Below are 72089 nucleotides of genomic sequence, written 5' to 3'. Positions count from 1 at the left end.
TTCACAACATTGACATCAGAGAACCGCTCACCCACACAACGCCACACACGCTGTCTGCCATCTGCCCTGAACAGTGAAAACCGGGATTCATCCGTGAAGACAACACCTCTCCAACGTGCCAGACGCCATCGAATGTGAGCATTTGCCCACTCACGTCGGTTACGACGACGAACCGGAGTCAGGTCGAGACCCCGATGAGGACGACGAGCATGCAGATGAGCTTCCCTGAGACGGTTTCTGACAGTTTGTGCAGAAATGCTTTGGTTATGCAAACCGATTGTTGGAGCAGCTGTCCGAGTGGCTGGTCTCAGACGATCTTCGAGGTGAACATGCTGGATGTGGAGGTCCTGGGCTGGTGTGGTTACACGTGGTCTGCGGTTGTGAGGCCGGTTGGATGTACTGCCAAATTCTCTGAAACGCCTTTGGAGACGGCTTATGGTAGAGAAATGAACATTCAATTCACGGGCTCTGGTGGACATTCCTGCTGTCAGCATGCCAATTTCACGCTCTCTCTTGCGACATCTGTGGCATTGTGCTGTGTGATAAAACTGAACATTTCAGAGTGGCCTTTTATTATGGCCAGCCTAAGGCACACCTGTGCAATAATCATGCTGTCTAATCAGCATCTTGATATGCCACACCTGTGAGGTGGGATGGATTATCTCAGCAAAGGAGAAGTGCTCACTATCACAGATTTTTTCAGATTTGTGAACAATATTTGAGAGAAATGGTTATTTTGTGTATATAGAATTTTTTTTAGATCTTTGAGTTCATCTCATGAAAAATGGGAGCAAAAACAAAAGTGTTGCATTTATATTTTTGCTCAGTGTATCAAAGTATTGAGATGAACTTGTTATTGACAAATACTTATTTTCCACCATAATTTGCAAATACATTCTTAAAAAAAAATCCTACAATGTGATTTCCTGGATTCTTTCCCCCCATTCTGTCTCTCATAGTTGAAGTGTACCTAGGATGAAAATTACAGGCCTCTCATATTTTTAAGTGGGAGAACTTGCACAATTGGTGGCTGACTAGATACTTTTTTGCCCCACTGTATGTACAGCACTTTGGCTCGACCAAAGATCGTTTATAAATGTGCTATATAAATAAAACTTGATTTGATTAAATCGACACTAAAGACTAACTTCTTCTCCCTGGCCTTCTAGTCAGAGTGGAGCACGACTCCTGACATTTCCCTGTGTTTGATTTTTATATTTGCTGTTGTAATTTATTATCTTGTGTTTGCTATCGCAGTAAAGTGTTTTTTATTATATGTACAGCACTTTGACTCGACCAAAAATCGTTTTTAAAATGTGCTATATAAATAAAACTTGATTTAATTTAAATCGGATATTCCTTATTTATTTTATACATTTGGCTGCACTGCTGGCCGTCTATACCTTCTGGATCACTACACCGTGGGTGTGATCCTACACGACACACGAGAGCAGATGGCCAGGCAAGAGCTACAAAAAGTGAGTGAAACTGATTATTCATCCCTTTAGGCTTGTAGGCTTGAGAAAGGAGACTGAACTGTGTCTACAGGCGCCTTCCAGCGTTACGATAATCATGTATGTCGTTTTTGGAGCCTTTTGTGTTGTTTTTATCCAATACATTTAGAATATAAGTTTCCCTTTTTTTCTTGTTCCTGTTGAGAAAAATAAAGAATGAATACAGTGTGAATGAAATGATTGTTTAGCACATGTATATTATAGAAAATAACACTTGTGTTTACACATGTTTTCAGGTCACATGTGATCTATATGATGGAGCCATTGGATTTGTCAATATAAGAAATGTGCACTGGAAGTTTGTGGTGAGTATACAGCTACTCGTGTAGTCATACTGTAGCTGCTTTTACAGCATGTATGTTTTGCTCAGGGTTTGTACATTTCTAGTTCATCAACTATTACTTTGAAGATGTATGATTACATTTATTCAAATGCATACAACTAAATATACATTGCTATTAAAAAGTATTGTAATACATTACTCATATACTGTGACAGAGTTAAGACTAAAATGTGTATCTCATGCAGCCCCATTTTGTAAATGCATCTTTGCCTCAGGATTGCTTTAAAAATGCTTCTTTTAGTTTTAATGTCTTCATGTTCTTCATCTATATCATAGGGAAACAATATAACATGTAGTCCATAATAAGTACTCATTCAACCATTTCTCATTGGTGGTCGCTACTGCTCCACTAAAGATTTGAGTCTTCTGACCCCAAATTGTGCAACTTTCTTTCATCTGATCTGACCTCTTTCAATTATTTCAATACTCTTAAAAGGTGGGGTAGGTAATTTTGGAGAAACCAGCTCGAGTGCGCTAGAATTTGAAAATACACAGCCGGAAGAAATCTGCCACTTCCTCACAGAGCCCCTTTTCCAACACACACGAACGCGCACATGACCAATGAGGGCACGAGATAAGTTTGTGCCCAGGTGGAAGGCTGACAGGCAGGTAGGCCATCCAGTTACTTTAGCCGGCTCAGATGATTGGTCGTGCTTTTTACAGCGCCACGGCTTCCACAGATGACATGTTTTTATGGATTTATTGTCAAAGCACTTCAGATATTCATTGCTATCGGGATGTTAAGAGCATTCCATGGGATATAACAAAAAGTGTATCTCGAGCCGGTTTCTCAAACTTACCTACCCCACCTTTAAGTCTTTAAATATACCCATTTAAAATTGGTATTTATTATTTTTACTATTACTTTTAATTGCTTGTTTAACAGTTGAAGTGATTTTAATAATGTGAATCTATAAGTTAACTGTGGTTTTCTGAAGAAAAGCTGATACATTAGTGTTGCTGCTAACGTTTTGAAAAAGGTTTGGTTTAAGTTTGAGGAATCCACTCTCATCCCTGTTCCCAATTCTAATCAAATATCCTGCCTCAATGACTACAGACCCATAGCCCTCACATCTGTGGCAATTAAATCATTTGAGCGCATCATTCTCAGGCACCTAAAAACCAGCACCTCCCCCCTCATGGATCCATATCAATTTGCTTACAGAACCAACAGATCCGTGGATGACGCTGTCAACCTGGCAATCCATCACACTCTACAACACCTGGAATCCCCCAACACCTACGCCCCCATCTTGTTCCTGGACTTCAGCTCCGCTTTCAACACCATCAACCCGGAAAAACTCTTCAATAAACTAATGGACATGAACACTGACCCCTGCATCTGTCACTGGATCCACAGCTTCCTCTGGAACAGACAACAACGGGTCAAAATAAACAACTCCACATCTCAGTACAGGAGCTCCACAAGGCTGTGTCCTATCCCCCTGGTTATTCTCACTCTACACAAACCAACTCACATCTCAGCACCCCACAGTCAACATATATAAATACGCAGATGACACAACAATAACAGGACTCATCTCAAATAATAATGAAACACAATACCTCACTCAGATCCATCAAGCAGTCACCTGGTGCTCAGAAAACAACCTCCTACTTAACACAGCAAAAACCCAAGAAATAATCATCGACTTCAGGCGAAAGCCACAGCCCAAATCACCTCTATCTCTCTCCGGCAAACTCATTTCCACCACAGAATCACTCACATGTCTTGGCACTCACATAAGCAATAACCTCAAATGGAAGACCAACACAGACCACATCTACAAAAAAGCCAACCAAAGGCTATTCTTTCTGCGGCAGCTCAAGAAATACAGAGTGAGGAAACATCTCCTAATCCAGTTCTACACAGCCATCATCCAAAGCATCCTCACATCATCCATCACAGTCTGGTACAGCAGTTCAGACAACCTCTCCTGGAATAAACTTCAACGTATCATCAATAAAGCATCAAATCACCTGCAGTCCCCTTCCATCACTCGAATCACTTCACCACCAACGAACTGTCACAAGGGCAAAGCAAATCATTTCTGACCCCTCCCACCCAGCTCACCATGTCTTCCAACTTCTGCCCTCAGGGAGGCGCTACAGGTCACTGTCCACCAAAACCGCCCACTTCAAAAACAGCTTCTTCCCCTTTGCAATACGGACACTAAATGGACTCTAAATAACCCCAATGAACAATCCACCACACATTGAACTTATGTATATATGCCATGATGTATGTATTTGCCCTGTGCTGTGTGTTGTACTTTTTATTGTCTGTTGAATTGTATGGAACAAGCTGTAATACTCTGCACTGAACACAAATAATTGCACCAGCCTGGCTGTGTGGTCATTAAAGATTCTAATCTAAATGTAAAAATAGTTTTCCTATTGTTCTATAGAGAGTATTTCAAGATGCGCCGGAACAGACTGGGAAAAGAGGACTGGGTAAACATCAAATGGCAGCCTGGAAAGATAACCCACGCCTTCCAGAAAGATGCCACCAGTTGTGGAGCCTTTGTCATGCAGGTGATTCAATGCAACATGTTGTGTTCATTAATAAAAGCTTTTTATTTGAATGGGAAATTCAAAACACACGTCATAACGTCATGTTATTTTACCATCTGTCCAGATGGCCAAGATGACAGTGACGGAATTTCAGAAAATACCACGGACGTTTCACATCAACTCATCAAAACAATGTCTTCAACATCTACGAAGAGACGTGGCAGAAGAAACTCTCAGCGGATCAGGTATTAGCCAAAAATATGAAATGAATATATGGACGGCTTCCTGTAAATTGAACCTGTTATTTGTTCAGTTTCAAAGGATGACTTCTGTTCCTTCTGTGGAACTGAGGACCTGCCCACAACTGCTGTTGATGCTGTTTGGGTGAGACGACATGATGAATTGTTTTGAAACTCCAGAAGATAATCTGAATAATAGATCATATATAGATCATCTGGAGTTAGATTTCAGGAATAACATAAAAGTAAAGAAATACTGTATACTTTTATGCATTACAGGTTTCCTTTTCTTATAATTTGTGAACGTTTTCAGTGTGCGAAAAAGTACACGTCCCACCGTCCGGGACGTGTTATTTACAATATCGGACAAGTAGATCTGTCAATTGACTTGTCCGGCGGACAAGTGACGTTTATTGACAAATGATTGATACATTCAGTTTACAAAAGGCAGAACTCATTGGCAAATTGAACGTGTCCGCCATTGTTCGTTTAGAAATGTTAGTTTCGGTTCTGCTTGTCGATTCCTAAGGAAATGCATCTCGCCACTTTCTGTACAGTTAGACGAGGGCGGGACGGGAAGTGTAGCACAGTGGCAGGGTTGGGAAGCAAAACTCGGTTCCGAGTAGGAACAAATAACAATTGTCCGGTACCGCTATTAATAAGAGTTGTGAGGACAGGAGGCCGAGCCCCGCGGACTGCAGCTCTCTCATATGCTCCGTATCAGCTGATCGCTGCAGCTCAGCGTCTCTCTCTCTTTCTACACACAGCTATGTGTGATGCAGTAAAATCTTACCGCTCACTTACGTTAACGGTGTCGTAAAAAACGTGGGAAAATACGATGGCGAAGAAGAAGATTCCAGTGGCCCCAATTTTTGTCCATTCTGGACAAGTGAAAAATGTATTCGGACAAGTAAATTGCCAAACTCACTTGTCCATGGACAAGTACTCCCTAAAAACTTTTTCTCACACTGGTTTTAGCAAAGTACAGATAAACCTGAATAACAGCAAGTCTTTATACAACAAAATATGTATCATTCTTACAAGTGTCATACACTTGACATGTTCTTCATATCTTTGTTGTATTTGTCCCCATGTAGATTCAGAGTGAAACTTGTGGAAGACGGTTTCACACGCAGTGCCTCGGAGTGACTGCTGCACCAATACCAAAGAAAGATACCCCGTGGTATTGTGTGTTGTGTATCCTCCCTAACTAAAGAGGCTAGAGGTGAGTTTGTGTAACTTTTACCAGAGGTACCAGGATGTGGGGAGGTAAGGCTTGTAGTTTTAACTCCTACCCAGGGCTCGAGCTTAAGGACGTCCCGTCGTTGAAAAAAATAGTGTCGGGGAGGATAACAAATAATTTTGGGACGAGAGTTAAAATAAAAATACCCTGCTAACTCTACTACAAACGCCGATGAAAATGAAACCGACTGCACGTTTAGTCGAGAGCTCCTACCACAATAGAAGTAGTGCTCTTATCAGGGTTCTTACACCTTTTCCAAAGTCAAATTCGAGCACTTTTCAAGCATTTTCAAGGTGCATTTTCCAGCTTTTCAAGCAGCTTACAGCTGTTGTAAATTACATATTTATATATACATACTCAAATGATTATTTCCCTACCTCACATTAAATCAGATGTTCTTTATGCTATAAACAACCAAATGTGTGTTTCGTGATAGCATTCTACACGAGGATGATAAATTAAAGAAAAGAAAACTAAGTTTAATATTTCAAAATGAGTGATCTGTACGTAGACTAGGCCTCCCAAATAACCTGTCTGAGCTGATATACAACAATCAGCCAAATAACTTTTCAATACATTATTGATTACTATTGTTGAGGTACTTTTAGGTTGGCAGTGAACATAAGTCAGAGGTACATGGTGTACTTCTACTCCACTGCATGTATTTAATACCTTTAGTTACTTCACAGATGTGGATGAATGATGTGAAATCTAATCAAGTGTTGAATCAGACTTTAGTTCCACCTGGAGTAAATCCACCAGCTACCCTGCAGTATACAAAGTACTTCAGACTAGCTGCACCTTCACCAGCTTTGAGAACACTTTCATGATCAATCATTATAAAACATATCAGATATATTATTCTGAAATGGACCAATCTGCACAACGACTACTTTTACTGTCGCTACTTTCACTATATTTAGATGATAATACTCTTCTACTTTCACTTGAGGAACATTTTGAATGCAGGACTTTTACTGTAACAGAGTATTCCTACACTCTGGTACTTCTACTTTTACTCAAGTACAAGATCTGAGTACTTCTACTTTCACTCAAGTACAAGATCTGGTACTTCTACTTTTACTCAAGAACAAGATCTTAGTACTTCTACTTTTACTAAGTACAAGATCTGAGTACTTATAATTTCACGACAAGATCTGAGTACTTGTACTTTTACTCAAGTACAATATCTGAGTACTTATTCCACCTCTGGTAGCGTATTAGTCTGAATTGTAGCTACAAAATCACGCAGAGCTGCATAAAAATAGACTCACAATGGTAACAAGTGGAAAATAATATTTACAAATGTGTCCAATGATTTGTAGGCAATTTTGACTACTGAAAACACCTGACATAATTACAAGCAGAGAACGGACTAATGTAACGTCACAGCAAGCATAACAACAGCCGGTGTTTCCTGTGAGTGTTTCCCCGGTACACAAACGCAAAAATACACAAACACACTCGCGAGCTTCCCCCAGACCAGTAATACAAACGAAAATGTGTCTTCGGGTCAATGTGACTGATTTCGATAGAGCAAGTCACATTTGGTTTAGGCACGAAACATACTACCAGTAGAAATACATTGCTTTCAAAATCGCTCGGTGTCGAATCAATAGATTATATTTCGTGACTATAACACGAAATGCCGTGAGTGCTTCATCCTCTGAACACCACAGGATGGCGACTGTAACGCACATAACATAGGTACGCTCCTCTGAAAGGATTGTCCCCTGCAATTATTATTATCCCTCAATCAAGTTCGCTATTCAGCTCGCTAACGTTAGCTTAAACAAACGTAACATGCAACGTTAGCCTAATCTAAAATGCTCTACTCCGGCGTACCTTTCATGTGGCTCGTCAGCGCAGACTCTCGCATCGTTATTTTTGCAAACTTTGCAGGAGGCTACTCGTGGGCTTGACCCTCGTCTTAGCCATGGCTTGTATTTGTCTTCTGCTAGCCTACGCTCGTTGAAACGGCAACCTCCTGGCACACAGTCATCTATCTCTCATCAGAATGCCCAGGTCACACAAACACTTGCAGGTCGCGCGCACAGCGGGAAGGTGCAGCAGAGCTGTTTTATGTAGAAGCAATTCTTTTCTTTTAATCTAAAAAGCGAACTATTCAGTCAGACAGCAATTTATTGTAAAAGTAAAGTATTTACATTTGCAAGCACTTCATCTCAATTTCAAGCACCCTTCCCAAAATTCAAGCACTTTCCCAACCTTGAAAACACCACGTCAAATTGCAAGCATTTTCAAGGATTTCAAGCACCCGTACAAACCCTGGCTTATAAACGCATGCCCGGCGCCGTGGGAGGGCCAGGCCCTCCCATTTGACATTACTGCCCTCCCCCAATATACACGTTTTTTATTATTTATAACATTTATTATAACATTTTTTTTTTTTTTAAATTATAAATAAACTGTGAACTTTTATGCTACGATGTATCTGATGTTAGATAGTAACTAAAACAAAAAATTGCAGGCTATGTCAAATAAATTCATGTGTCTGTTGTGATTTGTGATTCGTCCACATTTAGACCAATCACAGCGTCACACTCTGCCGCCTTCTGGATTTGTTTGTTTATTGTGCATTCTGTGGACTCTCATTTCTGTTTGAATTACAAAATGGACATCAGAAATTGGCTGAAAAGCAACCGCTCAAAGACCAACAGCCCCAGATGATCTTGGGGTTAATAAACCAGGTGAAACTGGATCTTTATCCAGGGAGATTGTTTTCAGGAAAGAAGCGCACTTTTGCCGCTGCATGGTACACAACAGACCGGCTTGAAGATTCGTTAAAAGCAGACGCAGCCTTTTGTTTCCCCTGTAGACACTTTAAAGTCAATACGTCTTCATCTGATGCGGCTTTTACTGTCAAAGGTTTTTGTGCGACTGGAAACACGCATTAGACTGATAAAGGACTGCTAAGGCATGCCGCATCAAAAGAACACATTTCATGTGAGAGTGTGTGGAAAGAGAGACAGATACGCGAGGAAACAAATAAGGAAATTAGAACTTTGGTGTGCACAGATCAGCTGGCACGGAACCGTTATTACGTGTCAGCTGTCGTTGATATTATAGCTTTTTTAGCCGTCAAACAACTCCCTCTTAGAGGTGACCACGATTCACTCCACAGCATGTCCGAGTCAGGCAGTGGGCTCTTCCTATCGCTGTTTGAGTATACGCTGCAGTACAAAGATGCAGAGTTGGCCAAAATAATGTTCTAAGTTAGCTCGGCTGAGCGAAAGGATGCACCTGCAGTGCATAGAAAAATAAACCATGCCCAAGGCGGGCTAAACAGTTCATCGTCTACGTCTCTATTTCTCTCCGAGTGCAACGATGAGGAAGCTGCCATCCTTAACCAGTGTGCCTTGCTCGTGATTTACCAGTGTTTGTGCTGCCACGCACACAATGTTTCAAAAGTGGTTTCTATGTTGCCCTTTATTTGTGTATGTATTTGCGATAAGTGTGCGTCTTTACGCGATGCCGTTGGCCTTGCTGTTTGATGTATATTGTGCTGCAGGCCCGCAGCAGGTGACGGTTTTGTGTGCCCTCCCATGAAAATCATATGCCCTCCCTTCAGATTTGTTCTGGCGCCGGGTCTGTATAAACGGCATGTGGGGGGAAATCCAGCCCAGCCAGTGATTTCAAATCGAGAAAATTAAAAGCTGAATTTTGTACAAAACAAACAAAATCCAGAAAAAAAGCTTTGCTAAACATTTGGGGAAAAAAGTAATGATTAATAATCACCCGTCCATAGTTTTAAATTCCTTTGAGTGCCTTCTCATTTTGTGGTAGAAAGGAATGAGGAAGTAGACAAATTAGCTATCGTTAAAAAGACAGTCAACAGACATACAAACACCATTAGGTAATACAGAGGTTAAAACCATTATTAATGTTCATTTACGGAAAACTTGGCAAGAATACTGTGATGTCAGCGATACAGGAAGGCATCTCTTCAGCATCCAGAAACATGTAGGGGTAGAAGACGAAGCAGGAGCCCACGGGAAGAAAAGGTCATTACGCGGTTAAGGACACACAGGACTAAACCAGAAACTCACATAATTGGCATGCACCCCACTGGACTCTGTGCAGATTGCAATAAACCGGAAACCGTCAAACAGACAGACTGCCACAAATTCAAAAATGAGAGGAGAGTGCTAGCTACTAAGTTAGCTCACGGAAAACTCAGCCTTACTGTGGGGAATCTGCTGGGGACATCAGAGGAAGTCTTTAAACTGCTGAAAACATTCTTAAAAACGACTGGAATTAGAGAAAGAATGTAGGATTCTTTTAATTTTCCTGCCAATCTACTGCTCCACACTCCTGTCCAGCAGGTGGCGGTAACGCACCCATCTGTTGGTTGCCAACCGAAGAAGAATAAAGAGAGTGTTAATAAAAAGTCTAAAGTTATATCTAAACTAACTTCACCGCGGTGTCTAAAGTGATAATAGAGAGAATAAAGAGGGAACAGACCTGCTCTGTGGATCTGAAGCTGAGGCTGTAAAACAGCGTCCAGTAGTTTCCGGTGTCTCTCGTTCTCCTGTTTTGAACGAGACAGTTCCTCCTCGTACTCTGATATCGTTCTTTCAAACAGAACAAAGATGTCTTCAGCAGCCGCAGTGAGTCGCTGCTTCACCAACGAGAGCAGCACAACACTCATGTTTACTAAATCACCACTTCCTGTTTCTTTCACTCTGTGTTGCTAGCGTGTTACCAGCTAGCATGCTAAGCTAGCTTCTAGAGTCCGAGCTAAAGGCTTCAGAAGAAAGAGCACAAAGTCAGAGGTTCATCCAGACACACAGACGATGGATGGATCAGCTGCTCACATACACTTCCTCAGGAACACCGAGAGAGAACCATGGATGTAGAGAGAGAACCGACCATGGAACCGACGAGACGCGATCTGGTTCCCAGTTAGAAAGAGCGGGACCATCACTTCCGGTGCAAAGGACTTCAAAATAAAAGCGGCTATTATTTCCCCTTAGACAATACCTAAACCTTTAAGATACACAGACGTGGAGCTGCGGAGAGAAACCGGTTTATTTCATATTATATGTATTCCCCCTCTTCCTGTAATATAATATTTGTAAGAAGAGAAAGGTGAAGACAGAAAACTGTGGGTTTTATTGTGAAGACCAGCACCGGAAGTTGTGTTTCAGGGTCACCATTAGCATATTAGCATGTTAGCTGGGGGTAAACAAGAAACCCTGGTTTCCGGTCGAATTGTCCAAAAATCAGCTCCTCTCGTCTTTTCGCCTTGGTTAGGAAAAGACTGATTTTTGGACAGTTTGTCTCTGCATGAGTTTTAAAAGTGTCTCTGACTCTTTACAGTCTCAACAAGTGTATCTCTGTTATCAGGGATAACAGCTAATGCATCATGGGGGTTGTAGTTTTAATAAACTCTATAGAGATCCAGGGCAAGAAACAAACAGTGCCATCAAGGGGTGGAGCTACAGCAACACATGGAGGCAATACAACCTGGAACTTCAATAAAAGAGAACGACTAATATAATAGAGAGAATAAATACATAAATAATTAAATACTTATCCTGAGGGAAGAATTGGTTTTGTGACATATAATACATTTATAATTTTTTAATTAAATAAGATTGTGACGGAGCGGGTCAGAGAGTGACTTAATATTTAAAAGCAAAGGTTTAAAAAAAGGTATAAACAACATGTATAGCCTCATTGTCCTGAAATAGCTGAATAAGTTAATAGTTGAATAGTTTGTGCAGCTGAAAGTTGCCTGAAAGAGTTACATATCAGATGTACATAGTAGTATGAGTTCAAGTAGCATTACATCTATAGAGCTTTTCTTTTGAAGGGGTGTGTGGCTTTGGAGAGTGTGAGGTGTAGAAAAGCGAAATGAGATGTCTGACATCAATCAATGGTTCACCCATAAAAACAATGGTTAGGTGGACAAAGGCCTTTGGCCTGTTTGTGTGTGTGTGTGTGTGTGTGTGTGTGTGTGTGTGTGTGTGTGTGTGTGTGTGTGTGTGTGTGTGTGTGTGTGTGTGTGAGAGAGATTGGAATCAAAATGTAATAGCTGAAGGTCTTGTGATCATTTTAAAGTTGGAATGAAGTGTCTAGCTGAAAGTATGTTGAAGGAGAAGCATTTGGCGTAAGGTGTAGTTAAAGAGGATTTGAAGAGTCGTCCCATTGACTTCCATGTTAAAAAAGAGTTTAAAAAGCTGAATATTTCAAAACATATAACATATTTTTTTTAAGTTGAAGGTTTCCCATGTATTCCTGAAAAGGCTGAATAGTTTAATATTTGAATGGTTTCTGTAGCTTAAAGTAGGCTGAAGTTATGGAGAGCCAAAATATGGTTGAAATAATAATAATAAGGGAGGCATAAAGATTCGAAGAACTAAATCTGATTGGGGATTATAAACGATATAAGGAACTCAAAACTAAAATGGGTCCAATAACAGTGCACACATTGGATCTATGGTTTAAAGTATTGAACATATATAAGATTCATATATAAGATTCAAAATGATGCAAATATAATACAATGGGTTTTCAAACCTGTGTATCTGTGTGACTATTGTTATTTGGTTGTTTTGTTTCCCATTGTAAAGCGTCCTTGGGTCTCTTGAAAGGCGCTATAAAAACTATGATTATTATTATTAATAAAAGAATCACGGAGCAATATAGTTTTTTGACCTTTGACAATATGTGTTTGTATTGATATCTTTTATTAACCCTTGTATGGCGTTCATATTTGTGTTACTCAGCCAGTGTTCGTGGGTCTGGTGGACCCGCTGCCTTTTTGGGTTTCAATTCAACACAATCAAACTATTTGATGTTAAAATACTCAACAGATGTTTACTTACAATATAAGCAGCATGGTTCATGTTTGCCCTTTTACAGTTGTTAGATCACATTAATGAATTAAAGTGCTGCTTGTTTCTTTGCCCGCTGACGGGCTGCTCCTGTGGCTCGTCTTTTTATTTGTAACTAGCTGATGCTCAATCTCATCTTCTTCTTCAAAGTCACTGTCAGACTCACATTCTGAAACCTCTTCCTCTTCCTTGATGGAGTCTGGACTCAGAGAGAGACGAGGAGAGCTGGAGCTTTGATGGAGTCTGGACTCAGAGAGAGACGAGGAGAGCTGGAGCTTTGATGGAGTCAGGACTCAGAGACACGAGGAGAGCTGGAGCTCTGATGGAGTCAGGACTCAGAGAGACACGAGGAGAGCTGGAGCTTTGATGGAGTCAGGACTCAGAGAGACACGAGGAGAGCTGGAGCTTTGATGGAGTCAGGACTCAAAGAGACACGAGGAGAGCTGGAGCTTTGATGGAGTCAGGACTCAGAGAGACACGAGGAGAGCTGGAGCTCTGATGGAGTCAGGACTCAGAGAGACACAAGGAGAGCTGGAGCTTTGATGGAGTCAGGACTCAGAGAGACACGAGGAAAGCTGGAGCTCTGATGGAGTCAGGACTCAGAGAGACACGAGGAGAGCTGGAGCTTTGATGGAGTCAGGACTCAAAGAGACACGAGGAGAGCTGGAGCTCTGATGGAGTCAGGACTCAGAGAGACACGAGGAGAGCTGGAGCTCTGATGGAGTCAGGACTCAGAGAGACACAAGGAGAGCTGGAGCTCTGATGGAGTCAGGACTCAGAGAGACACGAGGAGAGCTTGGATGAATATGTCAGGGCTCTGAGTAATATTATCCAAGTCTTGTCTACACAGGTTCAGAGAACTGCAGAGATACCAGACGAGACACCAGAAGAGACTCCTGTACGGCCAGGTGATTGGGTGAGGTTGAAAGTTCACAAAAGAAAGTGGGCTGAACCCAGGTGGACGGGACCGTGGGAAGTTGTTGAAAGAACTTCACACGCTCTCCGGGTAAAAGGTAAAAAAGGAGCAAATTGGCACGACCTGACACATTGTCACCCTGCACCGGCACCTTCCAGAATGCTCTCGGAAGTTAGGACTGATTTGGCAGAGCCGGAACAAAACGATAAATAAAAATCAGATCAAGAAACAGTGAGATAGAAACAGCTCAAAAGACGAATTGTCTTTAGGTTTTATAGATTGATCACTAAAAACTGAATATCTATTCTTGTTTTTCATCTGAAACCTATTTTTGTTGTGCATCTAAAAAGAGTCCAAGATTTTGTTTTTTTCTGTATATGTTATTTTTGAACTCATCATTTTAGAACTCTGTAACTGATAAATGGATAAAATTGATGAAATGCCATTGAAAAAGTCAAAGCAATTATGGGGCCCCCTAGGGAGAAGAGTCGTAATATCATTGTTAGTTGTATTCATTACCATTTGCATCTTTCTGACTGGGTGGGGAGTACAGCATCGTGAAAAACCCGAATCCATTACTGCACTCGTAGAAAGTGCCAATATCACTAACAAAACTCCAGCTGTGTTCCAGACACTTCCATTTATCCCCAGAGCCAAAAGATCAGCGGAGAGACAGAAGGAGGGCTTAGAAATACTCATCCCCAGAGGTGAAGCGCTTACGGTCAGTCTTGATGTGTGTAGGGTTGCCAACTTCCAGAAATGGAGAAACGGGACACATGCATGCGTCGCGCTCGTGCGTGCGAAGATTTTCGGGTTTCTGGCGGATTTAGTTACTTTGTTTTGTTACTTTATTTCGGTTTTAGGGTTAGGTTAGGGTTATGTTATTTAATTATTTTGGGGGAGCCAGCCCCTAGGGTTCGAACATGGTTTTGGGGGTCAAACCCCCCAAAACCCTCAAAATGCATAGAAAACTATGCATACCTATAACACAATACAAACACAATGGTCTTACACCTGCATTACGCTACTACATCACATTGTACATCAGCATGTTCAAATCGGATAGGTGGGCACTATAGGGACATCTGGGCACCTCGATGTACAATTGGCTATTTTGTCCAAAATGTTAAAAAATAAAATATTTGAAAAATGGTATTAAGTAATGCAAAGTATACATAATGTGAATATGCACGGTACATCATTATTAGACTTAATGTTATCCTTCAACCAACCTTTTTCCCAGCATTTCCCATCAATCAGCTGACTGACTCTCTCTCTCACACACACACACACACACACACACACACACACACACACACACACAGACACACACACACACACACACACACACACACACACACACACACACACACACACACACACACACACACACACACACACACACACACACACACACACACACACACACACACACGTGCGATCATTGTGCCTGCCCTGTCAACTGAGCGGTCCTAGTGCCCTTCGAATACATCACACAAACACACAGGCATGCAGCCAGACACACTGCATTGCGCGCAAACAGAAACACATTTTTTATTTTTCTCTTTACACGGGAGTCCGGGACAAACAAAGTCCCGTACGGCAGGGTTTCCGCTAGGATTTTTTTCTCGCCGGTCAAATGTCCGAACAGAATTTATTTTACCGGACAAATGTGAAACTTACCGGTCATGTTTCAATAATAATAATAAGAGTTGTGTAGCAGAGTTTCCGTTAGCAGGTAATTACTGGACTATGACCGGATATGCTGAGGTTTAAAACTCAGTTAATGGGAGTCATTTTTATATTGCTTCAGTTTATAATCGTAACAGATCGAAAAATTCAGATTCATTTTTCAATAAATGATTCCACAAACAACAAACAACATCATTATTACATTCGAATAAACTGCTTGTAGTAGCCTAGATGAAGTACATTATTCAAAAGTTTACATTAACTTAAGAAGAATAACACGGGAGAAACGGATCCTCTCTTTTCCCTTCTCTCCTGACAGCCCGTCAGTTTCTCATGCAGCGCACTAAACAGTGGGCGGGGCTTCAGGTAATTATGGAGCAGCTGATCTGATCTCTCTCTCACGTCCGGTTATACTTCACTCGCGTTTATGTCCATATCGATCAGATCCAGCTCTCCTGATCGGCCTTTATAGAGAGCACCGATCAAACTATTAAGAGTGAATATTGGCTGATAATGACCGGCGGGCAATCGATAGGAGCATCGGACATTTTGACCGGCAAGTTTTGAATTTACCGGTTTTTATTACATTTTACCAGCTAAAAACCGGTAATTACCGGCTAACGGAAACCCTGCCGTACGGGACACGCCCCTTTTGGCTCAAATACGGGGCGTCCCGGCTAATACGGGACGGTTGGCAACCCTATTAATAACAGAGAGGTTATCACATCAACTGCTCTGCTTGACGAGCTAGCAGGACTGGAAGCTAACGCTACAGGTGTTCCCACTAAAGGGTCCGTGTGGCAACACAATATGAGAGGTGAATTATGTCCAATAACGTGTCACCACAATACATAATTAAAATACTTAACCTGAGGGAAGATTTTTTTTTTTGTGACATATAGTCAATTGATAACAAATTAAATATAATAAGATACAAAATAAAAATATGATACAGATCCTCACAAGAGATGATGCGAAAAGCCTCCACAACATCAGCCAAAGCACTGGAGGCCTCGCGGTGTCACATGCACATCGCAAGAGCCAAAAAGCCGTACACGATTGCTGAGGACCTAAAACTCCTAAATAGTATCATTGCAGTGTTATTTACATAGTTTGCTTAGAATAACAATTTTTTTTCGGTTACAACATTGTTTTTTTTTTAACCCTTTCATGCATTGTGGTCACTACATTAGAGACTGCTAATTAAATGCTGCTTTTCTTGTATATGCCAGTAGCGTGGCGTGGGAAAAAGATTAGGGGAAGCCAATAATACGTCCTTTCTTTTGGGTCGGGGGTGTGGTGGTCAATGTAATAACGTACCCAGATGAGTGATTACAGTACCCGGTATCATTTTACACACAGTTGTATCAGATGCAGGACTTACACACCCCTGTTATCTAACCGACAGGTCCGCACGCACTCTCCAGCCGAAACTCTAATAAGCATTCATTCACAAACTAAATCAGGAGACCTTTAACGTTTTACGTCAGACTTGCTCCTTTTCCCCTCGCTGTACACAGCTCCAGTTTGGGCATCGGCCTGTCATCAGATTGTATTTGTTGTTGCTGCTGTAGCGGAAGTTTAGTACAATTATTTTTAATTAAATACTCCAAATCTCCACCCTCCATAATTGCACTTGCTTCAGTTGCTTGCTACTTTCTAACGGCGGTGAGAGTGGTGCAGTGACGCTATCTATCTTCTATCGATTAGATTTAAGATTCGAAAATTATAAAAGTAGGGTAGACATGTGGATATTATCCGACTGAACAAAACTTGCATTTATCTAACAGGTTCGTTTTCCACTGACCTTATTTCCAGCTATTTTTCAAAATCCTATCGAGAAATCCCATTGCTTTTTTGTCGAGGGAAACCGAGCGCAGCTTACTTCCGGGTTTTAGGATGCGTCACTGCAACACTAAATTGATGCGATTTGATTGGATTGAGAGGCAAGGGAAGCCAGCCGCCTCTGGCTTCCCTCGGCATGGCCCTGACCAATCACAGGTTGGCAGGGGTATGACGTGAGCCTCATCTGATTGGTCAATCTCTCAATTTTTTTTCACCAAGGGAAGCCAATTTGGGCTGGCCTCCTCTCGCAACAGAGAGTGCCATCTACTGTTTCACCATAACATCTAGAGGGGCGCTGTTTCACTCTTTGTGAAATACTCAATGAGAATGGGGGAGAGACGGGCCGGCAGCAACACACAACAAAGAATTTCCTAAACTAAACGAAGTGTTTTTATTTATTTATTAAAATTATAACTACAATCCGAAAAACAGGGGAAGCCTGGCTTCCCTTGGCCTCCAGGAGAAAACGCCACTGCAACCTGGGGAGCATTTATGCATCGTCATTTACATCACAAGCAAGGGGAGTCATGACCAGGGGCGGACTGGGGGTAAAAAGTGGTTTGCTTAAAAATACAATTTTGTTTCTGTTACAAACTTCTTCTTTTTTTAACCCTTTCATGCATTGTGGTCACCACATTAGAGACTGCTAATTAAATGCTGCTTTTCTTGTATATGCATGGGCTTTCGTATTTTATAGTTTTTGCATGATATATCATTTTGTTCATTGGTTTGTTAAACATTTATTACTTAAAAATCTGTTTTAAAAAAAATGCATAAAGATGAAAATATCCTTAGTTTGTTGTAATTCATGTATGAAGGAGTTAATAAATCACACACTGAGGGAACATCACTATATTGTAATTACTTATATAGGCTTTTTCTATCAAACCTTTTCGGGGTCGGTCAGGGGGTACTTGGCTGAGAAAATGTTTAAAAGGGGGTACATTACTGAAAAAAGTTTGAGAAGCACTGCTCTAGAATGATAGGAAAGGAGCCTCAATACTTCCTTTATAACCTCCTTTAGGAAACACTGGACCTAGTGATGGTGAGATGAAGCTTCATGAAGCTTTGAAGCCAATTGGTTCTCAAAAGGGTTCATCTCATGAGGCTTCATTTGAACACAAAGAGTGTAAAACAGGCAGATATGAAATCTCAACAGTGTGATCTTTCTCATACCGAGTTCCCAATGACTAAAGCCTTAGAATAACTCTAAACAATGAACATGAAATCATATTTTCATGTAATCAATATCGTATATATTCCAGTTTAATGATCGTGATTGAGAAGCCTAAGGAGGCTGGCTGGTACACAAACAAAGAGGGATTTTTATTTCTCGTATAAATTGATTAACTTAATAAATGTATAGGGACCTACTCCATAGAAATCAGTCTCATTGACCCAAAGACACATTTTGAGTTGTATACACTGTTGGAAAGAGGACATTTCTAGTTTTCTAATGATATCCGGATTGTTGTTGTACTCCAAATATTAAGCAAAATATGTCACATTATATAATGACTGTCACCGAGTCATCATTTTGAGAAAAAGGCCTTTAAAGTTTCCTCTTAGTACAGTATTCGTTGTATTTGTCCCCGAGGGGAAAATGGGTGGCAGCACATCACAAAGGCATTTAAAAAGATAAGACAATACATCACTGACAACAACATAGACACAGATTCAAACAAACAGACGTAAGAAAACCAGATATCGGCAGACATGACAAGGGGCCTATAGGCCAGACCAGCTGGGTAAACAGTGCGTCCTAGCCATCATTGATTCAGGAGTTTGATGGCTTGTGGGACGAAAGACAGCCGAGATCTGTTCTCATGAATCTTCTTTGAAATCCATCGATCTGATTGATTAGCGGAACACATGATCAAAATACTACGGAGGGAAGATATTTTCGTTTGGATTACTGGTCTGTAGGGATGGGTATCGTTTGAAATTTATCGATTCCGATTTCGATTCCGGTTCTGCTTATCGATTCCGGTTCTTATCGATTCCCCGTTTCGATTCCAAAATTGTAAAATAAAGAGGTCAAACGTTTAGATAACAAAAATATATTTATTCTTAAAAGCTTTAACTGAAATTGTTACTAAAAAATATACATGCAATACAAATGTATTGCACAATAGCTGTGCTTTATTTTAACTGAGCTATGCCTGTGGCAAGCTATTAACAGGCATTACACTGTGCCTTTTATTTTTATTTTTTAGTGTAGTGGAGCCTCACTTCAGAGTGTTTACCGCGACCTATCTTTGGTGTTATGAAGTGACTGAGCTCGTGAAATGTCTACGGGAGGGCGGGGGAGCATCGCTGCGGGGCAACTGTGGACCTCTGTCGCCTGTCAGCGCAATTTATATGATGCCGTTTAAAAAATGAAGGGCGGTGCCGGCCGTCAGCGTACCGAGCCGGCCGTCAACGGCACGCTGACGACCGGCCGTTCTGTGATTCTCCAGGTCCGCCCTGTATTCCACCGGGTCACCGCAGCACCGCGGTGCAGACGGACCCGCTGGAATACAGGGTCTACCGCGTTTAGGAACCGTTAAGCAGAACCGAAATTGTGTATTTTGTATGGGTACCCGGTACCCGGCATTTTCTTATCGGTTCTCATCTGGAACCGAGTTTCGGTTCCCAACCCTACTGGTCTGGGGGAAGCTCGCGAGTGTGTGTGCGGGTGTGTTTGTGTAATTTTGCATTTGTGCGTATTGTGTTTGTTTCCCGGGGAAAACACTCATGAGAAACACCGGCTGTTGTTATGCCTGCAGTGACCTTAAGTTACTCTGTTCTCCGCTTGTAATTATGCCGTTACAAGCTTCAAAGTTGTATTTATCATCTGAATTTGCCGAAACAAGTTTAATGTAACGGACCCTGCCGTGTTATCTATGATTACTATACGCCTTACATTCATAATGTGAGCCGGAGGGAAGGGACGGCGTGTGGAACAGCAGGGTGGCGAGTGAGAGCTGCCATCTTCCCTTTACAAGCATCAAAAATGTATTTATTTTGTGATTTTGGAAATAAAAGTTTCATATTCTGAAAGCCAAGACTTTGTTTATTTAAAATCAAACAAAACACCCGAACCCCGAAAAACTATTTTTCTTACGCAAATCCACGTTTATTTAGAAACGAGCCGTTGCGACTTCCGACTGATTTCGATAGAGCGGGTCAAATATTTCCAGCAGTACATTTCACAAATAGCTCCAAATGTCATTTGTTTCTCTCCCACTCTATTCCTGGAGGGTCATACATTGTTTCTAAACAACAGAGCACCTGTTATCTCAAAGATTTACAATACTTATTCTACGTTACATTGGAAAAAGGTTACTTTTCATAAAATGTACACCTTGTTCAAGCTTTAAAAGCAGAATGTCCTTCACATGTCAAACTAGCCCAGTGGTTCCCAAACTTTTTCTGTCAGGCCCCCCCTTTGGAGAAAAAAAAGAAGTCGGGCCCCCCCAACACAAATAGTCAGGCTCAGTGGCGGCGCCAGATATTTCTTTTGGGGGTGCTGTGGGGTAGCTTGACGTTTCATAGAGGGTGCTCAAACATTTAGGGTTTCCCATTAATGTACCGGTCGCTACAGAGGAATTTTCTACTGCAACAATCCCCACGCACACACAGTGTACCCGCGACTGTTACAATGAAGGCTCGATATCAGCTCACGGCATAAGCAGGGGTAAACGTTTGAGACCCACTGAGATAACTTAGACTAAAGTGAACTATCTAAACACTGAGACAGTCCTTTAGTTCACTGAGTCTCTCAGTCTGACAGGAGAGGACTCTCCTCCACCTTGTTGTTGAAAAAACACCTTATATCCGTTAGCGTAGCTCGCTAGCACCAGAAGCTAACAACAACGATCTCCGGTACCGGTGCGCTCTTTCTCGCGTACACACAAAATGGCTCGTTCCACACACACACACAGCCGAGCTTTAATGAAACACAGAGACCCAGACGTAATAGTACTGCATCATATTATTTTCGAATCAATAATTTTTTGAAATACAATTTTTGTTTTTTAAATAACCATTTTTCCTCCTGGTCCCCCCCTGTCATGCCCCTGTCACGCCCCCCACTTTGAGAACCACTGAACTAGCCAAAGATTACATACAGTTACATTGGAAAAAGGTTACTTTTCATAAAGTTTACACCTTGTTCAAGCTTTAAAAGCAGAATGTCCTTCACACGTCAAACTAGCCAAAGATTGAAGTGCTATTTACATGCAGGAATAAGACGGTTTTAATGTCTTAGTGTTACAAAAACATGGCCGACAGATGCTTCTTGACTGTGGGTGGTGTTTCTCAATTTTCAGGACGCTTGCTTGGCAGCACATGTCGTCCGAGTCACTTGCTTCAGAAGCGAGGCAAGAATCCTTCCTAGCCTCGGAAAACGAAGAATGGTGGAACAGGCTAACAGGTGTGCGTCATATGCGAGGCCCCGCCTTAAATGGAGCGTGATTTCCGCCAAAGATTTGGAAATTAGTCCGTGCGCAAAGCATTGTGGGGATTTTAAGACTGCGGAGTCTACACAGGTGCAGCCTTGAAATGTATCGCTACGAAGTACGCCGGCCACGGTAGAATTCCAAGTATGCTGGAAATTGGAACAGACCTTCGGCGGCACTCGATGAAGCAGTATGCTTGAAATAGTGGCTCTGGAGCAGCCTTCCTCGACATTGAGAAACACCCTTGGTGTGTCAGGCATTAGAGTCTCTTCTTACCCATACTCCTCTCTGTTTTTCTCTTTCAATAATTCTGAACAATTTGTATTGATGATCAGCAGGAATAATCCTAACATTCCTTAGGGATATATGCGTACACCGTAGGGACATTAACTACCGGTCGCGGTACGCCAAATGTACAGACATGCAGTTCGTCCCTGGAGCAAAATAAAAATAATCTGGGGTGCTACATGGATAGCCAGTGCAGGGACCTTCCACGTGGAAAAAGAACCGGAGACGAACGAGCTTTCCCCGCACCAGAGGGCGTAATGTCCACTGAGCTGACATCATTGGCCGTGGCGTATACAGAATAATATGTCCATATCACGGACATTAATACATAGAGTGGTGTCCATGAAATAGACATTGCAAATAAGTGTTTAAGGGTGATTTAAACTAGTTTCTGCGGGGAAAAGAGTGATAAAAATCGGTTTTTCAGCACCCAAACTCGGCCCTGAGGCCTCTCCAGGACCCCGGGTCGACATGGAGGTTTGGCAGTCCGCCTTTCAGCACCCAAACTCGGCCAAACTCGGACCTCCAGCCCTGGAGAGCTCGCAGGTGCTGGAGAGGGGGAGACAGCCTCACAGGGACCCCTGCAGAACCCACAGCTGCTGGGGGTCGACATGGAGGTTTGGCAGTCCGCCTTTCAGCACCCAAACTCGGCCATGAGGACAGGCTGCTTCACAGCACTATGTAACCCAGGAAAGAAGCTTGAAACCTGTCCATTTCATCCACATTTGACTACTCATGAAATGTACAGCAGAGTCACTGCTGTAAGCACGGTCCCACAGGCACACAGGCAGAGATCCAGGGTTATGCACATGGATTTCTTACCCAGGAATGTGTGTGTGAATGCTGGGTAAAAGTGATGTGAATACAGGGAGGGAGAGCAGCAGCGGGCTGTGACACAGAGGTACACAACGATGTGTACACTGGGTCATTCAGAATGTGCTATTTATGAATAAATAGCACATTCTGAACATATGTCAAACAGAGATATTAAAAGTTATCAATTAATAGCTAGATTTGACATGGGCAAACAGGCTATTTCACAGGACACAGGATATGTCAGACTTCCATGAAATACACCGGGAAAAGCACCTCTCTGTGGCCGCTCACAGAGCCCCAAATGACGGACTACAGACCTCCAGCATTGCTCCCTGACATGAGAAAATAGTCTATGTCAGACTTCCATGAAATACACCGGGAAAAGCACCTCTCTGTGGCCGCTCCAAGAGCCCCAAATGACGGACTACAGACCTCCAGCATTGCTCCCTGACATGCGTACTTCCATAACCTTGCGCACCTTGGGTCCCCGGGCCCCCGAACTTAAGCACTCCCCCACAGACTAAACCCAGATGATCACACCCTCAAGAACCTCGTGCCCCTGGGAATCTTAAAGGGGGGTTGGAGTTTGCGGTGCTTTATCGTCCGCCCATCGGCATCCATAGTCGGCCTTATTCACAGCAGCACCACCTGCCCTGCTGGAGGTTCACACTTTAACTTTTTTTTACCCTCCTCTGCCTTACACATCCTCCAACACTTGAGCACTCCTCACTCGGACTAAACCCCTTCATGCACACCACCAGAACCAGAACCTCGTGCCCCTGGGGATCTTAAAGGGGAAACACCCATAGTGGGTTTTAAAAAAGAGGACAAAGTAAGTAATTTTAACAAACTTTATTTACAGAAATATATACATTGACACTTTATAACATTATAACATTATAACATTATTCACTCATCCAGCACAAGGGGACTGAGTACAACAAAACATTGCATATTTACAAGTTGGTCACTGGCAACATTGTCCGTATCGGGTGAAGTTGGTGCAGAGTCTGGCACCCTCTCTTCACCCGTGTCTGAGGGACTGTGTTCGGCCATTGACTGTTCCCTCTTCGCCGCTCTCCAAGCGTTGAAGTGTTTGTAGAATTCTTCATCTGACGTCTCGGTATCGGGGGAGTCTTGGTAGGGAGTGGGGCTATGCTCCTCTCCAGAGCTGTCACTGTCACTGTGGATGTCAATGTCCCCCAAATTGTCTTCACTCCCCCCTGATGCTGCTGCTGCTGCTGCCGCCGCTGCTTGCAGTGACTCTGTGAAGAGCAGCCGTATGTCCGCAGCCTCCTTCAAAGAAGGATTCTTGGCATAAAATGTGTCTGCAGTTGCAGTGTTGTGACACATGAAATCACTCACTCTTTGGCGGTTGCCTATGTCCTGAAACCTCTTCGCATTATCGGCGTGGACTGTGCGGAGGTCGGTGAAGTTAATGGGACCTTTTAGTCCCACATCAGCCCATGCCAACCTCAGGAAGGAGGCAAGGTTCCTTGATGGGTTCTTCCCCGCTATGGAGAGGAAATAGCGGTTGTTGGTGCCGGTCAGCGTCCCCTTGATTTCCAGCCACCTCTTCATCCATCCAAATTCTTCTATGGTGAGGTACAGCTGCGCTTCCCTGAACGCGTTGGCCGTCTTGTGGTTGCTTACCTGTTATGACAGAGTTAGAGAGCGTCAATACAAGTATCAATCATGCACAACATGTTTATCACTGCCAGAATAAACACATTTTTTAATAGCTCACTCACGTGGATGAGGTAGCCAAAGGCAGTGGCAGTTGTCTCCGCCTTTCGGACCTCGGCGTTGGTCATGTTGGAGTAGACCCCCGGACGGTGCTATGTACCCATAGAGCAATATCCGGGTTGCGGTAGTCGGATTGCTGGCCATCACGTCCAGGAGCTGAGGGATGCGAGTTTTGGCCGCAGTCAAACATGTCTTTATGGCTCGGCAGACCTTCCATCTTGTCCCGCTTCACCTGCATCTGGTGGATAACCACCTTCTTTCTCAGGGACTTCAGGATGGCAGCAACTTCCCGTTTGATTAAAATCATGTCGTTGTGGTTGAGCCTATTCCCCTTGCATGGTGTTTCCTCCATGTACTTGAGAAAGTGTAATATATTTTTGATATAGAAGTCAGAGGTCGTGACCTGTAGGCTTGACTTTATCAGGCTCTGGGACCACCCACGTATCCTCTTCAGATCCCTCAAAAAGAGCCAGTCAGACAGGCGATTGAAACCGTGTGCCATGAAGCTTAGGAATGATTTCACTCTGCTTATTTTGGAGACTGCGTTTTCTTGGAGCCTCACTGTTGGGTCGATGCCCTCATAATGGTCCCGGTAGCCTTGCAGATACTTCTCCATGATGCGTGGGAATGTTATGTCCCGCATTCGATTCCCCCGGCCCCTGCCGCTGAACCAGGGGGAATGTATGGGAGGGGAGGATGACGAGGCCTCGGTATCTATGGATGCAGGTTCTGAGGAGCTGGATACAGGTGTGTGAGAGGCAATGGGGGACTTCCTGCAGGAGGGACCTTTGGACTTTGGACAGCCTCTTTGGTGTTGACTCTGTTCGGGGTCGTTTCCTTAGAAACACCCGCTCTTGTTCCTCCCCATCCTCTTCATCGAACCCAAGCATGTCCTCGGCCCTCTGGTTCCTCCTCTGTCGCTTACGTTTTATCCTCTGCTGCAGCATGCAGCGCAGGGATTTCACCTCAGCAGCATATCTGTCCCTCTGAGCCCTCATTGTGTTTGCCTCCATCCTCCATTCCTTACAGTCCGGGTTGTCACATTCAATCACTGGGGACAAGGGTGGAGGTTGTGACAGGACCTCATCACCCACAGTGTCCACATCCCAAGAGGTAATCATTGCTACTGTGGGGATTGTCAATCTGAGTTCATGAAGCTCCTTCGTTGCCACTGTCATTTTTAGTTTAGTTACAACCACATATATTTCCTCCCGGGACAGCTCAACATGGTCTCTGTCCAAGTGGCGGCCCAGCCTTGTCCCGATGTACTCGCATCCTGCAAGGGTGCAGGGATGGAGCCTAATGTTTGTCCGTCCTTTCGCTAACAACAGCAGCATTTTTCTTTCAACTAAATTACGCACACTATGGTTCCTCTGCAGGTGCTTGCTCAGGGCGCGGTAGGAACTCTGACAGATAGGACAACCGATCGCCATCCTATTTGTATGCATGAGCATTTCGGTACCGGGAAGTGTCACCAGTAGAATGTATAGAACCGGGGGCGACAAAGAAGGATAGGTGAAAAGAAGAAAGTTGCACTCAGCGAACTAGAAAGACCCCATGTCAAATCTCTCCAGTTTATTTTCAAAACATTGTGTTTTCCATTTGCATCATCGTGCGAAAGGTGTCCCATTTAGGCACTCGTTAGGCGGGCAGAGATCCCTGTCATCTCTCGGTCCTATCCTCCAGGCAAGGCGGGAGCCAAAACTGGGTGAAATTGACCAAAAAGTTAAAATAAATACAATAAGTCATCCATGGAAAGATGCATGAAAGTGAAAAAAAAATCCAAAAATAGTGCATCATAATGCGGGTAGAGTCCCTTGACAACTCCCCTTACTTTCCTCCAGAGTCTGGAAATACTATGTTATCTTTTTTGGAGAACCACGAAAACCGGCCAAATGTATGCCAAAATAATGCATCATAATGCGGGTAGAGTCCCCTGACAACTCCCCTTACTTTCCTCCAGAGTCTGGAAATACTCTTGTTATATTTTGGGAGAACCAGAGGAAAGGGGTGAAAATGGATAAAATGTATCCGAAAATAGTGTCTCATTATTCCGTGACAACTCCCCTTGAATTCCTCCAGAGACCAGTTCAAAAACTTAAAGTTTTGTAAGAACCATGATTGGGGGTCCTCCAGGCAACAATTGTATCCGATCCAAAGTGCTCATGGAGCGGATGCATTCCTCCATGATCCAGAGACCAGTTCAAAAACTTAAAGCTTTGTAAGAACCATGATTGGGGGTCCTCCAGGCAACAATTGTATCCGATCCAAAGTGCTCATGCAGCGGATGCATTCCTCCATGATCCAGAGACTAGTTCAAAAACTTAAAGTTTTGTAAGAACCATGATTGGGGGTCCTCCAGGCAACAATTGTATCCGATCCAAAGTGCTCATGCAGCGGATGCATTCCTCCATGATTTCCCCATCATGTGAAATAGGCCGTTTTTTTCTAAGTGCTCTCAAAAACCGGGTTTCCGATTTCGTGCAGATGGTAGCTTGGAAAAGATGAATTAATTTTTTGGACGGAGGAAGGGAGGTCTCGATTCCCCTCTCCGTTGTAAAATGCAACGGGGTAGTGCAAATGTCTCCGGGGCTTCCGCCGGAAGCGCCGAAGCCTTGAGCTTTTTGCAGCCCCTCCTCCGTTGGCACTTAGCCGTTTTTTCGAGAATTTCGAATAACCTCCATAACCTTGCACCGTGAGACCCTGGGCCCCCGGACTTAAGCACTCCCCCACGGACTAAACCCAGATGATCACACCCTCAAGAAACTCGTGCCCCTGGGAACCTTAAAGGTGGTGTATTTTGCGGTGCTTTATAGTCCGCCCATCGGCATCCATAGTCGGCCTTATTCACAGCAGCACCACCCACCCTCCTGTGGAGGATGTTCTCATGGCCCAGGTAATACTTAAAGGTGTATTTTGCGGTGCTTTATAGTCCGCCCATCGGCATCCATAGTCGGCCTTATTCACAGCAGCACCACCCACCCTCCTGTGGAGGATGTTCTCATGGCCCTGGTAATACTTAAAGGTGTATTTTGCGGTGCTTTATAGTCCGCCCATCGGCATCCATAGTCGGCCTTATTCACAGCAGCACCACCCACCCTCCTGTGGAGGATGTTCTCATGGCCCTGGTAATACTTAAAGGTGTATTTTGCGGTGCTTTATAGTCCGCCCATCGGCATCCATAGTCGGCCTTCTTCAAGGCACCACCCCCCCCCCCCTTTAACTATTTTGTCATATGTCGTCTATCCACAGGTGGGTGCGTATGGCAAAGATGTGTACCCAAACTCAAGCACTCTCACTCTAACTAAACACATAAGGACATCCAAGTAAGACCTTACTTAGTGCCCCGGCAGAGGTGGGGAGGTTCCAGTCCAGTGCCCCTGGTACTCCATGTGGTTAAACAAAGCTCTGTAATGTTCTGCACAACATCACATGGGTATAATGAGCTTTGTGTTGCCCTGCAAAATCACATTTGGTGTATTTCCAGAAAGCTGTGAAAATACATCTATATCAATCATGTCCTGTAAAATAGCTGTTTGTGTTTATTTCCATCATTCAGGCAAATACACATATATTTGTCCGCTCCAGGAGCTTCAAAGTGCAGACCCCTGAGCCCTGTAAAATATTATTATTCCGACCGCCAAGCACCGGCATGTGGACCCGGGCAGGAGGCCCTCCGATGGCGGGTCAAATTTGCTGATAGCACAGCTGACGGCTGGACACTAGCCGTAGAGGAACACCAGGGCAGGACCCGGCAGTTCACTCTTTGCAGACAAGCATATGTGACAAGCATCCCGCCACGGGACCCGTGGTGGGACCCCTGAGTCAGACGGTTCGTCTCGGTCACGCTTCATATCGGGCGGCCCGGGAAGAAAGAGACACGCAGGGTTACCCCCACGCAGCACACCCTCCCTGCCATCAGAGTCGAACCCGCAGTTCGGAGAAACCGACCGCCAGAGCACCGGCACGAGGCCGGGCCGGCGGAGGCCCTCCGATGGCGGGTCAGACAAGCATATATGGTTGTTACGCAGGATCATACAGGTAGCCTGTGATGAAGTAGGGTCGACCCTATATCATGTGAAGCCACCGAACGTTAGTCCCCGGAGGAACCGGTGCCCGGAGCAAGGCTGATTGCTGAATGCCGCAGCCGACAAAGGCCGCTAAGCAACAGTGGAGGGTTCGAGAAACGACAGTGTTTGCCGGGCGCACCGCGGCGTAGGTGGGGAGGTTCCAGCCCGGAACCTCCATCCCGCCGCGGGACCCGTGGTGGGACCCCTGAGTCAGACGGTTCGTCTCGGTCACGCTTCATATCGGGCGGCCTGGGAGGGAAGAGACACGCAGGGTTACCCCCACGCAGCACACCCTCCCAGCCATCAGAGTCGAACCCGCAGTTCGGAGGAACCGACTGCCAGAGCACCGGCGCTGGGGCCGGCGGAGGCCCTCCGATGGCGGGTCACGTTTGCCATTCGATCAGTGAGAAATCAGGAAAAAGTCTGACTTAACTTTTGGAAGAACCAGAGAAAATGGTGAAAATGGATCAATTGTATCCGAAAATAGTGTTCCATAAGGCGGGTAGAGTCCCCTGACAACTCCCCCTACATTCCTCCAGAGTCAGAAAAAGTTAAAGTTAACTTTTGGAAGAACCATGGAAAAGGGTGAAAATGGATAAAATGTATCCGAAAATAGTGTCTCATTATTCCGTGACAACTCCCGTTGAATTCCTCCAGAGGCCAGTTCAAAAACTTAAAGTTTGGTAAGAACCATGATTGGGGGTCCTCCAGGCAACAATTGTATCCGATCCAAAGCACTCATGCAGCGGATTTCCTCCATGATTTCCCCATCATGTGAAATAGGCCGTTTTTTTCTAAGTGCTCTCAAAAACCGGGTTTCCGATTTCGTGCAGATGGTAGCTTGGAAAAGATGAATGCATTTTTTGGACGGAGGCAGGGAGGTCTCGATTCCCCTCTCCGTTGTAAAATGCAACGGGGCAGTGCAAATGTCTCAGGGGCTTCCGCCGGAAGCGCCGAAGACTTGAGCTTTTTGCAGCCCCTCCTCCGTTGGCACTTAGCCGTTTTTTCGAGAATTTTTTTAAACTTATTTTTTGATTATTTTAAGATATAATTGACCGTTTTATTTACTTTTGTTTGCTTTTCACGGGTGGGGGCGCATGGCAGGCTGCCTATGAGCTCCCAAATTCGGCCTGGAACCTCCGGGAATTGTGTCCATTTCATCCACATTTGACTACCCATTAAATGTACATGAAATGGACACGACCAAATGTACATGAAATGGACAGGAACTTCATTTTTGATTATTTTACGATATAATTGACCGTTTTCTTTACTTTTTTTTGCTTTCCACGGGTGGGGGCGCATGGCAGGCCGCCGATGAGCTCCCAAATTTGGCCTGGAACCTCCGGGAATTGTGGGCTAAGCTCCATAAACTGACAAAGTCACCCAGAAATGTCACTTTAATAGCCAAAAAATATATAATACAAATACATTTAAATAGTAAAAGGTACAATTGTGCTCCTAATTACCCGCAATTTGATTTATATAGCCCCATGATAGTGAATAGTGTTAAAATGCCTGATTAATATGTTTGTAATGCTGGCAGCAGGTTCACTGCTGTAAGCAGGGTCCCACACTCACAGGCAGAGATCCAGGGTGATGCACATGGCTTTCTTACCCAGGAATTAGTGTGTGAAAGCTGGGTAAAAGTGATATGAATACAGGGACGAGGAGGACCAGCAGGCTGTGACCCAGACAGTGAGCTCTCTCCAGCACCTCACCAGAGGACAGGCTGCTGTGAAGCAGCACTAGCCAGGAGAGAAGCTTTATCCAGGGTGATGCACATGGATTTCTTACCCAGGAATGAGTGTGTGAAAGCTGGGTAAAAGTGATGTGAATACAGGGACGAGGAGGACCTGCAGGCTGTGACACAGACAGAGAGCTCTCTCCAGCACCTCACCAGAGGACAGGCTGCTGTGAAGCAGCACTAGCCAGGAGAGAAGCTTTATCCAGGGTGATGCACATGGATTTCTTACCCAGGAATGAGTGTGTGAAAGCTGGGTAAAAGTTATGTGAATACAGGGACGAGGAGGAGCAGCAGCAGCAGCAGCAGCATCAACCTTGTGTCCTGTCCGTGGCAGGGACTTTGCATTGGAAGTTGACATCACATTCCATTCATCCAGAGTCAGAAAAAGGCTAAGTTAACTGTAGGAAGAACCAGGTGAAGGGGTGAAAATGGATAAATTGTATCCCAAAATAGTGTCTCTTAAGGCGGGTAAAAGTTATGTGAATATGGGGTGATGTATATGGGCACTTGAGCACCAGCAAGACCCCCACCTCCATAACCTTGTGCACCAGGCGAACCTGTGTACCCACACTTAAGCACTCCCCCACGGACTAAACCAAGAGGGAACACCGGTCAGAAGTTCGTGCCCCTGGTAACACGGAATAACAACAAAATATGGGGGCATGCCATTAAAACTGCTATGCATTGAGGATTTTAGTCCGAGATGAGTGCTTATCTGCGGGTATCTTGTGTCAGCTTCGTGGACCTCAATTTAGCAGGAGATGTCCATGATATTGACAAAAATATTTATATACAGAATGATGATTATTTTACCCTCAGACACATGCATAGAGAACCCCCAAATGTTGCATGTGTGTCGGCATAGTTGGTCAAATTTGTCTAGCCGGTGGCAGGGAATTTGCATTGGTAGTTGACATCACATTTCCATTGTGCGGACCTCAGTACATTTGAAGGACAAGTCCCATGTTAACTCTGTCCATAAGACAGACATTTTCCTTACATACCATCTTAACTCTGAATGACCTGATTTTAATCTGCTGCTAAACACAAACAATATGCAGGAATGTGAGTCTGTTTCAAACACATTTTTTTTTTAGTTCGGTTTGATGATATAAACAGAATCAAACTGAAAACATCGTACACATTCTCTATATCAATAAGTCATTGGTTCTTCTTTTAGACCAGAACAGACTAGGCTTGTTTGAGACGCGTTGCGGCTCGCCTCGAAAGTAGACGAGAATAGCCGATCGTAGCCGGGGGAGGTCTCAAAAAGCTTGCCTGAAGTCGGATAGCTCGGAGTCGGCTTCGTCTTCTTCTTCTCTCGGTTTTTTGGCGGATTGCAAACAGCTTGAAGGTGCATACCGCTGCCTCCGGAGTCGGCTTGACTCGGTTTGCATTTATAAAGAATGCACACATGTGTTTAATCGTTAATGTCAGATATGTACTAAGTAAATACATTTGTTCCTGCTCAAGATTAGATTCAACTTTATTGTTATTGCACATATTACAGGTACTGAGACAACGAAATGCAGTTTAGCTTCTAACCAGGTGCAACAAGCAGTAAAGTGAAAAGTAATGTACACAATCTACAGAATAAAATATAGAATGAATTGAATGATGAATAAACAGTGAGGGGTATGAATACACTAGATATCAGCCTGTGAGCAGTATGAACAGTGTGTATTAATACACTAGATATACACAGCAGCCTGTGAGCAGTATGAACAGTGTGTATGAATATGCTAAGATATATAAAGTATGAAACGGTAAGCAGTGCAAGTATAGTATAAAATATATGGATATTCATTTAATGATGATAAATATTGTGGAACAATGATGAGAAATGTGAATGGAAGTGGCGATGTAAAACTGACACAAAACAACAACAAACTTTTGCCCAGCCAATTGGAGAGTTTCATCACCAGCACGAGCTCAGCTCAGCTCGAGATACCAGCGAGTCGTTTCCCATCAAGCATTTCGTTTCCGCAGCCCGTGGAGAGGAACTGCGCCGCCTCGCCGCGCCTCGCTCTCAAGGCTGCGGGCGTCTTTGTCCCGCGAGATTTCAACGTCTCATGTAGGCGAGCCTCCAGAGCAAGTCGGACAAAATGACTAACCATCATGCAACGCACTAGCAAGACGTTGATCGAAATTGCGCAGGTCTTGCTTGTCTCAAAACAAGCCTACTGATAACTCAACAGGAACTATCAACAACATCCCAATGGAAGTTTAAAGTCACAACATTTCATTAACCAAACAGATTATTAGAGAAACTACTGCAGATTAATCAGTCAGTGGTTATAGTATACATCAGAAAAGTAGTATGACAAAAACATTAAACATATTCAAAACTTCTGTTGATAAAGATGGAGTTTAGATGAAGTCATGTTTGAACATTGTCAAACAGAGTTTATACAGCCAGACAGATTTTTCTCATGTGAATTGTCGTAGGACTAATTAATTGTCCCCTTTTTTTGTTGCAGATTTGACTTGGAAAATGTCAGGTTCAGAAGAGCCTCCAGGGTTGTTCTCAGTCTATGGTTGTAAATGTCTCTCTGGATCTGAGTTCCTGGCTGGTTCTGGTCCTCCACAGTCCTCTCCATCAGCTTCTGTTTCCATGTGTTCAGCTGAGCTGCTGGCTGGAGGCTCTGCCTCTCTGTCCTCCTCAGTTTGAGTTTGATGAAGCTGTGAGGACTGACGACCAACACACTTATGGCTTTTGACATAATGTCTCCTGGTAAATCTTTTGTCACAAACACTGCAGCTGAATGGTTTCTCTCCTGTGTGGATTCTCATGTGTTCCTCTAAATGTCCTCTCTGTGCAAAATATTTCTTACAGACTGAGCAGCTGAATGTTTTCTCTCCTGTGTGGATTCTCATGTGTCGATGGAAATGTGCTCTCGTTGGGAAATATTTTTCACAGACTGAGCAGCTGAACGGTTTCTCTTCAGTGTGGATTATCATGTGTTTCTTTAAACTTCCTCTCTGTGTAAAATATTTCTCGCAGACTGAGCAGCCAAATGGTTTCTCTCCTGTGTGGATTCTCATGTGCTCTTTTAAATGTCCACTCTGTGTAAAATATTTATTACAGACTGAGCAGCCAAATGTTTTCTCTCCTGCACTACGTCTTGAATAACTGACAGGGTCTTGTTTATTTCTCTGAGACTTTGAACCTGGTTCTCTGGTCTTCTTCCAATCAGCACTGTCTTCAGTCCCAGGTTCAGAAGAGTCTCCAGGGTTGTCCTCAGTCTCTGGTTGTAAATGTCTCTCTGGATCTGAGTTCCTGGCTGGTTCTGGTCCTCCACAGTCATCTCCATCAGCTTCTGTTTCCAGGTGTTCAGTTTGTCTTTGATGAAGCTGAGAGGACTGAGGTTTCTCTTCATCATCTTCACTCTTCACAGGGACAGGAGTGAATGTGGACTTGATGATATCAGCCTCCTCCAGCCCTTGAAGCTGCTCTCCCCTCCTGACTGCTCCACAGTTCCTCCTGTTCCTCTTTAATGTGTGGGGGGGGCTCTGGGTCCTCCTGGTCCAGACTGGAGCTCCACTCCTGCTGCTCAGGGGGAACCTCTTCTTCAACCACCAGCTGCTGCTGGACGTCTGCAGGAAACAGGAAACACATATTCAGAGAAACTGTAGAGTATTAGAATGTAAAATCTAACCACAACGTTCCACCCACTGTGTATTTCTGTTGGCTCAATAGTCTGTCAATTACATATTTTTTCCAGATGCCCCGAGAGTTTCAGGAAAACAGGTGAGTTAGTACGGTAGCTGGTCTAACGTAGTTTTCACAGTAAATCACAATTAGCTGGACAGCAGACACTTTTCTTAAAGCCGACATCCACTGCAAAGGCGGCCACTGAAGCGAGTGAGTCACACTATAATCAAAAACACAAAAAATCCTTTCAAGATGGAGAGATGGTGAAAGAAGCCTTCGTAGAAGCAGCAGACGCCTTGTTTCGGGATTACACAAACAAAACAGAAATAGTAAACGCTATCAAGGCCGTCCAATTATCACGGAGCACAGTCACACGTCGCTGTGAAGTCATGGCTGAGGATTTGACCCAGCAACTCAGGAAGGACATAGAAGACTGAGTGTTTCTCACTCCAACTAGACGAGTCCACTGACATGAGCAATACAGCGCAATTGTGCGTTTTTATCTTGATGGTGTTCACAGACATGACGGCGAAAGAGGAACTGCTGCCAATTCTGCCAATGAAGGAACACACTCGGGGCGAGGACATTTTTCGGACGTTTAAAAACTTTGTTGACAAAACTAAACTCCCCATGTCTAAGTTGAGTTCCATCACAATGGATGGTGCGCCTGCGATGGTGGGCCGGTGTAATGGCTTCATTGCAAAATGCAGAGAGGACGACACATTCCCTGACTTTCTGAATTATCACTGCATCATACACCAGCACGCACTTTGTGCTAAAATGCTGAACATGAAAGAGGTCATGGATGTGTCACTTTAAGTGGCCTGTTCTATTCGGGCAAGACCTCTTCAAAGACGGCTGTTTCGTGCATATCTGGAGGATGCCGACTGTGTTCACACTGACCTCTTACTACACACCGACGTAAGATGGCTGAATAGGGGCAATTTTCTCCAGAGATTTCGAGTGCTTCTACCGGAGATAGAATCTATATAGCTATATCAGCCGGTGTCATCAGAGGATCTGTTCCTTTCATCTTCTCGCTGCGCGAGAGTACCGTGGCTACATTTTTGTAGCCTACAGCGTTCGTTCGGTTGGAACATTTGTCAAGGATTCTCTGCAAACAGCTGGCTGCGTGCAGCTTCGCGACTCATCCAGTCGGGGCCGCGGGCTTACCCGTCCTCCAGGAGCAGTGGCTGGCTGCGCAGAGACTTCGTTCGGACAGGTTGGTGTCGGCTTGGTTGGTGATGGCAGTGTTTCCGCTCCCTCTCCCAGCCTAGTTGTCCTGATTACTGTCAGTTTGCTTTTTGGGCTTGAACTTTTTTGGTGACGGAGGTGTTTCCGCTCCCTCTCCCAGGAGTTGACCTTGCTGTGCTTTTGTACTTGTTCTGACCGCGGCGTTGTGCCAAACTTCATTAGCATTGAGCTGTGTTTCTTGTTTGGCTAGTTAGCAGTAGCGGCTGCAGCCACTCGGCTGACGCCGGGTTAAGCACCAGAGTTTCCCGTGCTGTTTTTTCTTTAGAAGCCAGTTTCTGGTCTTAGCTTTGTGTTAAAGCTTCTTGATTTTACCCAGCTAGGTGAAGGCAGTGCTCTCGCTCTCAGTCCCTCTGCCAGTAACGTGGGTGTAGCTACATCCCTTTTTCTGTTCGGCAAGTAGCAGCACCGCTCTACTCTTCCTGTTCAGCAGGTAGCTGGTGAAGGCTGTGTTCCCGCACCCGCTACCGGTTACGCTGCATCTGGCATTCGTCTTTAATTTAACCAGTGAAGGCAGTGTTCTCGCCCCCGCTCCTGGTAGACGCTAAACTGCCTTGTTTATTCCGTTAAGCAGGTAGCTGGTGAAGGCTGTGTTCCCGCACCCGCTCCCGGTTACGCTGCATCTGGCACTCGTCTCTAGCTCAACCAGTGAAGGCAGTGTTCTCGCCCCCGCTCCTGGTTAACGCTAAACTGCCTTATTTAATAATCCAGCTAGGTGAAGGCAGTGCTCTCGCTCCCGCTCACTCTGCCGGTAACGTGGGTGTAATTAAATCCCTCTTTCTGTTTGGCGAGTAGCGGCGCGGCTCTACTCTTACCGTTAAGCAGGTAGCTGGTAAAGGCTGGGTTCCCGCACCCGCTCCCGGCTACGCTGCATCTGGCTACCTACAGAATGGCTCATTCATGTAGCGCCTGTATGGCTTCTCTTGAGCCCGAGGACAGCCATGACCGCTGCCCCTCTTGCCTCGGCCTCGAGCATCTAAGGGAGGCTCTCACAGTAGGTGCCTGCATGAACTGTAGCTGCATGCCCCGGGCACTCGGAGTGGTTAGAATCACTGAGGTGGAAAGTCTGGCGGCAGCCAACGGACACCTCTCTTTGTCACATCCTCCTCCAGATCAGTTCGGCCGTCCCCGGCGACTTGAGGGAGCGATGGCCATGGGTGCACCCCCCAATAGGAGGACTAGAAACAGGCTGTCCTCTAAAGTGGATCAGCTAGCTACCGACATGGACACGATGAAGTCGCTCCTCTTGGCCCTTCAGCCAGGGCCCGGTATAGGGGCTGCTAGTGTGCCGCTTGCCCCTCCTTCGGTTGCCGCCCCTCCTTCGGTTGCCGCACCTCTGTATGAGGATGCATTGTCGCTAGCGGTTTCGGCGAACCTCTTCAATTAAGAGACAGAGGACGAGGTCCCGCTCGAGGAGGCTTCCCTCTCCTCTGCTCAGGGGTCTCTGCAGGGCGTGGAGGACGACTCCATGGCGGCCATTATTCGTACGGCCCTGGCGCACCTGCAGATTCCGGTTCCGCAGGCCGACTTGGTTCAGGCTAGTGCCTTCTTCAGGCGTAGCCCAGCCCCTGTCCCCCTCACCGTTCCTCCTTCAGAGGAGTACCTGAGGGAGCTCCAGGCATGCTGGAGGGACACCAGGGCCCTCTGCCACGCTGGCTCTGATGCCCGGACCTTGGCTGCCATGCAGGACCCGGCGAGGGTGGGGCTGGGTGGCATGCCACCCATTGAGCCTGCCTGATTCTGGCTCCTGATGAGGCTCTAAGGCCTGAGGTCAGGTGCCCTCGGCCTCAGTGCAGGGTCACAGATGGGCTGCTCGGCTACGACGCAGCGGCACGCATGGGTCGTATCGGGAACTCCCTCTCCCATCTAATGCTGGCCGTCTCCGCCTCACTGCAGCAGGCCCCGGCCGAGCCTTCTTTGCTGGGCCTCAGTGATGCATCACTGCAGGCCTTTGCCCTAATGACTAGGGAATTGGGACGAGTTATGTCCTTTCTGGTACAGACTCGTCGCCAGGTTTGGCTGGCCCAGTCACCACTAACGGAGACATGTAGGAGAGTCCTCCGTAGCGTGCCAGTCGTGCCAGGGGAGCTGTTTGGGTCAGCTGCCCAGGAGGCGCTGGAGCATGCTGCCCAAGCTAGGCAGACCAGGCAGCAGCTCTCGGGTCTTTTCAGACCCGTGCCCACTCCCAGCAGGCCCAGGGGCCGCTCTAGCAGCCGCACTCAGCCACCGGCTTACAGGGGTGGTCTGCAGAGGTCCCAGCGGCCCACTCAACCGGCCAATGACTTTCGTGCCCCAGGTCGCCTGGCTTCCAGGCGGCCTCGGGCTTCAGAGCCTTACCGGCACCCCCCAGGGGGCTTCAGGGGCCGGGGGGCTAGGCCCTGAAGTCCCGGGGCCGGTCGTCGGCTGTTTTTCCCAGCAGCAGCTCAGCTACTGGGCTGCCTGTACTTCCGACCCTTGGGTGGTTTGCACCCTAATCAAGGGCTACGAATTGCAGTTCCGACGCCGGCCCCTAGCCTTCAGCCGGGTCAGAATGACAGTTGTCAATGACCCGGCGAAGGCCTTAGCTCTGGCCCAAGAGTTGTCCGTCCTCTTGGCCATGGGCGCAATCGAGCCAGTGGACCCTCTGCTTCAGGGCGGGGGGTTCTACTCTGCGTACTTTCTTGTGAGCGTGAAGGTCCTGCCATATCAGGAGGACTAGCTGGCTTGCACGCCGTCCCGGGCCCAAGTGGCCCAGGATACGGCGTGCCTCTCATCCCACGTAGCCCGGTTGGGCCTAACAGTGAACACCGGGAAGAGTTGCCTGGACCCTTCCCAACAGGCCATTTACCTGGGGATGTTCCTAGATTCGGTCGCCATGAGGGCCTACCTGACACCTCGTAGTGTGGACGACATTTCCCACCATCTTCGCATCTTCAGACTGGGCAAGAGGGAGCCTTACATCCAGTTCCTCCGGCTCTTAGGCAGACTGACAGCTGCCTCAGCCGTTGTGACCTTGGGCCTGCTGTCACTGCGTCCCATGCAGATGTGGCTGAACAACTTTCACTTGGACGCCAAGCGGCACAGGCACAAGAGAGTCAGGGTGTCTCAGCGGTGCCTCCACTCTCTATCCCGCTGGAGGGACAGGGCCTATCTTCTGATGGGTGTGCCCATGGGCACCATCCCATCCCACCGGGAGACTGTCACTGTGGATGCGTGTCTCTCGGGGTGGGGTGCGGTGTGGCAGGGCAGGACTGTTCAGGGTCAGTGGTCTGCCCAGGAAGGTGCACGCCATATCAATGTGCTGGAGCTTCGGGCGGTGTTGCTCGCACTCATGCACTTTTTACCCCAACTGGCGCGGAGGCATGTGCTCGTTTGTTCGGACAACATGTCCGCCGTTGCCTAAATCAACCACCAGGGGGGCACCAGGTCCGCACAGCTGCTCCGCGTTTCACAGAACCTCTTGCCTTGGGCGCTCCCCCGCCTCGCCAGTCTGCGGGCAGTCTTTCTGCCAGGAGACCTGAATCAGGTCGCAGATTTCCTCTCACGGCGCAAGCCTCCACCGGGGGAGTGGAGTCTTCACCCAGAGGTGGTGGAGACAATTTGGAGCCTTTTCGGCAGGGCCAAGGTGGACCTCTTTGCCTCGGAAGAGTCGGGGCACTGCCCCCTCCGGTTCTCCTGGATGGAGGTGACCAGCCCGATGGGTCAGGATGCCCTGGCGCACGACTGGCCGGACGCTCTCCTGTATGCCTTCCCGCCGCTGCCTCTGATACTGCAGACGCAGTATACTGCAGGAGCACAGGCTCCTTCTGGTCGCCCCCCGCTGGCCGGGGAGAGTCTGGTTCCCACTGCTGAGCAGTCTCTGCTGCAGCCCACCTTGGCGTCTCCCCGACAGGAAGGACCTTCTGTCACAGCTCAAGGGTCAGATTTGGCATCCCGACCCTCACCGCCTTCAGCTCTGGGTTTGGCCTCTGCAGGGCCCAACCCACTGTTGAGCGGTTTCATGGCATCTGTCAGGGAAACTATCCTGAATGCCAGAGCTCCATCCACTCGAGCACAGTATGAGTGCAAATGGAAGCTCTTCTCCCACTGGTGTGTGAGTAAGGCTGAGAATCCGGGACATTGCTCCGTGGCCACCATTTTAGAGTTCCTGCAGTCCCTTCTGGATAGTGGACGTTCTTACTCCACTTTGAAGGTGGAAGCCTAAAGCACCGCCTCTGGCAGTCATCCGGGACTCATAGAACCGTAGTTACAGCCGTAACTAAAATTATCTTTGTATGTAGGCTGCAAGTCGACAAGAATAGATTACAAATCGCTTAAAAACTGGTTCAGACAAGAGGCACCATGTGTTACGCAGGTGTGGTGCTGATATAGTTTATATAATATGCGGTTGAACTTTAAAATTCAATTATTTCCAGTGCAGAGACAAACACTCGAGGTGGATGTATAAAGTACATACTGGTGGTAATAAAATATAGTGTATATCCCTCAATTTAAAAGGTGTAAAGTAATATATCTATCATACTGTAGACCAGGGGTGCCCAACCAGTCGATCGCGAGATGTGTCTAAAAATAGAACAACAATATTCTGTTTTATTATGTCCTATAACATAATCTTCCTGTACCAGAATAATGCACTTGAACGCATCCAAGCTTTGTGATTGGCCGGCGTGACCCCATGTATCGGGGCGTGGCTGGTGGGCAGTGGGCTGTGCACTAGTTCGCTGACGTTGTCCGTGTCAACAGGAGTGACAGTCCGCACACACACAAGACCGCAGAAGCAAAAAAGCCCAAAATATATAATTTTCACTCCGAGTGGGAGGATGAATATTTTTGTATATATTCCAATTCAAAGTCCATCTGTCTCATCTGCAATGCGAGCGTGGCTTTATCGAAGAAGGGTAATTTAGGAGCAGCATTTCAAAACAGTGCACAAACGCTACGAGACGGAATTCCCTCCTAATTCTGCCCTACGCTCCCAAAAGGGGAGGGGCCTGAAAGGACAGCTAAATGCACAGCAGTCCATTTTCACCAGGCCCAACAACAAGAGCAAGGCTGCTACCAGAGCATCTTATCGTGTCAGTCACGTTCTTGCGAAACACATGAAGTCTTTCAAAGACGGCGAAGTTGTGAAAGAAGCTTTCCTGGAGGCTGCCGACGCGCTTTTGGGGGACAGTAAAAATAACAGCAGCATTTCGACAGGTTTTTGATATAATAAAAACTCAAGTTAGATACCATTATTAATCAGCTGTAAGTTTTAGTTTGTTTGAACTTATTCATTATAATTATTGTACAAAATGGTATAAGAATGCAAACTTAAATTGATTATAGTCTATTATCAATTCAGTTAAAGGCACAAAGGGTTTGATTCTATTAATGTTGTCTTTTTTATTGCACTTTGGCAGCAGATTCCTGTGTAGCTTCAGATCTGAGTTGTCTTATTAGTAAGCCTAATTTATACTTTTGTAGCAACACTATTTTTATATAATGGCAAAGAAAGGGTTCAGTCTTTTCTTTTTTTCCTGTGTCATATGTTGCAGCACGGTTCAATGTTTCTTGAAAACATGACCCACTGTAGTGACGTGTGAATAAACTCCAACTCTGTATCAACAACACTGTTGTGTAACTTCAGTTAAATACTTATATGTGTGTAGATTAGAAAGAGGTAAGATAAAGGATCTGCAGTATTTTATGAAGTATTAATCGTACAAAGGTCAGTTTTATACAAGTAGAAGTGTGTATTTACCTGGTAGTAGGCTGTCAGTAATGGCTACGCCTCTCTATTTGGACTGGTAGATCTCGGCAGACTGGCAACTTTAAAAGTAGCTCTCGGTTCAAAAAAGGTTGGGCACCCCTGCTGTAGACCTACACATCCACTGGAGGTAGATTCTGAAAGTAAAGTATACACTTCTCACTAGAAATGTAATCATAAAGCATTATTATGGCCAAACTATCCTACAATTTAAGATTTTCCACTGAAAAAAGTGTTGGATTCAAGATTCAAAGGTTTTATCGTCATATGCTGAGCAGTGTAAAAATGTCAATGAAATTCTTCTGACCTGAGCTCCTCCAACAATGCAACATATATAATAAAATACAAAAATACAAAATAAAAAGTAGTGCAAAAAGTTTATATACATGTAATATAATATGATATTTACAAGAACAGAAACAAATTAAATACGGTGTATTGCGTGGATAATAGACCCAATCACAGTGAATGTTCAAAACTAAATTTGATAAATGTTTCTTTTTCATCTCACAGTGCACATATTTAAAGAGCCTGTGACAGCATCCCAACAACTGTTGTGCAATGAAATATTGGGCTACTAGTAATCTCGAACCGTCAGTTTAAAAAAGAAAAAGCGATACCATTCCGTTAAATATCAATAATTTCGAACATCGCGGGGAAATTCCTTCGACTCATTTTGAAGTTTTGGGGGAAGCCGGAAGTGACGTCAATGCGGGAACGCTTCACTGTGCGGCGAGAGAGCCAAACACGGACAAAGTGTGTTGTCATGCGTAGAAATGGTGAATTACTGAGTTTAGGCACGTTAATAACGTTTTAATGAAGTTGACTACAGTATATTCATATTTGTCAGTGCTTTCATGTCAATTCGGCGAACATAAACATAAATGATGGTGGTGAAGATGATGATTACATTAGGATTAAAAATCGGTAGTGAGAGCTACTGAATTTCCTCCCGTAGGATGTGATATAAAAACAAATGGATTATTTTTGTAGTTGCAAACTCAAGTGGATGAAACTACATTTATTAGTGCTTTCATGTCAATTCGGCGAACATATGATACATTAAATGATCGTGAGAATGATGATTACAAATCGTTTGTTTGAGCCGGTCTGCATTTCCTGATGAGAAAACAAACCGATGCTTTTGTAGTTGTAATACACCAACATGGATTAAACGTGTGGTTTTTTCACCACAATGTTGGGGAAATTAATGGATAAAATGCACAGATTATTATTATTATTATTCCCACTCCGATCGGGACACTAGGTCCACCGTTTCCCCGCAGCGAGGCTCCCCCCGTTGACAGTTTACATGGGCTGGGTGCAGTGGCGGACTAGCCATCGGGACGAATCCCGATGGGCCGGTACCGAAGTGGGCCGGTCGGATAAGTCACTATAGCACATTCCCCATAGGCGGCGCGTGAGGCTCAGGTTTGGGAAGGCTAAATAACTTTTTTTACGCCTCCGGCGTCTATAGAAAAGAGATCAACTCAGTGTGCGGAGTTTAAATCTCTCAAGTCATATTACAGGATAAAGGAAATACAGTTTAAAACTGCCGTATGCAGAGAAGACGCCGACGTGTCGCACTTATCATTCATATTACATCATCAATCAGATCATCGATCATATAATATCATAATATATCATATATCTCCTTATCTGAGTCAGCTTCTCCAGCCGTATCTGGCCGTGCAACACTTACAGTGTCACATACTGTATGCAGAAGTATTATTTTAAGCAACACATTATGTTGACGAAACACTCGAGTCAAATGTAATTAAAGTCAGATCGTGTCTTAGACGTGAACGCGCTCTCAGCTGGAGAGAGAAACCCTGGCTTGATTTACCGAGTTGATAACCAGCGTCGTTGGACCGCTTAGCGAGATCTCGTTTGTTAGTTTGTTGTTGTTAGTTTGTGTGTTACTCAAACATATCCAGGGTCTGTTGAACTGGCTTCGTAGTACAGGGCACAGGTGGCTAGCAGCGCTAATGTCAAAGACACAGACATTATACATTATATTTGTATTTTACCAGGATGCACTGACACAAATATTTACATATTTACATTTACTATCTACAGCACCCGCAGGCCCTGACATCCCCCACTCCCCCCGTTGACAATTTACTAGCGGTACCGAAGTGGGCCGGTCGAGAGTCCCGGGATGATTTTTAGTCCCATTCCACCACTGGCTACATGACCGTATGATCGCCCATATTGACGCACCTCATTCCTAAACTTCTAACAGATACAACATAAACCGATCCTTCAGCCTCATATGAGCTCTCAGACACGTTCAAAATTAAACTGTCATCGCTGTCTGAGCTTGCTGCTGTGTGCACCATCGTGCGTTTACATGCAGATGCTGGGATCCTGAACGGTGCAGCTGGAGCGCTGTGCCCGCAATGACGTCACACATAATTTGGCGGGACTTGAAGAATCCCCGAGAAGATCCAGAAAATGGTCAACATTGAAGGGCAGATTAATGGTTATCAAAGTACAAATATCCAAAATCAGTTCAGTAACGGTTTTCAAGGGGACAATATTTACTCAAATTGATGGGTTTGGATGATGGGGGAAACTCGTGTCACAGGCTCTTTAAAGGGATAGTGGAAATGGAACCTCAAATAGTTTCGTTTTAACTTATATACAAGCATAATTACGTACCAAAACAATCACACCTGATTAAAAATATATAATAAATGCCTTACGCATGTTAGAAGCACTTTATTGCAGCTTCCCCGAAGTTTTTTAGAAACGAAATGTTCGACTCAGCCAAACCGGAAGTGACGAAAACTTAGGAAGACGATACGATAACAAACCATGGCGTCTATGCAGAATGAACGTGGAAGGGCAAATATACCAGACAAAGAAGAAGGATTGTACGAGGTATCCAGTGATGATAGCGAGTCAGAAACATCCTCTCGGCTTTCCTACGAAAATGTCGTTTTAGGAACTGAATCTGAATCCGGTTCAGTAAGCGACGATGGTGACAATATTGAGCCAGACGATGGACCATTACGTCCTTATTTGTTCGAGCCCGAGCCCGAGGTGATGGTTCACGGCATGGGCAATGGCGAGGATGACCAGGACTAGGCGCCAGATGATGCACCCCTACGCACAAATAATCTTGACTGGTAGGTCCCTAAGCATAGCTCACGCATCTTAAGATCACCTGTAGCCTTTACAAATATTAATCATTGTTAACCAGTTAAGGCCGAAGGTCCCCCCAGTGGACCCCTCCCACAGTTTTTTTTCTCTCACATGTCTCAGGGCTTCTTAACATTTATGAAACTATTCATGTTTCATACCCTTTTAAAAAGGTAAGAAACTCCGCTAACTGACAATAAGAACAATTGTTAGCTAGAAAAAACACAAGCGTAATACCAAGCCTTTGAATTAGCATTGAGCGAAACAATGCTAACTAATGCTAACGCTTTTTTACACACAACACACGGTAGAAATGCCCTTATTACTATCTTAACTGCACAAACAAGATATACGATTTAAAGCTGAGACTCCACAGATTCCACACATGTAATGTCATCACTGTAAAACCTCGAATTCCTGGAGCTATCAGCCAGAAAAGAGAAAGTAAACAACATCCGGTTCCAAAAATATTACAATAATTACGTCTTACCTTTCTTGATTTGTGATCAAAAGTTGTGTTCAACGGAATAAAAACGCATCTCAAGGTTAATCCAATGTCGTTGTGTCACGTAGAATTTTTTACTGATAATCAATCATCATATTTATGGCAATATACTCGGCTATTCACATGCAAATGCTATTGAATGTCCGCCATTGTTTGTGCCCGTCTTCCTATGCTCTCGTCATCACCCGAAGATTCCCGACGATTCCCCAAGTATTTCGTTTAATTGAGAGGGCGCAGTAAAATTGAAAATAAAATGAAACTAGGCGCATGAAATTAAAAAAAATTGTTTATTATGCTTATTTTTAATAAAAATACATAAGTTAAACCCAAAATTCGCGGATTTCCACTATCCCTTTAAGTAATCATAACACAAAGCTAAAAGTTAACATGTTTTTCCTTTCTCTTTTCAAGAGTGCTTCAGAGGATGGCTGAATTCACAAAACGTGGAGAAGACCGAGAGGGCGAAGTTGGCCGGTTACTACATTTCACAAAAATACAGGACCTTGTGAAAAACGGAAAGAAACAATTGAAGGAAACTGCTTAAAAATATGAAGTAATGTGTGTTTTGAAAATGTTTTCAAATGTGTGTTAATGTTCATTGTGTGTTATAAATTATGTTCCTGCTTCTAATAATTTGATGTATGAGAATGTATTTACAGACATTCTATACATTCTGGTACCTTTCTGGTAAGGTAGGTGCTCTGATCTGAAATGATAGATGTTCATTGAGCTACTGCAATTGAGTGAGAGTATTTCATCATCATATATGACCAGTTTAACCATCAAGTAATCCCAGTTAAAGTTCTACTCAAGATCATACCCGTCGACCAGCTAATGGTGACCAGCTAGAACACTGTGACCAAACCAGCTATCCTGACCAGCTAATGGTGACCAGCTAGACCACTGTGACCAAACCAGCTATCCTGACCAGCTAAAGGTGACCAGCTAGACCACTGTGACCAAACCAGCTATCCTGACCAGCTAAAGTGTCCAAACCCCCTCTTAACCAGCTAACTAATCCAGCCTAATATTGACTGGCTTGTTGGTCTAAACTGTTTTTTTCAGCAGGGTTCATTGATGAAAACAATATAGAGATAGGAGAGAGGCGGGAGTGAGGAGTTTATCAAATTCACAAGCTTAAATTATTTGTTATTGTTTGTAATCCCAAGGATACAGAGAGAGAGTTAGTAAAGAGGGGACAGACCTGCTCTGTGGATCTGAAGCTGAGGCTGTAAAACAGCGTCCAGTAGTTTCCGGTGTCTCTCGTTCTCCTGTTTTGAACGAGACAGTTCCTCCTCGTACTCTGCTATCGTTCTTTCAAACAGAACAAAGATGTCTTCAGCAGCTGCAGTGAGTCGCTGCTTCACCAACGAGAGCAGCACAACACTCATGTTTACTAAATCACCACTTCCCGTTTCTCTCACTCTGTGTTGCTAGCGTGTTACCAGCTAGCATGCTAAGCTAGCTTCCAGAGTCAGAGCTAAAGGCTTCAGAAGAAAGAGCACAAAGTCAGAGGTTCATCCAGACACACAGACGATGGATCAGCTGCTCACACACACTTCCTCGGGAACACCGAGAGAGAACCATGGATGTAGCGAGAGAACCGAGAGAACCCACGAGACGCGATCTGGTTCCCAGTTAGAACGAGCGGGACCATCACTTCCGCTGCAGAGGACTTCAAAATAAAAGTTGCTATGATTTCCCCTTAGACAAACCTTTAAGATACACAGACATGGAGCTGCGGAGAGAAACTGATTTATTTCTCCTGAAACAGCTTTATTCTTATTATAAGTATTTCCCCTCTTCCTGTAATATAATATTTGTAAGAAGAGAAAGATGAAGTGAGAAAACCGTAGGTTTTATTGTGAAGGCCAGCACCGGAAGTTGTGTTTCAGGGACCGTTAGCATGTTAGCTGGGGGTAAACAAGAAACCCTGTTTTCCGGTTGAATCGTCCAAAAATCAGCTCCTCTCGTCTTTTCCTAACCGAGACGAAAAGACGAGAGGAGCTGAGTTTTGGACAGTTTGTCCACAGCCTAACTCTCTGAATGAGTTTGAAATAGTACGGCGGCTTATGACCCGTTTGAGAAGGATGAAAGCACCACATTTTTCCATGTGTTCTACACATGGATGTATAATAAGAAGTGGATACAGCGTGGGAGGCGGGGCCTCATTCATTCCTATGAGAGTTGCTCATTAGCGCATGTTAGAGTCGGTAGAGGACCTGATAATTTATTCCGGTAAATTATTCTGACATACTAATTGACCTGACCGAAGTTATTGAGTCTATGTAAGTTTACTGCTTGGCTCAGATCCACCAAGGTCAGCAAGATATCACCTCTATGAACTCCCCGAAGAACCAGGTTCAATTAACTGCTGTTTCTATTCAGACAACTCTTTTAAATCTGTTTAAGGGATCCCGAAGGATTTTGATATCAGCAAATGAGATGTGACCCTACCTAAACATGAGTGTGGCAGGGTGCACTCTTACCTTTGAAGCAGGAGAGGAGAGCGCAGATGTCCTTTTAGTTGTCCCAATCCAAAAGGTGGGATCAGTTTATTTGAAGAAAAATAGGTCCAAACTAATAAAGGGTTTTTATCTTCTCTCTTTAACACATTATAATAATAATAATCCTTATATTTATTATAGCGCTTTATCAATGACTCTCAAAGCGCTTTACAGATACACATTACACATACAGATCATACATACATGTAATGGTCATCTACTGTGGACAATACCCACAAGAGCAAATTCGGGTGAAGTGTCTTGCCCAAGGACACAACGGCCTGACGCAGTGGGGCGGGAGCGGGTTTCGAACTGGAGTTCACCAACGCCCCCTTGATCTGATGATCAAACGCACAGACCACTGCGCCACCCGTCCGTGTAATCATACGAAACGAAACATGCTAGGGTTATATTTTTATCTAAAACCTTAATTCATATTTCTCCCATTAAAGTCTTCCGACGAAATTCAAAAGGAATTTCCTCGTGATGGCGTAGGTTTTCTAATTAGATCTAAAATCCTGATACATTTAATGTCTTCCAGGCAGAGCTCACTAAGATCACTAACTCTAAGATCCTGTTACGTTTAATAACGTCTTCCAGGCAGAGCTAACTAAGATCACTAACTCTAAGATCCTGTTACGTTTAATAACGTCTTCCAGGCAGGGCTAACTAAGATCACTAACTCTAAGATCCTGTTACGTTTAATAACGTCTTCCAGGCAGAACTAACTAAGATCACTAACTCTAAGATCCTGTTACGTTTAATAACGTCTTCCAGGCAGAGAGAACCTTACAGAGAGCTATTTACCCAGCTCTGAGGGCCAGAGCCCACCGGGAGAGAGTATACCAGGGGAACCCCCAACTCTCTCGCTCCCTCCCAAAAAGCCAGTCTCTTTATGCTCAAAAACACCTCCTCTATACCCAACCAACATATTCTATTGGCTATGGCATAAGACACACCTTCCCATGTTTGTGTAAAAAAAGGACATGACCAGACATCAATCAATGTTTATTTATATAGCCCAATATCACAAATGTTACATTTGTCTCAGTGGTCTTCACAGTGTGTACAGAATATCAGTATGACAATACGACACCCTCTGTCCTTAGACCCTCTGTCCTTAGACCCTCTGTCCTTAGACCCTCACATCGTACAAGGAAAAAACTTCCGGAGAAAACCCACAGTTTTAAAGGGAAAAATGGGAGAAACCTCAGGGAGAGCAAGAGAGGAGGGATCCCTCTCCCAGGACGGACAGACGTGCAATAGATGCCGTGTGTAAATTGAAAAGATAATACATTTGCAACATAGGTAGTCCAAATGTTTGGAAATGCATGTGTGTATAATAGGAAGATGAATCCACAAGGATATCCATCCAGGACCTATGATCCAGGACCACAGCCACGACTCAAGATCCAGGGCTCGCGATGCAGGACAGAGGAGCGCAGGATCATCCATGACTCCGGATCCCGGCGTATATAGACACCAAAAAGAAAGACATTTGGGGAAGCTGGGTTAATCGGAACATGAGAGTACACAGGTATAGACAGAGAGAAGGAAGAAGTAATATGTCCCCCGACAAACTAAGCCCATATCAGCCAAACTAGGGGCTGAATCTAATCAGCCCTAACTATAAGCTTTATCAAAAAGGAAGGTCTTAAGCGCACTCTTAAAAACGGATAGGGTGTCTGCCGCCCGAACACAAACTGGAAGCTGATTCCATAAATGTAGAGCTTGATAAGAAAAGGCTCTGGCTCCCATTGTACTTTTAGAGACTCTGGGAACAACATAGACATATTCTATGGCTATGACATAACCACCTTTTTGAGGCCTCAATGTGTTTCTCCTTAAGTCAGGAGCCCCCCTCCCTGTGCACCCTTGTGAGAGGAGAGGGAAGAAACTGCCTACTCTCTTATCAGAGAGTAAGGCATACATCATTATAGGTCTTACACTCAACTTAACAAACCCTGTGTTTTGTTTATGCTGTAAATACCGAAAAACCTAAAATATGAAGCATTTTCATTGTGGGTTATACAAGTATATCATTGATTATAACTAACTTTCGTTTTAAGTATTCAACATACTATGGAGATGTCAACACGCATGATGATAAAATGGCCCAACTTTTGAGAGAGCGAAACGTCACAGATTACCCGGCATGCCTGAGAAGTACCGTATGTGCGCTCATAGCGCATGCGCAACTTTAACCAAAATGCTCGTTCACATCAAGCACGTCAATGTGCGTACACGTAACAGCACCGCACGTTCATGACAGCATGGTAATGATTTGTTATGATTGATTTTATATAATGAGGCGGCAGTTAGCAGCTAGCCGCTAGCTAGTAATTATGCTAATGTGCACATCAATCGTTATGTACTTATATTACGCTGCAACAGGATCTAGTGATATCCAAGCAACAGAGCTTCATTTAGCATGAAAGAATGATTGCACTGTGTATATATATATATATATATATATATATATATACTTATAATAAGTAGGCTAATATTAACTTTATTTAATACAACATTTACGGTACAAGATTTAATCATACAGCCCATGTAGTATGATAATGAATTACAGCAAACATGTGCAATATATCCATGATTACAGCTCTGTGGGATGGCAGTGAGACAATATGGATCCGTTCTTATTGTGCATCCATGGGTAAAGATAAACGCAACTCACATTGGTTTCTCAAACAGCATCTCTGTAAACTACGTGTATTCACTGAATTTCACTCTCTGCCTTTAACGCTCGTTGTAGCTCCAATAGCTCCAATAGCTCCAGCCCCCACCCTCCCTGTGAGCACAGTGTGCTCTGATTGGTCGGGACACGTAACATGAACGTGACGGGCGGCGCGGTCCCGTGGGTTAGATGCGCGTTCATAATGCAGAGGGAAATAACTCTCAGAATAACGTTATTAGCACATTATTACAACTTGAGGAAGGAATGTTTTTAATAAGGGCTATACAAGTGTTCATACTGGGTAGTTTATTTAGTTTAAAAAAAATTATCCAACGATTTACAGACCACTCTTTCCCCATGTAAGTCAATGGGAAAAAGTGTTTCCGGGCCTGGCAACCAAACGGAAGTGTAGTACCGCCGTTTGACCAGCACGAATATTTTCATCTGAGTCCGGCGCACTTCCTGGGGGCTTGGTTCTACATCACCATAGCTTTACACTGGGGGGGAGCCACTTCATCAAAATGGCGGATGGCGGCCATCTTAGATTTCTAAGATGACCCTGCTGAAAAAAACAGCATAGACCAGCATGGATTTCATGCTAGTCTTTGCTGGTCTTTGCTGGTTTATGCTGGTCTATGCTGGTGAAGCTGGCTGCTTTGCTGGTCTGCCAGCGCAAAAGGCTGGTAGACCAGCATGGTAGACCAGCATGGTAGACCAGCATGGTGTTCCTGGTGGAGCTGGCATACCAGCATGGTGTTGTTGGTGAAGCTGGTATACCAGCATGATGTTGCTGGTGAAGCTGGCATACCAGCATGGTGTTCCTGGTGAAGCTGGCATACCAGCATGGCGTTGCTGGTGAAGCTGGTATACCAGCATGATGTTGCATGGTGAAGCTGGTATACCAGCATGATGTTGCTGGTGAAGCTGGTATACCAGCATGATGTTGCTGGTGAAGCTGGTATACCAGCATGATGTTGCATGGTGTTCAGGGGCGCCGTAAGGGGGTGAAAAGTTAGGACGATTCTAAGGGCCCGTGACCATCATTCTGTAAACTTTCATTGTTATGCGGATGATACTCAACTATATTTATCAATCAAGCCTGATGAAATTAATCATCTAAATAAAATTCAAGACTGCCTCAAGGACTTAAAAACGTGGATGACCTTAAACTTTTTGATGTTAAACACGACCAAATCTGAAGTTATTGTACTTGGCCCGAAGAATCTACGAAACAAATTATCTAAGGATATACTAACTATGGATGGCATTAATTTGGCCTCCAGTGAGACTGTAAGGAATCTTGGTGTTATATTTGATCAGGATTTATCCTTTAACGCCCACATAAAATCAATTTCAAGGACCGCCTACTTCCATCTACGTAACATTGCAAAGATCAGGCATATCTTGCCTCAAAACGATGCAGAGAAACTAGTCCATGCATTTGTTACTTCAAGGCTGGATTATTGTAACTCTTTATTATCAGGGTGTACCAAGAAGTCAGTCAAGTCGCTTCAGCTGATTCAAAATGCTGCAGCTCGTGTACTAACCAGAGTTAGGAAAAGGGACCACATTACTCCTGTTCTGGCTGCCTTACACTGGCTCCCTATAGAACACAGGATATAATTTAAAATTCTTCTTCTCGCCTACAAAGCCCTTAATGGGCAGGCGCCATCTTACCTCAAAGAACTCATTATACCCTACTGTCCTACTAGGGCATTGCGTTCCAAGAATGCAGGGTTGTTGGTTGTTCCTAGAGTCTCTAAAAGTACAATGGGAGCCAGAGCCTTTTCTTATCAAGCTCCACATTTGTGGAATCAGCTTCCAGTTTGTGTTCGGGCGGCAGACACCCTATCCGTTTTTAAGAGTGCGCTTAAGACCTTCCTTTTTGATAAAGCTTATAGTTAGGGCTGATTAGATCCAGCCCCTAGTTTTGCTGATATAGGCTTAGTTTGTCGGGGGACATCTTACTTCTTCCTCTCTCTGTCTATACCTGTGTACTCTCATGTTCCCATTAACCCAGCTTCCCCAAATGTCTTTCTTTTTGGTGTCTATATACGCCGGGATCCGGAGTCATGGATGATCCTGCGCTCCTCTGTCCTGGATCGCGAGCCCTGGATCTTGAGTCGTGGCTGTGGTCCTGGATCATAGGTCCTGGATGGATATCCTCGTGGATTCATTTTCCTATTATACACACATGCATTTCCAAACATTTGGACTACCTATGTTGCAAATGTATTATCTTTTCAATTTACACACGGCATCTATTGCACGTCTGTCCGTCCTGGGAGAGGGATCCCTCCTCTGTTGCTCTCCCTGAGGTTTCTCCCATTTTTCCCTTTAAACTGTGGGTTTTCTTTGGAAGTTTTTCCTTGTACGATGTGAGGGTCTAAGGACAGAGGGTGTCATATTGTCATACTGATATTTTGTACAAACTGTAAAGTCCACTGAGACAAATGTAACATTTGTGATATTGGGCTATATAAATAAACATTGATTGATTGATTGACTGACAGGGGCCCAAACTATTTTAGAACATTAAGAGAATGTTTAAGTAACCAATGTGATTATCTTTTCATGGGGCCCAAAATCCCTGGCGGCGCCCCTGATGGTGTTGCTGGTGAAGCTGGCAACCAGCATGATGTTGCTGGTGAAGCTGGTATACCAGCATGATGTTGCTGGTGAAGCTGGTAGGCCTATACCAGCATGATTGCTGGTGAAGCTGGTATACCAGCAATGTTTCATTAATGAAGCTGGTCTATCAGCATTTTTTGCTGGTCTATGCTGGTTTTTGCTGGTGAAGCTTTTAGTTATGCTGGTGAAGCTGGTATGCTGGTCTACCAGCAGTCTTGCTGCTGAAACTGTATCACCAGCAAGACCATGCTGGGGTAACAGCTTCACCAGAAATTAGATTACCATTTTAGCTAAATAAATAAGACAGTCAGACAGACAGACAGACAGACAGCCACAGACAGATACTGTGACAGACAGAGAGGGCGGGACAAGGAGGAACTGCGAGACAGCAGTGGTTGAACCAAAGTGGTTTAAAATGGTTTTAACTGGCGCTAACGGTCGGGGAGTGAAGATCAGTTGAGAGCCGTTTCTGTGACTCTGCCCACTTCTGCTCTTCTGAGAGGAACCGCTCTGACAGCTCTCTAGTCTCTACTGGGAAACAACTAAAAGTCCTTCTGGAGGTAAGCAACACTGCACAATTACACCCAGTCTGAGAGTAAAAGCTTTCTTGAAGGTTCGTTTTGCTTTCTTCAACTCCATCCACCAGGAACTCCAGGCTTCTGCCCCATCCCATCCACATGCCACACCACCTCCAGTCACTGTTCGCTCAACTCAACACCTGCCTCAATGTTGTCTCTCCTCCTTTGCACCAGTGGATGCCACACAGGTTACCAAACTTGTCTCAAAAGCTAAGGCTACAACCTGCTCCCTCGACCCCATGCCCTCTGCCCTGGTCAAAACTTGCCTACCCATCCTCTGCTCCACCATTGTTAAAATTATCAACTCCTCCCTGGAATCAGGCAAGGTTCCCGCCATCCTCAAGATAGCAGCTGTCACCCCCATCGTCAAAAAACCTGGTCTCGACCCCGAGGACCCCAGCAACTTCCGGCCGATCTCCAACCTTCCTTTTCTTAGCAAGATCATGGAAAGAGCAGTTGCTGCCCAACTCCACCATCATATGTCCGACCATGAGCTCTACGAACCCTTCCAATCAGGCTTCAGATCCAACCACAGCACAGAGACGGCCCTTATTAAAATAACCAATGACCTCCTCATAGCCGCCGATTCAGGCCTCGTCAGCATCCTTATCCTCCTGGACATCTCCGCCGCATTCGACACAGTCTCCCACACTATCCTACTCAACCGCCTATCCGTCTACCTTGGCCTCTCTGGTACAGCCCTCTCCTGGTTCCATTCCTACCTCTCCAACAGGCAACAGTTTGTGACCATCGGAAAATCCAGCTCTCCCCCAGCCCCTGTCAACCAAGGTGTGCCGCAAGGTTCAGTGCTCGGCCCCCTTCTATTCAACATCTACATGCTCCCCCTCGGTGAAATCATCCGCCGACATGGTCTCAACTTCCACTCCTATGCCGACGACACCCAACTCTACATCAGTACCAATCCATCATCCCAGCTACCCCCACTGTCACTTGTCAACTGCCTCCGCGACATTCAAGGCCTGGATGTCAAAAAATCTACTTAAACTCAACAATAACAAAACAGAGCTCATGGTTGTGGCCCCAAAAACACTGCTCCGGAAGGTTGGAGATCTGCTCCTCACCATCGATGGCGGCTCCATCCACCCTTCCCCTGAGGTTCGCAGCCTGGGCGTCACTCTGGACTCCAGCCTCACCTTCAACTCCCACATCAGATCTACTGTCAAAACTGCTTTCTTTCACCTACGAAACATCTCCAGACTCCGGCCCTCTCTCCCCGACCCCGTTGCAGAAACATTAATTCATACCTTCATCTCTTCTCGTCTGGACTACTGCAATGGAGTTCTGTTCGGGGTCACCAGCAAAGCCCTGGACAGGCTCCAGTACGTCCAGAACTCTGCAGCCAGGCTCCTCACCCACACTAAGCCCTGGCAACACATCACCCCTACCCTCATCCACCTTCACTGGCTCCCGGTCAAGTCACGCATCCAGTACAAACTCCTCCTGCTAACTTACAAATCTCTCCACTCCCTAGCCCCTCCATACATCTCTGACCTCCTTCAGCCCTACACCCCCTCTCGTCACCTGCGGTCCTCTGACAAAGGGCTGCTCTCCATCCAGCGCTCCAAGCTGAAAACATTTGGCAACAGAGCCTTCAGTGTCGCAGCCCCCACCCTCTGGAATTCTCTCCCCTGTGCAATCAGGAATGCAGACACTCTGGACACCTTCAAAAAACACCTCAAACACCATCTGTTCACTCAGGCCTTTGGCCTCAACTAATATACAGTACTCAGCAACCTGTTCCTGTTTTTGTTTTCTTCAGCCTATGTCTCTTTATTATTACTTTTTGTTTTGTTACTTCCCATTGTAAAGCGTCCTTGGGTTTCGTGAAAGGCGCTATATAAATTGAAATTATTATTATTATTATTATTTATTCTTACAACGTTACGTGAATGTTAACGTAACCTTAAGTTTGCTAGGAGGCTATTGTTACGAGCTAGCTGTCTTAGCTAACAACAGTTAGCTAACGTTAGCTAACTTCATGTCTAGGGGCGCCGTAAGGGGGTGAAAAGTTAGGACGATTCTAAGGGCCCGTGACTGACAGGGGCCCAAACATTTTTAGAACATTAAGAAAAAAATGTTTAAGTAACCAATGTGATATATTTTCATGGGGCCCAAAATCCCTGACGGCGCCCCTGTTCATGTCCATCACAAAACCTCTAACGTGCATTACATTGACGATTTTAAACAAAACTAAACTCTCTCAACTTGTAAATTAACGTTAATTTAACTTACCCTTAAATAACTACATCACGTTTTTCAGGGGCAACACAAACTGCAGAAAACGTTAGCTGCTAACTCCAGGTTAGCATGTTAAGCTGTACTTTATGAGGCAGCTAGCTTAGTACAAAGAGGGTGTGTGTGCTACCTTAATTGTAAGCCTTTCTTACAAATGTGTGTTAATACCTGAAACTGTAGAGACAGTTTGTTTCTACTCAACTATGCAGACCATTGTTGACAGGGTTGCCAACTTTGGGTACCTGGCTGGAGTGAAATTTTGATATCATGGGTTTGATTACACATATGCGCACGAAATGACTGCTAAGTGTCAGCAGCGGGACCTTGGCATACAGGGCCGTTTCTTCCTATAGGCGGACTATGCAGGGGCATAGGGCCCCCGCGGCCACTAGGGGGCCCCCAAGCTGAACGTTTTTTTTGTTTTTTTTTATTCATCCGAAAAACAAAACAAGTTTAATTCATACAAACAAAGATGAACAAAATTAGTAGAAGCGGGAGGGCTGAAGCATAGCTTGTGGAAAGCAGCCCTCTCGTGCATCATCCTAATACAACGGCATCATTGCGTCAAAAACGTATAGAAATGAAGGAGTACAAAGAAATAAATAAAAAATTAAATAAAAGTTAGGGCAGGAAAACAATAAATGCATATATATATATATATATATACGAAAACTAGATATAGAGTCATTTTTTTTCGTCAACAAGCAGTCCTAAAAATTTACATACACCAACTTTTTCTATCTCTGTATTGCAAATCCGTATAATGCAGTCATTTCTACTCTCAGACTTTGTATTGAATAACATGTAATTTGTTTTGGCCACATTAAGGGATAATTTATTAACTGCAAACCAGTTACATAGTATTTTTAATTCTGCATTCACAATTTTAACAAGATCGCCAAGATTATGATGGGAGCAGAGAATTCAAAGTTCAGGTTCAGCCTCAATATATTTGGGTAGAATTCAAATGAGCTGTCTTTATTTGTAGACAGCCAAGCCCCCTCCTGTGTTCGCAGTGGCGTTTTTATATGTACAAAAGTGGTGGGGCACAAAAAACGTAGCTGTCTATATATAAGCTTCTGCAGTGAGGTTCATGGCTGGTGAGGCACTGGCACTGACTCTTCAGGTTTACAAATATATTTTGACCTACATCAAAATATAATATTATTTTCAAAAGCTTTTTTTGTCTGATGATTCGATTAATTTTAAACAGACAGTTCAACAAAAGGATACCCAAAAAATGTAATTGTATCATTTAAATATTGAATTGTTCTCCCTTAGTAAGATCCCATTTTCAATAAAATTGCGGTCTACCTTGACTTGAAGATGAAGTCCATTTGCCTATCCTTCTTCACAAAAATCTCTATTACTATTTTGTAAAAGTCCTCCTTATCTTCTTGTAGTTTCAATAGTCTATCATAAATCTAATCGATAGATTTATGATTATAAAATGATAAAAGTAGGGTAGACATGTGGATATTATCCGGCTGAACAAAACGTGCATTTATCTAACAGGTACGTTTCCCACAGATCTTATTTTGAGCTATTTTCTAAAATCCTATGGAGAAATCTCATTGCTTTTTTGTGGAGGGAAGCCATGCGCAGCTTACTTCCTGGGTTTAGGACGCGTCTCTCTCCTCCTCTTCACACACCATACTTTTCGCAGCACACGTACTTACAGCCAATCAGCTCTGAATGTGAGATGACGTATGGTGGGGATGGTAGCTCTATGCCCCTATGGTCATTATTTTTTTGCCACACACATTAAATAGGAAAATATTCTGAGCATGCGCAGTGTAGTTTTTACAGTCACCGTTCACTAAAAGGGACATGGAAAAAAAATAATGTCAGGAAAACGGGTTCGTTTCTCGTGCCCGTTACCCTGACTTGAGAAAGTTACCGATGCACCAAGGAGGAAGTGGAACACACAGGAGACAACCATTTCATTGCAGACTGTTATGTTTACGTGGGGAAATGACAGTGCATACATTATTTGAGATATATTTTGAACTCAGACTTAATTTTATGGACATTTCGGCCAGGGGTGTAGAGCTATTGATTTAAGCACCGGACTGGCAAAACAGGAGAGTCTGTAAACCAGTCTGCTTTGATCTATGAATTAATGTCCGTGACTCTCAGAGTACCTGTGCTGTTTTTTCACACACACACACACACACACACACACACACACACACACACACACACACACACACACACACACACACACACACACACACACACACACACACACACACACACACACACACACACACACACACACACACACACACACACACACACCACACACACACACACACACACACACACACACACACACACACACACACACACACACACACACACACACACACAAAAGGTTGGGACAGTGTGTAAAATGCAAATAAAAACAGAAAGCAATTATTTGAAAGCATGAGGACAATTAGGTTTATAGCTAAACATCTTTACATTGATCAGGCACACACCTGAGAAGAGTGTATGGGTGGAATCTGTGGTGCAATCAGGATGAGATGCAGCAGGCTGTTCTGACGTTCCTTGTAGTGGTTCTGGGCCTACACATATATAGAGAACACACAAGAGCAAATATATTGGCTGGATTAGAAATGGCACGACAGTCATTTTTACATTCAATTATTTATCATCACATCAGGAACATCTATTGACGTATTGTACTCACCAGAACAAACAGGCACAGTGGTCAGTGGCAGGGTGGAATCAGTGGTTGACAAGGAACAGCCATGCACCTCAGCTGTGCCGGCTTCCTCAGGTGAGTGCAATGTGTCAATAGATGTTATTGATGATAAATAATTTAATGTGAAATCCAGTCAATATATTTGCTCTTGTGTGTTCTTTCTATATTTATAGAACTGATGCAGCAGGTGGTCCCAGATATTTTAAAAGTGAAACTAAAATGATATAACAAAATGTGTATTATCAACATTGAATAATTTCCATTTGTTAAATGTAGCTATTATTTAGTTAGTAAGTATTTGGACAGCCTGACAGGTCTGATTCAACTAATCAAGAGCTATGCCTATCTTATTAGAACAATTGAACCAGGTGTGTTAGTTCTGGGTTGGAACGAAAACATTCAACAGGACTGGAGTTGAGAACCACTGAGCTAGTTAGCTAACGTTAGCGCACATTATGACAGGGTTGAATTTGGCAAATGTTTGACTCAGATAGTCAATGTGCTTTCTGAGGTAAATTTAACGTTAGCTAACGTTACCAACTAACTAACATTCCACCACACTGGCTAGCTCGCTACATCAAAACTAACATTGTTATTATTACTAATATTTCTATTTCATGACACAACGAAAATAGCCTTATGACAGTTTCGACTGAATGGCAATAACAAACGCTGGCTAGCTAACGTTGGCTTGGCTAACTAGCAAGATTACATGATCCATTCGCTAATGTTGACAATACAATCAAAATTGCATACCTTTCACCTTGGCACGTTTCTCTTCTTCTTCTTCTTCTTCATTTATTCAGTTTTTATACTGCGCCCCGGATGACTTTTGCCTCTTCATAGTTCTCTAAAGTCTCTAAGTTTTCTCAACGCTCAATTTTATAAACACTTGACCGATACCCATCAATGGACAGCGCTCTAGCATGTTCTGACTGTGAACACCTAAAGCCGAGGCTCTTAGACCGACCGTTTTAGATTTTTGGCTAATTTTCCCTTATGTTAGAATTTATTTATTTTTTATGTAAGAATAATGGTTGCAGATATAGAGGTGGGCGCCAAAACTGCACCAAGCAAAACAATTAAAACGGTTTTTTTCGCAATTTTTGGCACTCCCCTCTGGATGACGCTCGAGGCAAACGCCGATATCGCCTGTAGGAAGCTCCGCCCCTGCCCAAGGCATTACCAACAGATCAACGCACAATAAACCCATACAGGACATCTCTTTCTCCACATTAAGTGTTAGACATTAGAATGACTATTCTTGTCTGTCACATACTCTTTTGTCTGTCACATAAGTGGCGCAAGTTGCGCCACTGATGCGGTATTGCGCTAAAGGGAAATTATTTTGACCAGAGAGATTTAGATTTGCCGGTCTTCAGCATATTTTACCGGTCATAGTCCGGTAATTACCGGCTAACAGGAACTTTGGTCTGTACCTGTGTACTGTCATGTTCCGAATAACCCAGCTTCCCCAAATTTATTTTTTGTGTCTATCTACGGCGGGATCCTGAGTCGAGGCTGATACTGTTGCTGTGGTCCTGTGTCCTGGATCCTCTATCCTGAGTCCTGATCTGAGTCCTGCATTTCGAATCGTGGCTGAACCTGTCTCTGTGGTCCTGCCTGACTTTCATCATACTACTTCCCTGATGGCTCCCACAGGATTGTTGACATCCTCGTGGATTCATCTTCTTATAGACACATGCACATGCATGCATTTTCAAACATTTAGACTGCCTATGCTGTAAAATGTATTATCTTTTCAATTTACACACGGCACGTCTGTCAATCCTGGGAGAGGGATCCCTCCTCTGTTGCTCTCCCTGAGGTTTCTCCCATGTTTTCCTTTAAACTGTGGGTTTTCTCTGGAAGTTTTTCCTTGTACGATGTGAGGGTCTAAGGACAGAGGGTCTAAGGACAGAGGGTGTCGTATTGTCATACTGATATTCTGTACAAACTGTGAAGTCCACTGAGACAAATGTAACATTTGTGATATTGGGCTATAAATAAACATTGATTGAACTCTAAATGAGCTGATTGTAATCTGCTGCAAAACACAAACAATATGCAGGAATGCGAGTCTGTTTCAAAGGCCTTTTTCTTTTAGTTTGGTTTGATGATATAAACAGAATCAAACTGAAAACATCGTACACATTCTCTATATCAATAAGTCATTGGTTCTTCTTTTAGACCAGAACAGACTGATAACTCAACAGGAACTATCAACAACATCCCAATGGAAGTTTAAAGTCACAACATTTCATTAAACAAACAGATTATTAGAGAAACTACTGCAGATTAATCAGTCAGTGGTTATAGTACACATCAGAAAAGTAGTATGACAAAAACATTAAACATATTCAAAACTTCTGTTGATAATGATGGAGTTTAGATTAAGTCATGTATGAACATTGTCAAACAGAGTTTATACAGACAGATTTTTCTCATATGAATTGTCGAAGGACTAATTAATTGTCCTCTTTTTTTGTTGCAGATTTGACTTGGAAAATGTCAGGTTCAGAAGAGTCTCCTGGGTTGTCCTCAGTCTCTGGTTGTAAATGTCTCTCTGGATCTGAGTTCCTGGCTGGTTCTGGTCCTCCACAGTCCTCTCCATCAGCTTCTGTTTCCATGTGTTCAGCTGAGCTGCTGGCTGGAGGCTCTGCCTCTCTGTCCTCCTTAGTTTGAGTTTGATGAAGCTGTGAGGACTGACGACCAACACATTCATGTTTTTTGACCTGACGACTCCAGGTGAATCTTTTTTCACAAACACTGCAGCTGAATGGTTTCTCTCCTGTGTGGATTCTCATATGTCTCTTTAAATCTCCTCTCTGTGTAAAAGATTTCTCACAGACCGAGCAGCTGAACGGTTTCTCTCCTGTGTGGATTCTCATGTGTCTCTGTAAATCTCTTCTCTCTGAAAAAGATTTCTTACAGACTGAGCAGCTGAATGGTTTCTCTCCAGTGTGGATTCTCACGTGTGCAATTAAATTCCCACGATCTGCAAAAGATTTCTCACAAATTAAGCAGCTAAATGGTTTCTCTCCTGTGTGTATTCTCATGTGTCGTTGGAAATGTCCTCTCTTTGGAAAGGATTTCTTACAGACTGAACAGCTGAACGGTTTCTGTCCTGTGTGGATTCTCATGTGTGTCATTAAATCTCTTCTCTCCGCAAAAGATTTCTCACAAATTATGCAGGTAAATGGTTTCTCTCCGGTATGAATTATGATATGTCTATTCAGACTTGACTTGCGGCCAAATCTTTTCGCACACTGAGAGCATCTAAAGTGTTTCTTTCCAGTCCTACGTCTTGAATCACTGACCGGGTCTTTTTTATTTCTCTGAGACTTTGAACCTGGTTCTCTGGTCTTCTTCCAATCAGCACTGTCTTCAGTCTCAGGTTCAGAAGAGTCTCCAGTGTCAGGTATAGAAGAGTCTCCAGGGTTGTCTTCAGTGTCCGGTTCAGAAGAGTCTCCAGGGTTGTCCTCAGTCTCTGGTTGTAAATGTCTCTCTGGATCTGAGTTCCTGGCTGGTTCTGGTCCTCCACAGTCCTCTCCATCAGCTTCTGTTTCCAGGTGTTCAGTTTGTCTTTGATGAAGCTGAGAGGACTGAGGTTTCTCTTCATCATCTTCACTCTTCACAGGGACAGGAGTGAATGTGGACTTGGTGATATCAGCCTCCTCCAGCCCTTGAAGCTGCTCTCCCTCCTGACTGCTCCAGAGTTCCTCCTGTTCCTCTTTAATGTGTGGGGGGGGCTCTGGGTCCTCCTGGTCCAGACTGGAGCTCCACTCCTGCTGTTGAGGGGGAACCTCTTCTTTAACCACCACCAGCTGATGGACGTCTGCAGGAAACAGGAAACACATTCAGAGAAACTGTTGAGTATTCGAATTTGAAATCTAACCACGATGTTCCGCCCACTGTGTATTTGTGTTGGCTCAATAGTCTGTCAATTACACCTTTTTCCAGATGTCCTGGAGAGTTTCAGGACAATAGGTGAGTTAGTACGGTAGCTGGTCTAAAACATAGTTTCACTGCCGCTTAGCAAGGCGTCTGCCGTTCAAGGAGTGTAAAAAAAAGGAAAAAAAATCGGTCCTGCTTAACGGTTCCTAAACGCGGTCGACCCTGTATTCTACCGGGTCCGTCTGCGCCGCGGCGACCTGGTAGAATAAAGGGTGAGCAGGGGCGGACTGGCCATCTGTGTGTTCTGGAGAATCACAGAACGGCTGGCTCGGTTCGCTGACGGCCGGCACCGCCCTTAACTTTGTGCTGACAGGCGACAGAGGTCCACTGTTGCCCCGTAGCGAAGCTCCCCCCGCCCTCCCGTAGACAGTTCACGAGCTCAGCCACATCATAACACCAAAGATGGTTCGCGGTAAACGCTCTAAAGCAGGGGTCCCCAAACTTTTTCCTGTGAGGGCCACATAACTTTTCCCTTCTCTGATGGGGGCCGGGTCAGTTTGTAAAAGAAAAAGTGTGACGATCGCATGGGTGTCTAAACGTAAACATTTATTGTTTTCTAGAAAGCCACACATAACCAAATATTAATAACCCTTTCCGGGATCTTCACAGAAAAAAAGTCAGGAAATAAATAATAACACTATTAATGAAATAAATAACACTATTTATGAAATAAATAATAACCAAATAACCCTCTCTGGGTCAGTGGCGTTTTCTCCCGGAGGCCAAGGGAAGCCAGGCTTCCCCTGTTTTTTCGGATTGTAGTTATAATTTAAATAAATAAATAAAAACACTTTGTTTTGTTTCGATAATTCTCCTTTGCTGTGTGTTGCTGCCGGCCGTCTCTCCCCCATTCTCATTGAGTATTTTAAAAAGAGTGAAATAGCGCCCCTCTAGATGTTATGGTGAAACAGTAGATTGCACTCTCTGTTGCGAGAGGAGGCCAGCCGAATCTGGCTTCCTTTGGTGAAAAAAAATGGAGGGATTGACCAATCAGATGAGGCCCACGTGATGCCCCTGCCAACCTGTGATTGGTCAGGGCCATGCCAAGGGAAGCCAGCCGCCTCTTGCTTCCCTTCAGAGGCGGCTGGCGGCTGGCGATTTGATTGGACACTGCCATCCAATCAAATCACATCAACATCAGTTTTAATACTGTAACTGTCATCACCGCCGTTAGAAATTATCAAGCAAATGAAGCATTATGGAGGGTGGAGATTTGGCGTACTTAATCAAACATAACTTTACTAAAATTCCGCTACAATTAAATTTCAATTAAACAAAGTCTTGGCTTTCAGAATATTAAACTTGTTTCGGCAAATTCAGATGATAAATACAACTTTGAAGCTTCGGCATAATTACAAGCGGAGAATGGCAGGCACAACAACAGCCGGTGTTTCTCGTGAGTGTTTTCCCCGGGAAACAAACACAATACACACAAACGCAAAATTACACAAGCACACACACTCACACACACACGTATACACACACACTCGCAAGCTTCCCCTCCAAACGAAAATATCTTCCCTCGGTAGTATTTTGATCATTTGCTCCGCTAATAATCAATCAGATCGATGGATTCCAGAGAAGAGACAACTTTGAAGGCCTTTTTCTCAAAATGATGACTCGGTGACAGTCATTATATAATGTGACATATTTCGCTTAATATTTGAAGTACAAAAACAATCCTGATATCATTAGAAAGCTAGGAATATCCTCTTTCCAACAGTGTATACAACTCAAAAGGTGTCTTCAGGTCAATGCGACTGATTTCGATAGAGCAGGTCACAACATTTTGACAGGGGCTAGTCTAGGATTCGCGTGGCCAGACTGAAAAAAAAAAAAGAAAAAAAAAAAGAAAATCATAATGCGTCTCTGGTATTGTTCAGGGGGCCGGGCCAAATGTGGAGGCGGACCGTACCCGGCCCGCGGGCCTTAGTTTGGGGACCACTGCTCTAAAGTGTGGCTCCACTACACTAATAAAGAAAAAGACAAGGTGCAATTATTAACTTGCCACAGTGCAATGCCTGTGGCAAGTTAATAGCTTGCCACTGGCATAGCTCAGTTAAAATAAAGCACAGCTATTGTGCAATACATTTGTATTGCATACATTTTTTTATTTGTAAAAATTTCAGTTAAAGCTTAAAAGAATAAAGATATGTTTGTCCATCCAAACGTTTGACCTCTTTCTTTTACAATTTTGGAATCAAAACAGGGAATCAATAAGAATCAGAATCAATACATTTCAGACCATCCCTACATAAGACCAATAACTAAGACCAATGATCTAAACATTCTGATTTTCTTCTCAAAATCCTGAGTTTTTCAGAATATCTTTAAATGCTGGCCTTTTCAGAAAACCTCAGAATGTTCTTAAAATCAAAACATTCTCACTTAAATTCGAACACATTTTGTCAAAATCCTGACGTTGCTTCCTGATTTTCTGGCCGCGGCTGTGTATAACATGTTTTTTTGGTTGTTTTCTTTCTGTCACACGAATATCAAATCGGTCGGTGACACAGAGATCAGGGAACAGAAGTGACCTAACCATTTATTATACATCCATGCCCCAAACACGGAGCAGCTTTCTCCACCAACACAAGCAACACCAGCCCAGCACCAGAGACAGAATGACCCGCTCTGAATCAGGCCGTGCCGCTGCGGCTCAGAGACACACGTGGATTTACGTTTTGTTTTTAAAACTCTACTTTTACAATCATGTCAGGTGGATTTAATAAAGTCTTGGATTGCAGAGTATAAATGTCCTCTTGCTATTTTCATACGATAAATGCGTGTGTAAAGTTTGTGAAGGCGGGAGGAAAGCTTCTGCGATCACCGTCTCTCCTCTGTTCCTCCAAACCCCGCCCCTCCCTGAAAACACTGAGTGACAGGCTGATAGGAACCTGATAGAAACGTTATTATTCACTTAAAGAGCTTACGAAATTAAAAATCAAAACATTTTTCAAAGTGTGGGAAGGTGAGCCTCCCCTCAGAGAACAAAACAGCCGCGCCCCCACTCCCAATTATTATTGCTATTATTGCTATTATTATTATTATTATTATTATTATTGTTGTTGTTGTTGTTGTTGTTGCTATAATGCAGGGGTATTCAATTGCATTTCAAAGAGGTCCAGTAAGAGAAAATGAAGACTGTTTCTCTCCTCTTGTCTCGTCTCGGTGTTTGAATCTATCGTGTTTTGGCCGAGTAGCGTCACCTCCTTAAAACATTAAACAATAACTTTTTTTCTTTATGTTTTAAACATATTGTATGAAACTCCCCCACTACTTGGACTATTCCTGCACCCCTCCAGAATAAGCCCGAATGGTCTCAACCATATTGCATCAGTAACGTGCACTTGTTGTTGTTATAACAAGATCGCAGACACTGGTAGCGATCGGACAATTGAGTGTTGTTCAGTTTGTGTGCTGTGGAACATGCATGTCCGTGCATGAACATATAACACACACCCAATTACAATTGCATGTTCAATTCACTGCCCTGGAAGTTATTAAAGTTGTTAAAGTTGGAACAGCCTGTGGACAGCCATTCTTCCTTGCATGTCAGTCGCCGACACCTTCTTACAGAGGACAGGCAAATCTAGCTGCAGCACGACCCGTATATTTTCGCACGCCGTGTTCTCAACACGTTTTTTTTTCCTTTTTAACATCGTGGATACACCCTAATATGCTCCCGGCAACATACTGAACGTCAACTTTGCCTCCTTATTACACTCACCCCTACTTTAGTGGGAACAATGAGTCTGCTGATAACCAGTTTGGCTTTAAGGCTAGACATGGCACTGACCTGTGTATATACGCCTTAAAGGAACTGGTCAACAAATATAGAGGTAATAACTCCTCAGTTCTTATGTGTTTCATTGATGCTTCTAAAGCCTTTCATCGTGTTAATCATAGGACGTTATTTGTTAAGCTGAGTCAAAGAGGGGTGCCCAAATACATTGTGAGAGTTCTGGTCTACTGGTGTGTGTGTGTGTGTGTGTGTGTGTGTGTGTGTGTGTGTGTGTGTGTGGCCACCAGACTATGCAAGTCAAATGGGGCAATAGGGTCTCAGCCCCATTTGGGGTTAGCAATGGTGTCAGGCAAGGTGGAATGATGTCCCCAGTTCTTTGTAACCTCTATATTGATGATCTGTCCAAGCGGCTGAGAGCCTGTAATACTGGATGCATGCTTGGTAGCACTCTAGTGAACCGTATTATGTATGCAGATGATGTTGTTGAGCTGAGTCCATCTAGTGCTGGTCTCCAGCAGCTTCTTGCTGTTTGCTCTGTGTATGGTGTGGAGCATGACATCAAATACAACGCCAGCAAGAGTGCTGTCATGATCTTTAGAACCAAAGAAGATAAATGTCCTGATTTTAAATTGTCTGATATTAATCTTAGTGTCTGTAATAAGTTAAAATATCTTGGACACTTTATTACAGAACAAATGACAGATGAAGATATTTATAGGCAAGCAAACATTCTCCTACGTGAGTTTGGTGCGTGTACAGATGGAGTGAAGATGTCTCTGTTCAGAGCATATTGCACACCGCTCTAAACGGCTCATCTGTGGTCAAACTACAGAAAAGCAAGTTTACGGAAACTTCAAGTAGCTCATATTGATGCCATGAGAATATTGCTGAAGAGACCTCGATGGTCTAGCACAGGGGTGCCCACACTTTTTTGGCTGGTGAGCTACTTTTGAAATGACCAGCTCACAGAGGTCTACCAACCAAAAATAAAATCCCCAATTGCAAGGGTTGCTGAATAACACGTTTTATTTATACATGGGATAACTACAATAGGGCTGCAACAAACGACTCATTTGATAATCGATTAATCTATCGATTAATGAAACGATTAATCGACTATTCGGACTATTACTGTATGCCTTGCACAATTTCTCAATCGCTCTTATTTAGCCATCAACTTTTAGATGTAGCTTGAGGTTGTTTTAGGCATGTGGAAACTAACAAGACAATAAAGATGAATACTTGATTCAAAAATACATATATTATTAACTTAACAAATTGTTTACAAAATTAACATTGCTTTTTATTTAAATAAAATAAATAATATTTCACATCAAAAGAAACAACAATGTTTTAACAAATCGTAGTAAATAATCTGATGACAGAACTGTAAACAGAATAGCTGAAACTTTAACTAACTCAGTTTCCTCTAATCATTAACCCATGTTTGTATAATGTAGTTAACTCCGTGTGTTGCTGCTAGCATACAGAACACCTGACGTGGAAACGTTACGGCCCGTCCACACAGCAGCTTTAGACGATTCTTCCACCGCTTCCAACGCTTCTCTGCCCATTGACTTTGAATGGGGATGACGTCACTTTGCCTCGCTTGTCGCCGAACTGCATTGTGGGGGAGCGAAGCGAAGATTTACAGGATTTCCAGGATGTTCAGGATTCAAAAGTTGAGCAATGTTCAACTTTTGAAGCTGAGCTGGAAGCGTCAGCCAATCAAACCCGTTTATGCAAATCTGACAGTAGAAGCTCTAGCCAATCAAACCGCGTGTAAGCAGGGAGAGCCAGACCACAGTTCATTTCCTCATATTCCAAACGAGAAATTACGGTAGCAAATCACCCGGTTCTTTACGACCAGACTATTTACCGGGATACAAACCGGAGGAGCGAGGCATGGAGGGAGGAGGCAGAGACAGTGGGTGAAACTGGTAGGTTTTCGCCTGTTTGGGGAGTTTATATATATATATATATTGCTCGCATAAAATCCCCGTTTTTTTTTGCTTTGTATGTCGGGGGCGGGAGATTCATGTGATTGGTTGTTGGTCGTGTTGCTCGCAAAAAATCCCCAAGCTGTCAGACACGCCCAGCTCCAAGATTTTCAAGATTTGTTCAAAGCTGCTGTGTGGACGGGCCGTTACTCGTGGATGGGGCTGCAGAGCTGCTAGAAAGACGGTCGAACCCGGTGCATTCCTCCGTCTGGATGTGGAGCACTTTTACTAAATGTTTAGACAAATTGCTCGTGTTCCCGCCCTCACATGCTGAACTCTCTTGGCAAGGAGCATTGTCCACATCAAGACGGGTAACATTTAACCACACCTTGGAGTGCTTCTCTCCGCCATCTCCTCCGTGTGTTGCTGCATGGAGCAGCCGCGTGTGTGTAAACTGCCCCGCCCCCTCGCGCACAGACGGTGGAGAGATCTCGTCTGGATTGGAAAGATCGAAAATACACCGACCATAGACGCATTTGTTTTGTCTTTATGCATATTAGAAACGAGTTGGCGACACTAAGACTGCGAGATAATGTTTGTGTAGCAATAATACATGACCTTTCTCTTTCTCAACTCGCTACTCGGAGGCAAGTCGCTGTCATATGCCTTGTGAACACTCCGATAATGCCTTTCCACGTTACCTTTCTTTGGCAGAGCGACGCTTGCTTTACAAATAAGGCTTTGAATGTGACATCACAAACAAATATTCTTCCTCCCATTCTGGGTGGAAGTGGTTTGTCTTTAGCTTCTTGCTCGGTCCCGCACTCATTTAGTTGTTTGTCTCTTGTTACCCCCTGATCCCACTGGAAGCGTCTGCGCCGCGCTGCGACCTCCTTCTGCGACCTCCTTCTGCGTCCTAACCCACCAGGCGCGTTTCAAAACGTTGCGGAAGCGGAGCGTCGTGTGTGCAGCCTCGCAGTTGTTGGATGAACATTCCACTTCCTGCCTGCGCCGCACTGCGCCGCGTCAAAAATAGGATTCATCCTATATTTTAGAAATTCCTTGCGGCGAGGAGCTTCTGGGACGCTTCGAGCCGCGGCGCAGCGTGTCTGGTGGAATAGCACCCATTGACTAGAGTGGCCGCGAACACTAAAAACGCCGCAGCGCAGCGCAGACGCTCCTGGTGGGATTAGGGGGTTAGTCTCTTTAACTTACTTTGAGTTTTCCCGGGACTTGACTGATTTTGTATCGCTTTGCATTCTGGGTTAACAGACTGGAAAGCGATAGGTCTCTTTTTCTGTCAATCAAGTAAACTCCTGAATTAAGTGGCAGGGAGGCCAAGGAAGGATGGATCAAAACCTGCTTTGTCTATTTTAACGGGGCTGGATTTTTTTTTTTACGAATGACTCGCGATCTACCAGCATTGCCCCCGCGGTCGACGTACTGGGCACCTCTGGTCTAGTGCAAGTGAAATGTTTGTGGCTGCAGGAGTCAATACTCTACAAGCTGTTTGAAGAAGTCTCATGTATTTGCCGGCTTAATGACTGATAATGAAATCCTCTTAGCCTTATCGAACATAAGGCTTAGTGCACGCTGCCAATCGCAGCTGTGGAGACATTGGTATAGTTGTCTCTTTGTAGGACACTGATTTAAATTATTCTTAAACTATGAATTTGTTTTATGCTGTGTATGTAATTTATTATATGTAATGCCTTGTCTTTTATCTGGACCCTGAGTCTGTAATAAAGTTTTCATTCATTCATTCTGCATCTTTGATGCACACAGGAATAAACGCAGATCATCCTCTGGCTGCAGCCTTGACCGGCACTTGCTTTTGATAAAAGTCAATGCGGAAAACCTGCACTCACACAGGTAGGTGGAGATGAAGGGAATGAGCACTTTTACAGCCCTTTTGGCGAGGTGGGGGAACTCGGTCTCCACAGACAAGTGTGCAAGTGTCACTTTACTCGTCTTGTTCTCGTTATTTATTTTCTCACGCTGCGTCTCCCCTGAAGCTCTCTGGCGCCCCCCAGGGGAGGTGTGCCTCACACTTTGAAAACTGCTGCCCGAGAGGATGTGAGGTCTACCCCCAAATAAACCAGGTTGACAAGGATACTAGATACATTTGCACACTCATTATATACACAACACATTTGTCTTGGATTTTTTTAGCACCATATTTGTAGAAAGGCAGTAATGGGATTCAAATCGAGAACGTTTTTCGTTGCGAAGGACCCACAGAAACACAGTTTTGTGTCCCCCCGACTTCTCAAACCCAAGTTACACCCTTGGTCTATACCAGTGGCGTCGCCTGGCCTGTAGCCCCGGACAATTCTCCCTCAATAATATAATCAGGGGTGCACTGGTACGCATGCACGACAAAAATTGAATTGCATAACGTCACTTGTGTCACGACGCACCTTTGCGTACCTCAAAACATTAAAACACATATTTCGTCTACACGTGTTTCTTGTCAACACTCAATGGAGTAAACTAATATACATGTAAAAAAAACAAAGACATCAAGCAGCTACGTTGCCGTTTCGCTCCCTGCAAAAAATCTTCTGACTTTCTTTGACTGATTGAACTGGGGCTGGCCGCGCAGGACATAACCGACGGACCTGTGAAGCTTTACGGCCCGTCCACACAGCGGCGTGTGTTGAAGCTTGCCGGCGGGCGTGTCTGAAACTCGACCAACAACCAATCACATGAATCTCCCGCCCCTGACACACAAGCAGCGGTTTGATTGGCTAGAGCTTGTACTGGCATATGATTCGATTGGCTGACGCTTCTGCCGAGGCTTCAAAAGTTGAACATTGCTCAACTTTTGCAGCGAGCCACGCCAGCAACGCTCCACTTCTCACAATGCAGTTTGGTGAAAAGTGACGTCACCCCATTCAAAGTGAATGGTGAAGCTTTCAACGCACGCCGCTGTGTGGACGGGCCGTAACGGGAGGCAGAAGCTTAGATCACTGGACAACAGAGTTGTTCACCGTGTGCACAGACCGGGTTAACGTCGGTATGAACAACAGAATTGTGCCAAAACTCCGCCAACTGGCTGCAGGGGGAGACTCCCCTGTGCACATTCTGTGCTCCGCGCACACACTGGAGAACTGCGCAAAATCAGCTGATCACAACGTTCATCCTCTGTGGTCAAGCTGCTGCAGTTTTATTTACAACAAAGTGGAGTAAAACACACAGTTGCAAACTTATCCACGGCGTTAATGGAAGAGTTTGAAATCAGACAGAGGTGGAAGAAGTACTCAGATCTTGTATAGGAATACTCTGTTACAGTACAAGTCCTGCATTCAAAATGTTACACAAGTAAAAGTATAAAAGTATTCTCATCAAAATATAGTTAAAGTAGCGACAGTAAAAGTAGGGATTGTGCAGATTGGTCCATTTCGGGGGGTGCCAACACTTAACCATAAACTTTATCGTTTACTTTCTCCGTCTTTATATGTAGATAGGGATGGATGGGTATCGAGAACCGGCACTAAGTCAATACCGGTACCTGATTGGACGGTATCGGTATTGTTAAGCCGCTGGACAAGCGGTGCTGCTATCGGTAGATGTGTTACGTCTACTTCCTTAGTTTAACTTTAAACCATTCTGGTTGGTTGGGAACCCTCATCCCGTGTGATGTATCCGGTTTGAGACCCCTCTGATTGGCCACTGTAAATGCCACTCGTCATCTCTCTCAACCGCGCTCTTATTATTGTTGTGAGATTCCCGCCGGCATGGCGGACAGAGCGAAGCGATCGATGGTCTGGGTGCACTTTAAAAAATGTAGTGGCGATAGTGCAAGGTGCAATCTATGTACTCAATTAGTTGCTTGTAAAGGGGGTAACACGAGCAACTTAATGAAGCATTTGCAAACGAGACACTCATTGAATCTAAAACGGTGCAGCGTATTTGACAGCCTAACGATGTGGCTGCTAGCGATACTGCTAGTGCTAATAGTGCTAGCGGGCTTCAGCCGCGCCGTGTGTAAATGTGACCTGAGCGAAGGCTCGCAGGCAGGTTAGCTGCTGCGCACGGGTAATATGTAATATGTTTTGTTTACCTGAGTGCAGTCTTGCAGGCACATTGCCTTGTCTTGTTTTAGTTTGTTAATACTGACAGTGTTTTAATGTGAGCTCCTACACCTATAATAATGTGGCCTTTCATTTAATGCTTTATAAACCAGTTAAACTTACAGATGTCATTGTGAATTGAAAAACTGCATTTAAATGTTGTTAAAGGTCAATGTTTCAATGTATGGTTCAGCAATTGTTGGTCGTTTTCTAGGAATTGACATATTTTAAGCTCAAATACGTTGTTCTATGTTTAAACCTTCAGACACATGTTGACGTGTTTCAGTTCAGCACATAATTTATTTTGTGATGATTTAAAAGTACAATCCAGAATAATATACGCATTCGCCTTTATCTTTTTGCCATCTTTGCCTTTTTACCAATTTCTTCAAATCACAGTTTTGCATGATGTCACTGTAGGACAGGGGTGTCAAACTCAAGG

At 44.3% G+C, this 72089-nt stretch overlaps 3 protein-coding genes across 3 annotated transcripts in view; all 3 read right to left on the bottom strand.

Annotated features, from left to right (window-relative positions):
- Positions 1-23595: 23595 nt before the first annotated feature.
- LOC117533156 lies at positions 23596-24601 on the bottom strand. Its single transcript, XM_034196797.1, has 2 exons — positions 24464-24601; positions 23596-24365 (listed from the first exon to the last, which is right to left on the bottom strand). Exons 1-2 carry the CDS (start codon positions 24524-24526, stop codon positions 23622-23624), a joined length of 807 nt encoding a protein of 268 aa, XP_034052688.1. The 5' UTR covers positions 24527-24601; the 3' UTR covers positions 23596-23621.
- A 7731-nt stretch (positions 24602-32332) lies between these two features.
- Positions 32333-36906, bottom strand: LOC117533166 (zinc finger protein 79-like). The gene is made up of 2 exons (XM_034196810.1): positions 36763-36906; positions 32333-33872 (listed from the first exon to the last, which is right to left on the bottom strand). The coding sequence occupies exons 1-2, from the start codon at positions 36904-36906 to the stop codon at positions 32808-32810; spliced, it is 1209 nt and encodes a 402-aa protein (XP_034052701.1). The 3' UTR covers positions 32333-32807.
- A 23103-nt stretch (positions 36907-60009) lies between these two features.
- The window catches only part of LOC117533155 (zinc finger protein GLI4-like), a 15422-nt gene continuing 3342 nt past the window's right edge, over positions 60010-72089 (bottom strand). Inside the window, exon 2 of the mRNA XM_034196796.1 lies at positions 60010-61767. Within this exon, the coding sequence (XP_034052687.1) occupies positions 60398-61767 (1370 nt within the window). The 3' untranslated portion in view covers positions 60010-60397. The remainder of the gene's footprint in view (positions 61768-72089) is intronic.

Source organism: Gymnodraco acuticeps, unplaced genomic scaffold (genome assembly GCF_902827175.1).
Source record: "Gymnodraco acuticeps unplaced genomic scaffold, fGymAcu1.1, whole genome shotgun sequence".
Taxonomy (NCBI): domain Eukaryota; kingdom Metazoa; phylum Chordata; class Actinopteri; order Perciformes; family Bathydraconidae; genus Gymnodraco; species Gymnodraco acuticeps.
This window is presented reverse-complemented; position numbering and strand designations above follow the sequence as displayed.

Excerpts from the sequence above, each read along its gene's own strand:
- LOC117533156 (XM_034196797.1), bottom strand. The coding sequence starts at position 24,526 with ATGACCAACGCCGAGGTCCGAAAGGCGGAGACAACTGCCACTGCCTTT. Across the intron at positions 24,366-24,463 it reads CCTTTGGCTACCTCATCCAC|GTAAGCAACCACAAGACGGC; the intron begins GTGAGTGAGCTA and ends CTGTCATAACAG.
- LOC117533166 (XM_034196810.1), bottom strand. The coding sequence starts at position 36,906 with ATGGGTGGCATGCCACCCAGCCCCACCCTCGCCGGGTCCTGCATGGCA. Across the intron at positions 33,873-36,762 it reads ACTCCTCTGAAGGAGGAACG|ACGTCCAGCAGCAGCTGGTG; the intron begins GTGAGGGGGACA and ends TGTTTCCTGCAG.